Source organism: Gossypium hirsutum, chromosome D01 (assembly GCF_007990345.1).
Source record: "Gossypium hirsutum isolate 1008001.06 chromosome D01, Gossypium_hirsutum_v2.1, whole genome shotgun sequence".
Taxonomy (NCBI): Eukaryota; Viridiplantae; Streptophyta; class Magnoliopsida; order Malvales; family Malvaceae; genus Gossypium; species Gossypium hirsutum.
In genome coordinates this window covers 55921843-55993931 of record NC_053437.1, presented here as the reverse complement: position 1 = coordinate 55993931, position 72089 = coordinate 55921843, and the positions used below count along the sequence as shown (strand labels likewise).

The window sequence follows — 72089 nt, the reverse complement described above, 5'->3', positions numbered from 1 at the left end:
ATCCACTTTCTTTCCATTTTTCTCTCTTATATTATTTGTTTGTAAAAAATAAAAATAAAAATAAAAATAACAAAAAATAAAAGCTGTAAATCTCAACCTTTTGATCAGTTTTACTCTCTATTTTGAATATTCGACCTTGCTGTGAAAATAATTGCCCTCTCTTTTTATTGATTTTTCGATCCCCTATTACAGTGTGTTAGTGGCTTTTTTATAGCCGAATTAAAGTAAAATATAAAGAAATAAATCACTTCTGATTCGAAATCTTTGATTTCTTTCCTTTTTTACTGTTCCTTGCTATGCAAGTGAAGATTGAGGACGAAGGTTGTGTGGATCTTGGCTGCGGCGCTGGAGGTTGCATGCTGCTAGGGTTTCGGCAGCTTGGTGTTGGGTTAGGGTTAATTGGGTTCTAAGTCATTAGCTTAGGTTTGGTATTACTGGCTAATGTAATTTGGGCCGTTTTGGGTTTTAGGTTTAGTTGGGCTATCAATGAATTAATAATTTGTAAAAGGACTGAACACTTATTGGTTTTACTTGGCTTTAATGGGCTGGGCGAAAATTGAGTATTTACAGCTGCCCCTCTTTGCTCGTTATCGTGAAACGAGAATGAAGCAAAGACTTTTAAAAAAATAAGCCAATTTTGCCCAGTCGTGCTGGACCCAGGTGCTCTTTTCAAGTAGCCTTATTCTCTCCTATTACATCTTCAGAGGTATATGAATTCGTGCTTCAATCTACTCCACTACAACTTCAAGGAGATAAGACTTAAGCTTCAACTTGATCTGCTGTCACTTAAAGAATTTGATGTGATCTGCTCTACTGCAACTTCAGAGAGATAAGACCTATCCTTCTAATCCACTCCATTACAACTTTAAGGAGATAAGATTTGTTCATTCAGTCTGCCTCAGTGCACCTTCAGGAGTATAAGACTTGCTTACTTAGTCTGCTCCACTGCAACTTCAGGGAGATAAGACTTGGTGGCTTAAATCTGCTTCCCACCATCTTGGAAAGATAAGATTTTCCGTCTTCGATCTGCTCCGCTACTGGTTAAGGAGATAAAACTTGGTGGCTTAAATCTGCTTCCCACTATCTTGGAAAGATAAGATTCGCCGTCTTCGATATGCTCCACTACTGCTTAGGGAGATAAGATCTATAATCTTCAACCTTCTCCGCTACTGCTCAGGGAGACACGGTTTGGTGGCTTAAATCTACTTCCCACTATCTTGGAAAGATAAAATTCACCGTCTTCGATTTGCTCCACTACTGCTTAGGGAGATAAGATCTATAATCTTCAACCTTCTCCACTGCTGCTCAGGGAGATAAGGCTTGGTGGCTTAAATCTGCTTCCCACTATCTTGGAAAGATAAGATTCGCCGTCTTCGATCTGTTCCACCACTGCTTAGGGAGATAAGATCTACAATCTTCAACCTTCTCCGCTGCTGCTCAGGGAGACAAGGCTTGGTGGCTTAAATCTGCTTCCCACTATCTTGGAAAGATAAGATTCGCCGTCTTCGATCTGCTCCACTACTACTTAGGGAGATAAGATCTACAATCTTCAACCTTCTCCGCTCTGCTCAGGGAGACAAGGCTTGGTGGCTTAAATCTGCTTCCCACTATCTTGGAAAGATAAGATTTGCCGTCTTCGATCTGCTCCACTACTGCTTAAGGAGATAAGATCTACAATCTTCAACCTTCTCCATTGCTGCTCAGGGAAACAAGGCTTGGTGGCTCAAATATGCTTCCCGCTATCTTGGAAAGATAAGATTTGCCGTCTTCGATCTACTCCACTATTGCTTAGGGAGATAAGATATACAATCTTCAACCTTCTCCACTGCTGCTCAGGGAGACAAGGCTTGGTGGCTCAAATCTGCTTCCCACTATCTTGGAAAGATAAGATCCGCCGTCTTCGATCTGCTCCACTACTGCTTAGGGAGATAAGATCACTGGTTACCAATCTGTTCTCTAGGGAACATGACCTGTAACAATCTGTTCTATGAACTTAATTATGCCTAGAGATTAGGATGACATGATCATAATGAATCAAATGTTCCTAACTAGACGTGTATGAATGACATTTGAATGCATGCAAAATGTCATTTTTCGAGAATTATCAATTCTGCTTTGTCGCTGACGCTTTTTGCTTGGCTGATATCTCCAAAGAAATACTTAATCAAATTGCCTCCATTGTGCACTTTTAAAGCACAACCCTCTAGAAGGCAGAATTTGTACTACATTCCTTCCACCGTAACTTAAGAGTAGGAAAATTTGACTTTTCTCAATCTTCTCCTATCGTAATTCAAGGATATAGATTATGAAATTTATTTACACCACTCTCAGGGTGTCCTATCAAATGCTCATGCCCAAATAAAGAGCTTTCCCCCCTCCAGACTTCTTGCTGTCTCATTCACTATCCAAATCTGAAAAGGCGGTCTTAATTTAGACTTTTGAATCTTGGGGCGTTCTAACCAATAGTCCTGTTTCAAGTTACTAAATTATTTAGAAATTTCTAAAGTAATATACAAAACTTCTTTTGTGAAAGTTTATTAGTCCATCAATCATTATTCTAATGCGACATGTTTGCACAAAAATAAAAAATACTGAGTAAGAGATGAATTAATTCAAAAATTTATTGATAGTAAGTGTCCTGAAAGAAAAAAGTATTCAAGAACAGCAAAGAATGAAGTTTTTACAAGAACCAACAAACTTGGTACAAATATTATGAAGGCTAGGTGCTTTGGATATCACCGCTTGAACTTCTCCGAGCAAGCCAAGAACCATTATGAACTTAACATGTGTTTAGGGGACCTACAATATTTTGTCAATGCCCCCAAGACGTCGTACATCTTTTTATTGTTGACTTTAGCGAAGCAAGACCACCATATGCCCCAATCTAACAATGTTTGAGCCGCCTTTTCCAGGTTTTCAACTCAAACCCCCTTTGCTCTCAAGGTGCCCTTTTCAGGTTTTCACCTTGGCCTCTACTTTTTTTTTTCGAAAATTAGAGCGCCCTTTGCGGGTTTTCACTTTGATTCCTCCCTTTCTTCAAGTGAAATATTTCTTAACTGAGTCTGAATTTACAGGATTCGGAAGATTTTTGCCATCCATTTCACTCAAAATCAAAGCGCCTCCGGAAAAAGCCTTTTTTACAACATAAGGTCCTTCCCAGTTTGGCATCCATTTCCCTCTGAAATCCTTTTGTAAATGGAGGATCTTTTTTAGAACCAAATCCACTTCATGAAATTCTCTGGGACGAACCTTCTTATTATAAGCTCGCATCATTCGCTTCTGATACATTTGGCCATGATGAATGGCTTTTAATCTTTTCTCTTCAATCAGGTTCAGTTGATCATACCGAGATTGGATCCATTCGGCCTCATCCAATTTTAACTCGGCCAAAACTCGGAGAGAAGGAATTTCAACCTCAATGGGTAAAACTGCCTCTATTCCATAAACCAACGAAAAAAGTGTTGCCCCAGTAGAAGTCCTGATAGATGTTCGGTAAGCAAGAAGAGCGAAAGGTAACTTCTCATGCCAATCTTTGTATGTTTCAGCCATTTTTGCCACGATTTTCTTGATATTTTTATTCGCCGCTTCCACTGCACCATTTATTTTTGGGCGATACGGTGATGAATTATGGTGTCTGATATTGAACTGTTCACAGACTTCTGCTATTGTGCTATTATTCAGATTCAATGCATTGTCTGATATGATCCTTTCAGGCATTCCATATCGACATATGATCTCCTTCTTCAAAAACCTACTGACTGCTGACTTCGTGACATTAGCATATGAGGCTGCCTCTACCCACTTAGTGAAGTAGTCAATAACCACAAAAATGAAACGATGTCCATTAGAAGCCTTCGGTGATATTGGTCCAATGACGTCCATACCCCACATGGAGAAAGGCCATGAAGAAGTCATAACATGAAGAGGAGAAGGAGGCGTGTGCATTTTATCCCTATAAATTTGGCATTTATGGCATTTCTTGGCATGATTAATGCAATATCTTTCCATAGTGGACCAGTAATACCCGAATTTCATAATCTGTCTAGCCATGGTGAATCCATTAGCGTGCGTTCCACAAATACCTTCATGGACTTCTTCTAAAATTTCCTTAGCCTCTACAGCGTCCACGCATCTTAACAGTACTCGATCATTTCCCCTTTTGTATAGAATATCCCCATCTAAGACATAATCAATAGCTAGTCTCCTCAATGTCCTCTTATCATTCTCCGTTGCCTGATCAGGATATTCGTGATTCTTTACATATAGCAAAATATCTTCGTACCAGGGACTATTATCATTCTCCACTTCTTCAATGCTGTAAAAGTGGGCTGGGATCTCATAAATACTAATTTGAATGGGCTTTATGTCCTCCAACTAATTCACTTTAATCATGAAAGCTAAAGTAGCAAGAGCATCAGCCATCTGATTTTCTTCTCGTGGGAGATAACAGAAGGTAATGTTGTCAAACTCTTCGATCAATCCTAAAACCAATCTCCGGTAACGGATCAATTTAGGATCTCTCGTCTCTCATTCCCCTCTTAGCTGGTATATTACCAATGCTGAGTCTCCGTACATCTCTAATGTCATGATTTTCCGCTCTATGGCTGCCCGTATTCCCATGATACAAGCTTCATACTCAGCCATGTTATTAGTGCAATCAAAGTCCAATTTATTGGTGAAAGGATGATAATCTCCATTCGGAAACACCAGGACTGCCCCAATCCCATTGCCTAGTGCATTCGATGCTCTGTCAAAGTTTAATCTCCAAGAATGATTCTCTTGGGGATCCTCTTCAACATTTGCCACATTTATCAAATCTTCATTCAGGAAATCAAAGTCTAGAGGCTCATACTCTTCTAGAGCTCTGCTAGCCAAGAAATTTGCTATCGCACTCCCTTTGATGGCCTTCTGACTTACGTATACGATATCAAACTCAGAGAGCAAGATTTGCCATCTAGCCATTCTTCCATTCAACGCTGTCGACTCCATCATATACTTCAAAGGGTCTAATTTTGAGATTAGCCAAGTTGTATGATAGTGTAAGTATTGCCTCAACCTCTTGGTCGTCCAAATCAGGGCACAACACAATTTTTTGATAGGCGAATATCTCATCTCACAATCAGTGAATTTCTTGCTGAGATAGTAAATCGCCTTTTCCTTCTTTCCAGTCGCATCATGTTGACCCAGTACACATCCCATAGAGTTGTCGAACACCGTTAAATACAAAATCAAGGGTCTGTCTGGGCTAGGTGGTGACAGAACTGGAGTGTTAGATACGTATTGCTTTATCTTCTCAAAGGCTTTCTGGCATTCTTCATTCCAGACATCAGGATTATGTTTCTTCAATAAGCGAAATATAGGATCACATTTCTTAGTCAACTGTGAAATGAACCTAGCAATGTAATTCAGTCTTCCTAAGAAGCCTCGAACTTATTTCTGGGTACGTGGTGGTGATAAACCTCGTATTGCCTTGACTTTGTCTGGATCAATTTCGATTCCTTTTTCACTGACTACAAAGCCTAACAACTTCCCTGATTTGGCCCCGAAAGTGCACTTTGTCGGATTAAGCTTGAGCTGAAATTTCCTTAATCTTAAGAACAATCTTCTCAGGACCTGCACATGCTCCTCCTCTGTTCTGGATTTGGCAATCATATCATCAACATACACCTCAATTTATTTGTGCATCATGTCATGGAACAAGGCTACCATGGCTCTCTGATATGTTGCTCCCGCGTTCTTTAATCCAAATGACATCACCTTATAGCAAAATGTTCCCCATAAAGTAATGAACGTAGTCTTTCCCATATCTTCTGGATGCATCTTTATCTGATTATATCCTGAGAACCCATCCATAAAAGAAAACAACGAGAATCCCGTCGTATTATCCACCAGAGTATCAACATGCGGCAATGGGAAGTTGTCCTTTGGGCTTGCTCTGTTCAAATCCCTGTAATCGACACACATTCGTACTTTTCCATTTTTTTAGGGACTGGGACGATATTGGCTACCCACTCAAAATATTTGACCTCCTGTAAAAAATCAGCATCAAACTGTTTCTTAACCTCCTCTTTTATTTTGAGCACTATATCCGGCCTCATTCTTCTGAGCTTCTGTTGTACTGGTTTGCAATCCTCTTTTATGGGTAAGCGATGCACTACAATGTCAACACTCAATCCAGGCATATCCTGGTATGACCATGCGAAGACATCTTTGAATTCGTGGAGTAATTCAATGAGGTCTCGTCTTGTCTTTGCGAGAATTTCTGTTCCAATTTTCACCTCCTTCCTTTCTTCCAAGCTCACAACTTCTACTGACTCTTTGTGAGGTAGGATTTGCTTTTCCTCTTGTTCCACCATCCTCAACAAGTCCAAAGATAGACCACCCTCTTCATCACCTTCAAAGTCGCGCGATCCCTCTAAACACACATTTTGTTCAAAAGGGCACTCTGAGCTCGTAGCAGTGTCATTCACGTCATTGATACACAAAGACCTATTATGGTTACAAAAAATGTATGAATTTATGTACAATTATTTATGTAATGAAAGAATATATTTAGGCGTATGGGAAGAATGAAAGAATATTTACTCGAAACAATTGCAAAGATGTATTTTATTAAAATAATAATTTTTAAACATAAGCCTATTTCACAAAAGGATTCTTGTTATTTCTAGGCTAAAACAACAAGTTTGTTCTGAATATTACTCTGAGACTGTTCTAAAGACTTTAGGTATTTCTTCCGCAATCCAATTGTCTAGAACACTCCCAGACTCATAAGGACGAATGTCTAGCCAACTTCTCTTTTCATTCCCAAGCTCATGAATGGCATTAATGTGCATATTTCTCAACGTACCCTCGATGTTTTCCTCAACCGATTTCTTTCTCTCCTGATGAATAATTCCTCCAGATACGAAAGTTTTGGATATGTGGGGAATTATCATTGGCTCCCACTTAGCTTCATCCCCATTCAGACGCGCCCTTCTTCTTTCCTGTCTTTTTTCTATTTCCTTCTTTCTCTGTCCTCTATCCGGCTTGTATTCTAAGCCAAAATGATCTTACTTTTCTTTTAGTATTGGAACCTCAGTTTTCCCTCAAAGATATCTCCCTAGCCCTCTTCCAGGTAAAGCTCCTCTTCCTACCAACAATTGTAAACCCATCTCTGTGGTTTTGGATAATTTTGGAACCAAAATTTTGCTCCATTCAGGAACAAATGTCGCATTTACAAACTCCAAAGATCGAAATGAGCATTCAACTGACTCGTCATTGGTCTCCACGTATGGCATCTCATTGGATACAGCTGCTATTATATTCTCTTCGGCTTTTATTGTCACTAACCGACCATTTGACACTAACTTCAACATCTGATGTAATGATGACGGCACTGCCCCTGCTGAATGTATCCATAGTCTTCCTAATAAGCAGTTATAGGAAGGTTTGATGTCCATCACAATAAAATCAACCTCATAAACTGTTGGACCAATCAGTAAGGGTACCTCAATTCTTCCCATGACCTTCCTTTCTGTACCGTCAAATGCCCTCACTACATTTTGACACGTTTTTATGTGCGAACTGTCTATGGGTAGCCTGTTAAGTGTGAATAACGGTAATACATTCAAAGCTGGTCCATTGTCAATCAGTACTCCTGGCAAAATACGCCCCTTGCATCATGCAGTGATATGCAAAGCTTTGGTAGATCCCATGCCCCCAGAAGGTATTTCATCATCATTGAAAAATATGAAATTATCAGCACTGATATTATTGACCAACCGATCTAGCTTGCTGACAGAAATATCCTTGGACACATAGGTCTTATTTAGCATCTTCATCAACGTATTTCGATGTATTTCTGAATTCAAAAGTAAGGACAGTACAGATATGCGAGCCGGTTGTTTATGCAACTGCTCAACGACATTATACTCACTATGTTTTAAAAATTTGAGGAATTCCACAGCTTCTTTCTCCTTCACTAGCTCAACTATTTTCCCTTTTTGCTCCCCTGGTGTAGCCTCTTTCATAGATTCTGGATTGGCACTCACACACTGGCTCTTTGCAGTCTCTTTTCCTGGGACAGTCGTATTGCACTCGTAGTTTCATGGGACCTAGTTACTGTCTTGGTAAGGAAAGGTTGCAGGTTTCTTTATTATGATCCTTGGCATTGCTGGTGTTCTCACCTCGTCCTTCTTGGGTCGCGAGATAATGACTACAGGCTGCACTACTCTTGGAACATTCGAAGACTCTGATGTGCAAATGCTCCCCTCCTCCTTAACTTCTTCATAAAATTCCATCTCCTTATTATCCATCAAGTCTTAAACCAAGGCTCTAAATCCTGCGCATTCCTGATTTCATGTCCCTCATCGTGATGGAACTCACAGTAACTTTCCACCCATTCGAAGCTTCTCTCTGAATTCGGGACGATCAATCCCCTTTTTACCATATTTTTCTAGACCCACCTCAAAGGAATTTTTACCTCTGATATGTCTTCCTTGATCTTTCTACCCATGCTTCCACCTATCATGTTCACTCCATTATGATCAGGTAACGGATTTTCTGTACTGGGTGAATCATCCAATTTAACCACGCCCAAGCTTATAAGTCTTTCCACCAACTTCTTGAACGCCGTACAATGTTCTATAGAATGCCCCTCAATTCCCGCGTGATAATCGCACCGTGCATTTGCATCGTACCACTTAGGGTATGGAGGCTACAGAGGTTTTAAGTGGTGAGGGGCAACCACGTGTGCATTGAATAGATTCTGATATAGCTCCCTATACGACATTGGAATTGGTGTAAATTGAAGCTTCCTGTGTTTTATCTTGTGTCAGATCTTTGCTTTGATGATCCCTGCTGGTTAACAGCCATCTTTCCCGGTTGATTGACTGTAATCGTTTTTGAATAAGAACTTGTGTTGTTAACCTCGTTCTCCTTCTTCTTCGAAGTTGACATTCTACTACTTTCTCCAACATCTATTTTCCCACTTCTGATGGCATTTTCTATCATTTCCCCGTTCATAATTATGTCAGAAAAGCTTTTGGAAGCACTCCCTAACAGATGCGTAATAAATGGGGCCTTCAATGTGTTAATGAAAAGCATCGTCATCTCTCTTTCTAGAAGAGATGGCTGAACTTGGACAGCAACCTCCCTCCATCTCTGTGCGTACTGCCTGAAACTTTCACCAGGCTTCTTCTCCATGTTCTGCAGAGTAATTCTATCAGGTACCATGTCAGTCACATGGCTGTACTGTTTTAAGAATGCCTGTGCTAGATCTCTCCATGAATTAACCTGGGTACGGCTCAGTTGATTGTACCATTTGGATGCAGCCCCTGCGAGGCTATCCTAGAAGCAATGTATCAGCAACTGGTCATTATTAACATATCCAGTCATCCTCCTGCAGAACATAGTAATATGGGCTTCGGGGCTACTAGTCCCGTTGTACTTTTCGAACTCTGGCATTTTGAACTTGTGAGGAAGTACTAAACCTGGAACCAAGCTCAATTCTCTAGCATCAATTTGATGGTAGCTCTCAGTACCTTCCATCGCTCTAAGTTTTTCCTCCAGCCATTTATACTTTTCCTCGAGCTGTTTCGGCAATTCACCATTCATTTTCTCGATTGTCTCGTCGAAGTCAGGGATAACAGGATTAACAAGATTGTCTCCAGGGTTGGAGCCTAATCTAGCTTGAAAGTTTATTGGTGTTTCTGTACCGTCTTGAGGCTTGATAGTGACGGAGGATTTGCGCGGATAGATCCCCGCTTGTTGAGAAGTAAGTCCTGAGGAATAAACAGGTCCCTCATTGTCTCCTTCTTCAATATTGAGCACCGAGCCATTCCCTTTGTCTACTCCTCCAGTCAATAACTGAGTCAACTTAGCCACCATACTCCCCTGAGATTCCATTATTTTATCCATCATCTTTTGTTGAATCTTCTCAAGTTGCTCCTTCATTTGCTCTTGCATTTCCTTCTGGAACTGTTCTAGCCTTTGGTCTATGTCTCTAGTTTTCGATCGAGTACCGTAGTGGTGCTGGGTAGGTTGGTTGGTTTCCAGATTAACTGAGGAATGATGTAAATTAATTAGAATCTTTTAACATTTTTTAAATGTATATGAAGTTATGCAATGCATGAATGCAAAAAAGACGTCAATTTTGATTTAATTCTATATAAGAAAACCTTACTAGAAAGCAAATTTCTTTACATAAAGCGAATTATAAATAAGACTTTGCCCTAGTACCCAGAACTCTAATCTTTCTAAGTAACAAAGCTAATTCTTGCCCCCGATCCGATTCTAATTCGTACTTCACACTCAGCATGTCAGCCTGTACTACTAAAGTTTGTACGTAATCAGCTACTTCTCGAATCTGGACCACGGCTTCCTCCATAAGATGATCTCTGCTCCTAACTTGACTCTGAAAGTGGTGGAGCTGTTCATTATTATGATTTTTGTTTACTTTCAAGTGCTTGATCTGGATCTCACAATTTTGCAGCACCGTTTCTAGCTCTTCGATTCTTTTCTTCATTTCGTCAATCTTGCTCAAGCTTGCTTTCAACTCTATCGTAGAGTTTTGACTTCGATACTGACGAAGAGATTTTTCCAACACAATCACCCTATCTTTTAACTCGCCCTTTTCCTTCTGGCTTTCTGAAAAACTCTTTGCTAAAGCCTCATTTCGCCTTTGCACCTCTTGAAATCTCTGTTCCCACCTATCGGCCTTGTCCATTTCTTCTTGGATTTCTGCTCGCCACTGTTCTGACGTCTTTCCCAGCTCAGCAGTTCTTATTGACAAATGCAACTTTTTATAATCCGTCTTTAGATTGCCCAGTTCCTCGTCAGCCTTGTTTTTCTCCTTCTTCAATCTCTCATTCTCAAGCTTCTGAACATCTATGTCCAATCTCAAGTTCGTCTTTTCCGTCTCCATTTGCTCTATCCTGTTCTCCAAATCCGCATTCTTTCTCTCAAAATTTTGTCTTACAATTTCCAATTCCGAAGGGATGACTCGCAAATGCTCTTCTATTGATTGGCCGTCCTCATGATTTAACTTAGGTATGTTATCATTAATCCTCCTGGCCCACCATCTATGATACTCAGGAGTTGTCATCGGTCCCATAGCTAACCTCTTCATTCGGCGAGTCTGTTTCCACGCATTAGACATTTCTTGAATCTTCTTTCTATAACCATCATTTTTGTACGAAAATTCACAATCAGCTATCCCTTGTGTCGTAGATATAAACTGTATTGACCTATATTGCCTTAGCACCAATAATGGGGCATATCCGACAGCTCCCCAAATACCCAATAAAGGTACCCAATCGAAATTACCACACCTATATAGGATCTCATCTGGAAGCACCCAAGGAGCTCTCCACTCAACATCTTCCTCTTGAAGATTTTGAAGGATTGCCATCCATTTTTCCTCCGAAATGTCATCCCTCTTCGGCGTAGCAACTATCTCTTTTAGTGGTGAATAATTTTCAAAGAAGACCCGATACGAAACTTTATCCACCTTCCAAAAGTGACTGTGAAACCATACGAGTAGAAGCTGCGCACATCCGCTAAATCTACCCTCACCCGTCTTTCGGCATGGACTCAATGACCTAAAGGTTTCTGCCAAAATTGCCAGAATCGATGAAACCTTCTTATCAAGCCGATCAAATAAATTAGTGACTGCTTCGTCCACATACCCCAAGGCTTTAGGGAAGATAACCAAGCCGTATATACTTAAAGCGAAGATATCTAACCTCTTTCTTACGTCTGGGTGAGTGAGAATTGCATCCTTCAAGCTCCTCCAAGGAATGCACTTGCTGTCCCCCTTTTGCTTAACTCGTGCAGCGACCCACTGCTCACTCATCCCTGTTATTCCTATCAGCTTCTTTGAAAATGTTGGCACATTTACCGCTCTCGAGTAGACTCTATCCACTTAAAACTTTGAACATCGGAGTAAAGCCACATACTCCTCTATCGTAGGTACCAAATCGACATTCCCAAACGTGAAACAACTATAAGCAGGATTCCAAAACTGGGCTCGGGCTCGAAACAAATGTTTGTCTACCTTCACATCAAGCAAATAAGGCAAGTCCCCATAATTGTCGTAAAATAACTACCTAACATCATTGTTCCACTGATCCCAAATTTCTTTCAACTCCTGCAAATTGTTTTGAGCCACACTGATGCGAGTAAAATCCCATAATTCTGATACATAACCATCGGCCAGGCTATCACCCTTTTCTTGCTGCATTGTTTCAGACCAAGTTCGAACAGCCGCATTGTCCTCCACTTTATCAAGAAACCCTTTTTCCATGTTAAGCTTTCTATCTAGCAACCGAATCTGAACTGATGCCTTTTATGATGAAATGAAATGCCATGTCATCCAAACAAAATAAAGCACAAGAGTCAGTATCCAATACAAGCATATAATCAAGGAAGAGTAAAACGTCTATTAGGTCATCTACTAGGGTTTAGTGTAGTTCTACCTAAGGCAAGCTTCTAAGGCTCATTATATGTGGTTTGGCTCTAAAGTAAAGGTACCCGAACCAGCAGATTCCTTGATCCTCACCCATTATAGGCTCATATAGATCAAGTTCGGTTCAGGGGGACACATTTTCCCTATGACTATACGGAGATGAAAATCTCACGAAGGCATAGGCATTGATGTATCCCGAAAGTGATCCACTATCCTATACGGAGGTGAAAACCTCACGAAGGCATAGCTTCTCAATCCCACTTAAAAGGGTAAAAATGTTCAACTCATGAAATATAGAATGCAAACAATATTTAAACACGAGGATAATGAATGCAAAATGATGTCATGAGTTTTTAAAAAATATTTTCTCGACCTTAAGACAAAAATTAATCAACTTTGTGGCTCGACTCTTATTTAAAAAAAATCCCCAGTGGAATTGCCAAGCTATCGAAACCATTTTTTAAAAACAAAAATTTTTAGGTCGTCGACTTTAAAAAACAAAATAAATGGGAGTCGCCACCAATCTTTTATTGAGGTGTGATTGGATCATCTAAAATGATTTTGGTCTACGAATTTTAGAAAAAACGGGTCCGGGAGTCAGTTACGTACGAGGAAGGATTAGCACCCTCGTAACGCCCAAAATTGGTACCTAATTAATTAATTAGTGTCTTAAGGTCGAAAATTTTAAAAATATAATCTTTAAAAACTTAAAACGTTATGTATTAAAACCCTTCTCAATTCAGAGAAGCAAAAATGCCACACCCAATACGTTAGGGCACAACATTCTAATTTCCTCCAAAATGAATTAGGTCAGAATACTCGTATAATGAAAATATTAAAAGAATATCCATTTATCCAAGATTTAAGAAATCGCGGCCCAATACGTTAGGGCACAATTCCTTTAAAATCCCAAACTTGGAATATTTCCTTTTTTTTTTAGAAAAAATATTCATTTCGAGAAATTAATACGTCACATCCAATATGTTAGGACACAACGTGTTGAATTCCCAATAATGAGTTCTTATTTTTTTGATTAAAGAGAAATGCTCGATTATTGGATTTAACAAAGAAAATCGGAACCCAATACGTTAGGGCTCAATTCCCTTGAAAATCCTAAATACGATCATTATCTCAATTTGGAAAACTTTCTATTTTTTAAAATCGAGTAAAATGATGTAACGTTATATTGAATGCATGTATAAATATTGCAATAACAAATAACAATAATAAATACGTCTATTGTATATAAATAAGATAAACAAATAAATAATTAAAAATTAAAAAAAAAACAGTGAGATGCAAAGTATCAAATGAATGAGCAAAATAAAAAAATATTCTTTTTTAATATAAATGACAATCTAAATCAATAAACAAATGGAGGAAATAAACAAAAATATAAAGAATAAGAGGTACACTATATATATAAATATGAATATATAAAAAAATATAACACACTTACGAACATAAGAAAAATATAAAAATATATATAAGTCACAAAAGATGTACTAAAATTATAAATATATATATGTACATTTATATTTATAAAAAAATATTTTGAAAGTAAATATAAAAGTATATATATGTATATAAAAGTTAGAAAATAAAATAAAAACAAAAACATATGTATAAAATATATATATAAGCATCCATATATAAAATAATATATTACATAAGAAACGATGCATGCGCATTAATATAAAAATAAAAATAAAAATAAAGATAATAAATAATAATAATAATAATAGTGATAATAAATAACAATTTTCTTACAAAAACAAATGAATTGTAGAGAAAATGTAATTAAAACAAAATGGAGGGCCGAATTGCGATGCGCGCATTATATGAGGGTCCTAAATGGAAATAATCCATTTCCCCTAAACGGTGTGCAGCAATGTGGGCTAAAATGCCTTAACGGTAAAATTTCTGGGCCCAATTTTAAAAGAAGAGAAAAACTCAATTAAACAATATAGCAAGAAGAGAGGACCAAATGCACAAATTACCCCTTCAGGGCAGGAACGCGCAGATCCTACCTGCGGGTCGGGTCAATGCGCGGATCCTGCCTTAACGATACAGCGTCATTTCAGTGTTTTTATTTAAACTGAAAATTTTTTAAAAAAATGAAAAGATCATTTGTAACCAGAAAAAAATGTGAAATTATCTGCTTTCTCTGCTAGGGTTTCGGCCCTAGCTTCTGTGCCGTTGCGCCGTCGTCGCAAAACTACCGCGAATGGTGGTTGGAGCCGCACCCCAAAGAGGCTTGTTGGCTTTCTTTGCGCAGATCTGGAGGCGTCGCAAGGTAAACCTCTTTTTTACCTTCTTTCTTTCCGTTTTTCTCTCTTATATTATTTGTTTGTAAAAAATAAAAATAAAAATAACCAAAAAATAACCAAAAAATAAAAAATAACAAAAAATAAAAGCTGTAAATCTCAACCTTTTGATCAGTTTTACTCTCTATTTCTAATATTCGACCTTGCTGTGAAAATAATTGCCCTCTCTTTTTATTGATTTTCCGATCCCCTATTACAGTGTGTTAGTGGCTTTTTTATAGCCGAATTAAAGTAAAATATAAAGAAATAAATCACTTCTGATTCGAAATCTTTGATTTCTTTCCTTTTTTGCTGTTCAAACACATATACATGCATTTTTATTGGTTTTTTGATTGATATATTCGATTCCATCTTTCCATATGTATCCTTGTATATGTACGTTAAATATATGCCTACACATATTTTCAAATTTACTTGTATATTGTACTTGTATATATATTTTGTAAATACATATTCATATATGTTTTAAATTAAAGTTTTTGTTTCATATTAACATACCTTTTGGGAAATATATTTTAGTTTGTCGAAACATCAAAATCATTTTTTCTCTTGATTCAATCTTTTTTTGAATGAAATCAATATTCAAAGTTTGAGATTTTCGAAGAAATCGAGCCCTAACGTATTGGGTTCCGATTTTCTTTGTTAATCTTAAATAACCGAGAATATTCTTTATTCAAAATACATGAGTATAAAAATCACTTTCGGGAACTTAACTTGTTGTGTCCTAACGTATTGGGTGTGGCATGTTATTTTCTCAAAAGGAAGATTTTCACATAAAATAAAGTGATATTCGAAGTTCGGGGATTATGAAGAATTGTACCCTAACGTATTGAGACTCGATTTCTTTACATGACTTGAACAATTGAATATCCTTTTTCAAATTCCATCGTTTGAGTTGATATTTCAATTTTTTTAACCTTCGACACTAAGACATCAAATAATCAATTTGGTACCGATTTTGGGCGTTATGAGGGTGCTAACCCTTCCTCGTGCGTAACTGACTCCCGAACTCATTTTCTCAAAATTCGTAGACCAAAATAATTTTTAAGGTGAGTCGATCACACCTTAATAAAGGATCAGTGGCGACTCCAGTTTTATTTTTAAAGTCGACAACTAGATTTTTGTTTTCAAAAAATGGTTTCGACAGCTTGGCGACTCCGCTGGGGAATTTAGAGAGTCGAGCCATAAACTGATTATGTTTGTCTTTGTGTCGGAAATCAAAAGTTTTTTAAAAAATTCATGAGTTCCCTTCATACTAATTGATTTTTTTTCTATCATGGTGTTAGCAACTTTGTATTTGCATTTACATTTTGCATTACATGGTCAGTTTTACCCTTTAAGTGGGAGCAAGAAACTAGTCCTTTGTGAGGTTTTCACCTCCGTGCAGGGTAGTGGACCGCTTCCGGAAGAGATTTGTTTTCTAGTAAAAATTAAACATGAATCAACGTCTCTTTTTTGCATTCATTTCATGCACTTGCATCACATTACATCATATGCATCAAACACCTCTAAATGATCCTAATTAACTAAAATCATTACTCAGTTAACCTGGAAACCAACCAACCAACCAAACACTGCTACAGCACTCGAGCAAAGATCAAAGACATGGATCAGAGATTGGAAAAGCTCGAACAGCACTAGAAAGAAATGAAGACCAACTCCAGTTACAAGTACAGGAGCGGTTAGACAAGATGCAACGGGATATGTCGGAGAAGATGCAGGAATCCCAAAATAATATGATGGCAAAGCTAACCAAACTGTTGACTGGAGGAGGTGATAAGGGAAAGGGTCCCATGGCTGATGTCGAAGAGGGTAATGAGGATGAACCACTCTATCCTCCAGGCTTTACTCCTCCACATATTCGAACTCAAGCTGAATATCCACACAAACCCACTGTCACAATCAGGCCTCAGCACTCCCAGGCCAGTGCTTCGAACTTTCAAGCTAGATTAGGTTCTAACCCCGAAAACTACCCTGTTAACTCTGCCATTCCTGACTTCGATGAAGTGGCTGAAAATGAAAGAATAAAGGAGGAGTTACCAAAGCAGCTAGAGGAAATGTGCAAATGGCTCGAGGAAAAATTCAGGGCGATGAAAGTCCCTAAAAGCTATCATGGGATTGACACTGAAGAGCTGAGCTTAGTTCCTGATTTGGTACTCCCTCATAAGTTTAAGATGCCAGAATTCGAGAAGTACAATGGGACAATTTGCCCAGAGGCTCATATCACCATGTTTTGCAGGCGAATGGCTGCATACGTTAACAATGACCAGCTATTAATACACTATTTCCAAGATAGCCTAGCAGGGGCAGCATCTAAGTGGTACAATCAGCTGAGCCGTACCACGATTGGTTCATGGAAGGACTTGGCACAAGCATTCATGAGACAGTATAGTCATGTGACAGACATGGCTCCTGATAGAATTACCCTTCAAAACATGGAGAAGAAGCCGAGCGGAAGCTTTAGGTAGTACGCACAAAGATGGAGGGAAGTCGCAGTCCAAGTTCAACCACCGCTCTTAGAGAAAGAAATGACGATGCTTTTTATAAATACATTGAAAGCCCCGTTCATCACATATATGTTAGGAAGTGCCACAAAAAGCTTTTCTGACATAGTCATTAATGGTGAAATGATTGAAAGCACCATAAGGAGTGGGAAAATTGATGCAGAGGAGAGTAACAAGAGGTCAATATCAAGGAAAAGAGAAAATGAGGTGAACAACACGAGTTACTCTAAACCAGTTATTGTGAATTAGCCAAGAAAGGTGGCTACTAACCAACAAGGTTTATTAAGACAAGAATCTAGAGTGAAACTAGGTACTGAGAAGCTCCAGTTCACACCAATTCCGATGTCATATAAGGATCTGTATCAAAGCTTGTTTGATGCGCATGTTGTTGCTCCTCATTACTTAAAACCTCCACAACCTCCGTATCCTAAGTGGTATGATGCGAACGCGCAATGTGACTACCACGCGGGAATTACGGGGCACTCAATAGAGAATTGCATTACCTTCAAAAAGCTAGTTGAGAAATTCATCAACATGGGTATTGTCAAGTTGGGTGACTCATCAAGTGCAGAAAATCCGTTACCAAATCATGATTGAGGATAGAGGGACTGCAATGTATGAAGAAGTGGTGAGAAATTTGCACATCGATGCCATATATGCAGACACAATTAAAAGGGTCCTTGTTAGATATTCGTCTTAGAGGTGTTCTAAATAATGAGACTGCAGAGGAAACTCCTGAAGTATTTAGAGTCTGTTAGACTAATGTTCAGAACACACTTGTTGCTTTCAGCCTAGAAGCAATAGGAATTTCTTTGTGAAATAGTCTCACGTTTGAACATTATTATTTTAATGAAATACATTATTGCAATCATCTTTGAGAAAATGTTCTTTCATTCTTTACGATTTTTTTTCATTCTTTACGATTTTTTTGCCAAACCATTCATTCATATTATTCATAAATTCTTTTGTATATTCTTTGGTACCCACCATGGGTCCCCAAATATCAATGACATGAGTGACGCTGCTACAAACTCAAAATCGCCTTTTGAGTGAGACGTGTGTTTAGAAGGATCTCATGACTTTGAAGATGTCATGAATTATAGCTTATCTCCTGACTTGTTGAGGATGGTAAAACAATAAGAGAAACAAATGAGACAATAGAGGCTGTGACCTTGAGAGAACATGCATGACCAAAAAAACAAAACAAGAAGCATTCAAAGATGCCTTCGCATTGTCATGTTAGGATGTGTCCGGTTTAAGCGCTGTCATTGCAATCTGAACAACAACACGATACCAGAAATTTGCAGTATGTTCAAGGTGAATATCATGAATGGTGCAATGAAAACTCTATCGGAACAATGCCTCTCTCTTTAGTTCATCACGGTTTTTCTATTGAAGTTGAAATTCTTTCTCTCCGGGTATTGGCTGAATAAGTTGGATGAAGCAGAACAGATCCAATCGCAATGTGATCAATTGAACTTGATAGAAGGAAGAAGACTAAAAACTATTCATCACGGTCAAATGTACCAGAAATGAATGATGCAAGCATATAACAAAAGGTTCATCCTAGAGAATTCCACGAGGGTGACCAAATGTTGAAAATCCTTCCTCTACAAAAAATATTTTGGAGGGAAACAGATGCCAAATTGGGAGAAACCTTATGATTATAGAGAAGTTTTTTTTCAAAAGAGCTTTGATTTTGAGCTAGATGGATGATAAAACCTGCAAAGTCCTGTAAACTCAGATTCAGTCAGGAAATACTCCGCTTAAAGAATGAGAGGACCAAGGTAAAAACCCGCAAAGGGCAGCTTGAGTCCCAAAAAAAAAGAAAAATGAAAAATGAAATGATGTGAAAAATGAAAAGATGAAAATGAAAAATGAAAAAGTAAAACCGGAGAGGCTAAGGTGAAAACCCGCAAAGGGCGCTTTAGACCAAAGGGGATTTGAGTTGAAAACTCAAAAAGGGCGGCTCAAATTTTGGATCATCTTGGGGCATCGTCAAAGTACTCCTAAACACATGTTAAACTCAGAATAGTCTTCAGAAAGTCTGTACAGAGAGGTTCAAGCTGCGATATCTAGGACACCTAATCCTTATACTATTTTTGTTATTCTTGGAACACTTTATTCATTTCCAAGATACGCATTCCTAAATCAATTTCTTTGTTATCCATCTTTTTTATCCTCGACAATTTATTCATCTCAAGCTATGCCCATAACCAACTCTATTCTTATCCATGATCTTTTTGCAAGCATGTTGCATTAGAATAATGATCAATAGACTAATAAAGCTTTCACAAGAGAAGTTTTACATATTACTCTAGAAGTTTCTAAATAATACGGTAACCTGAAACAGGGCTATTATTTAGAATACATCAAGCTTAAATGTTGAATATCTAAGAGGGAGAGTCTAAATTAAAACTATCCCTTCATATTTTGTCGTTAAAAACATTGACTGAACAAAGGGACAAGAAGGTCATGTTGATGACAAAGCTTAAATAAACCAGCAAGCAATAATCATCAGGCAATAGAAAGAGGTTGCCTCGGAGAAGAGAGCCTTTATTTGCGCATGAGCTTTTGGTATGACACCTTGGGAATGGTGTAAGGGACCAGAAAGATTTAAATCCTGTATTCTTGAATGACGATAGGAGAGGATTGAAGAAAAGCCAGTCAAGCAAGAAGGCGTTGTAGCATATCAGTGTTAAAACCTTAATAAACTTTGAGAAATGAAAACCTAAGCAGGATCATTCTCGAAAAATTAAAATTCTGCTTTCATTCAAATGTCATTCACACATGTCTAGTTAGGAGCATTTGATTCATTTTGATCATGTCATCCTAATCATTAGGCATAATTAGGTTCATTATACAGGTCATGTTCTCTAGAGAACAAATCAGTGAAAATAGCAGATCTTGCCTTCCTACATTGACAGTGAAGTAGATTGAAGATACTAGCATTACCTCCCTCGGTTGCAGTGGAGTAGGTTGATGGCGGATTTTACCTCCCTAAGGTTACAGTGGAGTACATTGAAGCCAGTAATTCTATCTCCATGGGCAACAGTGGAATAGATTGAAGATTACAGATCTTATCTCCCTAAGCAGTAGTGGAGCAGATCAAGAATGGCAGATTTTACCTCCCTGAGGTTACAGTGGAGTACATTGAAGCCAGTAATTCTATCTTCATGGGCAACAGTGGAATAAATTGAAGATTACAGATCTTATCTCCCTAAGCAGTAGTGGAGCAGATCAAGGATGGCGGATTTTACCTCCCTGAGGTTACAGTGGAGTACATTGAAGCCAATAATTCTATCTCCCTGGGCAGCAGTGGAATAGATTGAAGATTACAGATCTTATCTCCCTAAACAGTAGTGGAGCATATCAAAGATGGTGGATTTTACCTCCCTAAGGTTACAGTGGAGTACATTGAAGCCAGTAATTCTATCTCCCTGGGCAACAGTGGAATAGATTGAAGATTACAGATCTTATCTCTCTAGGAAGCGAAGTAGATCAAAGTTGTAGTGGGGCAGACTAAGGAAGCAAGTCTTATCCTCTTGAAGTTGCAGTGGGGCAGACTGAAGATGACGAATCTTATCTTCCTGAAGTTGCAGTGGAGCAGGTTAAAGCCAATAATCCTATCTCCCTGAAGTTGTAGTAGAACAGATTAAAACCACAAATCTTATCTCTCTGAAGTTGCAGAGGGCAGATCGCATCTAGTCTTATCTCCCTGAAGTTGCAGTGGAGCAGACAGAACAAACTAATCCTATCTCCTTGAAGTTGCAACGGAGTGGATTAGAACCACAGATCTCATCTATCTGAAGTTGCAGTAGAGCAGATCGCGTCAGATCTTATCTTTAAGTTGTACCAGAACAAGTTGAAGCTATAAGTCTTATCTCCCTGAAGTTGCAGTGGAGCAGATTAAAGATAGCAAATTTTGTTCTTTCGAAAAGCTAGAAGATATGAATCCTATCTCTCCGACATTGCAATGGGGTAGATCGAAGCACCAGTTCCTATACCTCTGAGGATGCAGTAGGAAGGAACGAGGCTACTTGAAGAAAAAAAACACCGAAGAAGTTGAAGCTTAGTAAAACTGGGCACAATTGGGCCTTGTAATCTTTGCTCTGTTCCTGTTACACGACAACGAGCAAAGAGGGGCAGCTGTAGGGCCCAATTTATGCCTGGCCCTACCAATAACAAATATAAATACAACAGCAGGCCCAATAAACGGGCCCAATAGCTAATTCCTAACCCAGGCCCGAAACTAATGGAAAAGGGAAGGGTTGGGAAGCCCTAGTAGCAGCCCCTGCCTCCAGCAGACTTTTCAGGTGCCGTACGTCTCGGGGCCGACCTCTCCACACGTGCCGTTTGCTCCACGAATGCCTGCAAACGCGGACTCAAGGAGTTCGAAAGAAAAAAAACAACAAGAAATAACATTATTTCATTATTTTCTTTTTCTTTTTCAGGCTATAAAAAGCCATTTGTAATTTGTAAAATGGGGGTCGAAAAATATATGCAAAGATATAGAGAGAAAATACAGGAATCAAACTTGTTTTTGCATAGGTGATTTCTTCTTTGTTTTGCTTTGCAGTGTCCATCGTTTTTTTACATATATATTGTTTTATTCTCTTTTATTTTCGTTTTATTTCATTTAAAATAATAAAGAAAGGAAGGGATCTTACCTCTTTCGTCAAAGTCATCGGATGGTTGCCATCTCCGTCGCAATCGGAGCGTTGGCACGAATGGTGGCGCAAAATGGGTTAAAAGAGCCCTAGCAGAGCAACTATTCTCTTTTTTTTTAAATGTTTGCTGTGGCTGTTGTTTTGAAGGAAAACTAAAGACTTTCTAATTAGGGTTTTGGGTTGGTTTTTATAGAGGGAAAAGTGACACCGTTTAATGGCCCAATGATCCTTGCATTTTGTCTTAATGGCCTAATTGCGCATTGGGTCCTTCATTCTTTTATTGCTTTAAAATCAAGTTTTTTTGTTTTTAAATTCCCCTAGGATTTATTTCGTTTTCAATCGGGTCTATAATTGAACGACGTCGTTTTGGAGGGCAGGGATTAATTTCCCTTTTGATCCCTCCTTATTATTCACGTGTTCGATCAAGTTTGTCCTTTTTTTACTTATTTTCGAATCTACCCCATTTTTTGTTTTTAAGTTCAATTTAGTCCATCTTTAGCCATTTTTTTATTATTCCTTTTTTATGTTTATCATTATAGCATTATTTATTATTATTATATTATTTACTATCACTCTTATCATCATTACTTCTATCTTCATACACGCATTATCTTTTTTATAAATAACACATATACGCATGTTTTTTACTCGCATAGTTTTTTTTATAATATATATATAATGCATTTTATGTAGAATATGTATACCTGCATACATTTTATACACTTTTTTTTATTTTCATTTTATTTCTTAACTTCTATATACATATATATGCATTTTCATAATTTCTTAATATATTTTTTTTCATTTTTTTAAATACACACAATTTTTTTACAAAACATATATATCTTTTATATTTTAATTCCAAAAACATTTGTTTACTTTACTTTCGTGAATATGTACATATACCTACTTTCATATATACGTTTCATCATTTATTTTCATATTTTTTTACATACATATATATATACACATGTGCATACTTTTATATTTTTTATTTTTCACGATTTTCAAACACATATGCATGCATTTTTATTGGTTTTTTGATTGATATATTCCATTCCATCTTTCCATATGTATCCCTGTATATGTACGTTAAATATATGCGTACACATATTTTTAAATTTACTTGTATATTGTACTTGTATATATATTTTGTAAATACATATTCATATATGTTTTAAATTAAAGTTTTTGTTTCATATTAACATACCTTTTGGGAAATATATTTTGGTTTTTCGAAACATCAAAATCATTTTTTCTCTTGATTCAATCTTTTTTTGAATGAAAGCAATATTCAAAGTTTGGGATTTTCGAGGAAATTGAGCCCTAACGTATTGGGTTCCGATTTTCTTTGTTAATCTTAAATAACCGAAAATATTCTTTATTCAAAATACATGAGTATAAAAATCACTTTCGGGAACTTAACTTGTTGTGTCCTAACGTATTGGGTGTGGCATGTTATTTTCTCAAAAGGAAGATTTTCACATAAAATAAAGTGATATTCGAAGTTCGGGGATTATGAAGAATTGTACCCTAACGTATTGGGACTCGATTTCTTTACATGACTTGAACAATTGATTATCCTTTTTCAAAATCCATCGTTTTCGTTGATTTTTAATTTTTTTTTAACCTTCGACACTAAGACATCAAATAATCAATTTGGTACCGATTTTGGGCGTTACGAGGGTGCTAACCCTTCCTCGTGCGTAACTGACTCCCGAACTCGTTTTCTCAAAATTCGTAGACCAAAATAATTTTTAAGGTGAGCCGATCACACCTTAATAAAGGATCGGTGGTAACTCCAGTTTTATTTTTAAAGTCGACAACTAGATTTTTGTTTTCAAAAAATGGTTTCGACACCGTACATCCAAAAATTGTAAGATGGGAAATATTTGGCTCTTAACCAAAAGTCAATTGTAATGAGGGGTATTTATAATTTATTGGCTTGATGCGTACAACATGTAAATCAATACAATCTCATGCTGAAACAAAAAGTTTTGTTCTCATAAGTAATGGTTTAGCTATTAGTTGGAGGCATTTGATAAACGATTCAACTAAATCATTTTATGTGTGAACATGAACTACAGGATGTTCAACTTTTATCCCGATTAACATACAATAATTATTGAAAGCTTGGGATATAAATTCACCAATACTCGCAAGATGAATTGTTTTAATTGCATAATCTGAAATTACTAATTTAAACAAGCAATCTCGCAAACGACAGGTTGTGGGTTGATAACGCATGTGATTATTTTGTAGATGCATCTACCAAACTCATATAATATCAAAATCATCCACATGGTGGATGAATGGACCCATAATCATTTCAGAATACAAGAGATTAAATCTCAACTTTAGCCAGTGAGTTTGTAATAATCAATTATCACTGAGAACAAGCAACACCTAAGAATTCTTTAAATGAAATAATCTTCTTATTCTTTAATAAATGTCTCAATTAATTTTTACATCATATATAATCCAGGATAGTCTAACTGGTCACGCCAAATAGTAAATGTATTTGTATTAGTAAACTTCTGGTTTACTTTAACATGTTTTTCAATTGTACTAATAATGTCAATATAAATTTTGACAATTGATAATTTTATCGTCATTCTTTTTATTTTGTATCCACATATAAGCATTATTGTGACATTTACTTTTGAAAATGTCAACATCAATGTGAAGTCCATAATGTTATTAACTCAATAAAATGAATATAATTTGTAAACAATTATTTGCAATATTCACTTCTGGGAATATGTCAAAATCTTCAAAAGTTCAAATTGACATTAATAATCAAAAGTGATTATACAAATGTTATATTTATTACAAACATTCACTTCAAGGAATGTGCAAAAAAAAAAATTGGACAATAGTGTAAGCATATATCATATTCCTTACCAATAAGATTATATAGATATCATTCGCTTCAAGGAATGATTAATTATTATGAATTATTGGTCATTTTGTTTAAGAATGAACAATTAGCAACATTTCGAATCATCCATCTTCCTTTCATCTATTTGTCAATAATGCCAAGAGGTTCCATTTTATAATTGTTATGTATTGCTACATTCATTTCGAGGAATGAAGCAAAATCAGTGGAACAAATAATCAATTATTTTGTTTGATATTAAAAAGGCATTAGATCAATCCAAAATACTTTTAAAGCCTTTTTCACAAGAGTTTTTCATCATCAATTAACTAGAAAGAAATAATCAAGATGGAGTTTATTGCAAATCAAATGTATGGATAAAACTGACATTTAAAAATATCAAACTTGATATAATGCTAGTGCCAACAAAATAAATCATAAACCATTGCAGACATGTATGCAATGTACTTCAAAATCATACATATCATGTTCACTAAAACTTTTCCATTTATAATTGCTCATATAATTTCTCTAAATAATTAACAAATATAAAGTGTATGAACTATCTTTAACAACTTTATGAAAGTAACAAGTTTCCCAGGGTTGTATAGTAAGAAAATATAAGGCATTTGTAAAATCAAACCACACGAATTGTTTTAATGCTTCTTATCAAACAACAATTGGTTAAATAGAAATGCAAACGGTCAAGTTAATATAGTAAGTTTATGAAAATGTTTTCAACCAAAATAATTCAAGAATTAAAAATGACAACAATTAAACTTGAAATTCAATATTAGAACCAATCCAAAAATCAATTTCGATATTCCTCAAAAAATTGTCTTTAGAACTACGCATGCATGAATATTAAAAAAGAATTCAAATTGTATAACCAAAATAATAAGAGACATTAAAGGAATGTAATTTATATTCGAACTAAATCAAATCTGAACAATCATAAATTTCATAGGTTTATCAACACAAATTTACATACTAGTATGTTTTTAGCCAAGTACATAATTTAATTATAAAATCTACTATAGCAACATAAAGAAGTCAATCAATATTCATTTTCATGAACAAATAAGATGTTTGAAACCATAAGTAACCCATGGAACCAAAACTTAAAATAAAATCATATCAAATATTTAAACCATATATCAAATTAATTTAATATCTAAAGATACTATTATTGAGAAAAAAGTGTAAAGATAGAGATCTAATTAAGTTGATGTACCTTTCTTGAACGAAGTCTTGATGATTTTATTAACAAGTAAGCAAATTTAAACTCCAATAGTAGACTTTGAATCCAATCAAAATTTATCAATAGCAAACCTTGAGAATGGATCTTATTTCACAATTTCATATGGATAGCAATATCAAATCCTTCACTATCCTTAATAACATAAAAATAAAATAAGTTAATCAAAATAATTATAATTTATCATGAATTAGCTAAAAATAATCAAATATGAAGCATTAAATAAAAGAAACTTCCTGCAAAAACTTTACATCTTTTCATCTAAGATCTTGAAAATCATGAAGAATAAATTTGATCGTCGATAAAAGGTTTTATCACTTTGAGCAAAATCGTACTGATAACGTGTTATAAAATAAGGAGAGATAGAGAGAGTAAAGAACAAAAAAAAATATGGGAAGCAATAGATAATGTATTTTATTGATCTATGGGATGATTACAATGCTTTCTATTTATACGCATAAGTATAAATGAAGTAGAGATCTAATTCTAACGACTATTAGAATTTGAAGTACATCAAAATTTATCTTAATCTTGATGGACATCCACTTAATAAGATATTCATAACATAAACCAAATTCTAAAAACACCTAAATTTTTTTTCTAAAAGTTATATAATATCAAAAATAAAATTTAAAAATTCTAAACAACCCTGAATTTTTTAAAGAAAATATCAAATTTTTATACCATTGTTTTGAAATTAAAAATATAATCAAATTGATGGCTCCACTTGTCTAAAATCATTTTGGACATAAAATAATTTTTATTTATAAATTTATATATATTTAAAGTTTTTTTAGATTTTATATATTTTAATTTTAAAATAATAATATAAAAATCTTGATATTTTATAAATAAAAATAAAAATATATGAATTACTAAAAACATATCTAGTATTTTAAACTATGTAGTTGTTTCAACATAAAAATTACAAAATTTTAAATTGTATTAAAAAGTTTTCTCCAGTCCATAATCATACATGGACAGATTTCTGTGTTCAGATTACAAACATCATACATATGTTAATTTGCATGCAATGCAATGCAATGCTTGGGATATCATTTTATTTCATATCATCTTACAAGGGCTGAGCAGAACTAATGAGTAAGGACGACAGCTTCTCAAAGTGAAAAAGGTGCTTCCGAATCCGGTATAGATGCCATGTGTAGAGAAATGCAGCCATTGTCACCGCCCAAAAGGATACCAAGTTCAACTTCCAGAAATGCTGATCAATTGAGAATCCAATGATTTCTTAACATACATACATACATACATACATACATACATACATGAAATAATAAAGTAAGCAAGCATGGAACAAATACAATGCTTTATAATTTGAAGTTACCTGTGGATTAGAGATTACTATTCCCATGACATAAGCCACCAAATCAAAGGTAGCTTGAAGTGAGTTTTGAACTCCTCCCACAATGCAACGATCCGATTCAGGAGCAGCATCCTGTTTTGACATAAACAAAATGCAGTAACACCAAAACAAGAGCTTCCCATCAACAACAGAGGATTTAATCATATATGATACCTGCATTTGTTGGATGATGGATAGGTCGAACATCCACAAACCGAGCCGAGATGTAGCAACTCCAGCCATCAGCATATATGCTGATATATGGCTATTTTTGACCCATATGGAAGCCACACTTACCAGCAGACATATCCACTAAATCAAAACTCAAAACACAAAAATAAGATCTCTTAGTATACTTTCTGTATGGACTATGAATCTAAAACAAGTTAAAAGGAAGTCTATAATGGCTAGTGTTATTTTATACCTGAGACCAGACCGACCATAGTCCGGTTCTGAGCGTAGAAATATGAGATTGAAGCATAGGGTACACAATAGTCGCAGCTATTCCAATTGAAGCACTAATTCCACGTGCTATGCCGATTACAAATGCAGGTATCCCTTGCCATTCCAAGGCTGCTGTCATCAATGTCCCGAAACTGAAAAACAGATTCATCGGTTCGGAGTTCATACCAATAAAAGAAATGGAAAGAATCCCAACGTTTGATTTACCTTAGGACAGTGAAAAACAACAAAGCTAAAGCAACTCCTGGTAAAACGACATCTTGCTGCAAGTATACTTTCCATGCTTCAATGTAGGGAACCTTAGAGATCCACTCAATGATTTTAAATGCAAAGCTTTTGCCTGCAGTTGCTGAATTCTCTCCATCATTGGATACTAAACTATTTCTTTCCTGAGAAGTCGAAATGGTGTCTTCCACATGATTACTTGGTGAAACTTGCAAAATCCTCCTTCGGCTGCTGTTTATGCCTAAAGCCGGGATCCCGTTGTACACTGACATAAAAAGCCAATATTCAACCCATACGGATATAGTTGTCCACAATGCTAACATCAAAGCCGATGCCTTCAGTGATACAAAGCTGATAATGAAGCCACTTATAACTGGTGCAACTAACTTGCAGGTTAAATCAATTCGTCTAATAACCGAATTCATATCAGTCAGTAAATTGGGAGGATGGCCTTCAGATATTACCACCAACCTGTTCTTGAAAACGAATAACAAAAAAGAACTTCAGGTATTACTCTTCAACTTCATGTTTTCTTTCAAAGGACTATAGGCAATAAATTACCATTCTCTTTCAATCAGGATGGTACCGGCTAATGTTGAAAGCACACCAACAGCTCCAGAGATGTTTGTCAATATCACCAGGGCGATGAATGCAACTATATTTGTGAACTTCAGGCTTGGAAATACCAGTAAGGCCACTACTGCACCTCCAGCAATTATGAAGGAGAGATTCTGGGTTACCAACCATAGTTGAAGAACCTGCAAACAGAAATCTACATGTGTTATCACTCTCTTTGTTTATAAGTTGTTCAGATTTAGAAATTAACAGATGGTTTGACATGCTTAGTGAAATGAGTTCACAGAAACCAACAATCATCAACTTTTGCTTCTTGTTTTTTAAGAGAAAAATCCTACAGGTTTTCATTAAAGATCTGAAGCAAACCTTTACATATGTCAGCCTATCCACCCATCGTCCAAGGATTGGACCAAATAGTGCAGTAGAGGATGATTCCACAGCACCATAAATTGCAACAAGGAGTAAGGAGTCAGGCCAAACACTGATCATATATAAACCCACTGAGAATTCCCACATTCTGCAAGTGTAAAAGAACCAGAAGGAACTCAAGTTAATGCATTAAACAAGAGATCCTGAGAAATACTCCATGCACTTTAGATCATTGTTATTGCACTAATGAGACAAATTAAAAGAATCTATAATTATTATTCAATGGTTGAGATAATTAATATAAACACTAGAAAGTTCCATATGAATAACCTGCCATTGAACTTTTTTTTTTGAATACTGCTGAAGAAATTCAGAATTGAAGAGTTTGTATCATAGTTGTTACAAAGTATATTTAGTGCGCTGACACACAAGCTAAGAATTGTTCTTTTTGGCTTCTGTTGTGCTGAAGAGTGAAACCATGGCCAAAATTTGCACACCATAAGACTCGAACACATAATTTTTAGGATATAGAGTTTATGCAGGTAAATATGAGAGGCACCGAACACTCTTCAACGCAACCGCATCCAACAATTCCTAGCTTGCATAAATGAATCAATCATAAGTTTCCAAAATTAATAAAAGATGATTAAAACAGAAAAATTGATAAGACCAAAAACCAAAAAAAGGGAAAGAATTATGGAAGAATCCCTTATTTAACAGATTCGAATCTATATCATGAAAGAAAATATCAAATCAATGAATGCAACAAAGAGGAAGGGAAATGAAGGAACCTGGCGCCCCATCTTGCAAGGAAGTGAGCTATATATAGATAGTTGAGAAGAAATGAAGGCGGCGGTTCTTGTCTTTGGTCCTCAGGAAGTAAGGATTCTGTTGTATTCATTGACAAATTATATAGATTTGCACCAGTTGCTTGTTCTCATAGTCTTCTTTTCTTCTGGGATAATTCAGGATTGAAGAGATTTCCTACACAAGTACACATAGATATATTGATGATTAATTAATGGATTGAATATGAATACCAGCAATGAGGTGATGATGTGGCTACTGACTTAGTCATGCTCTGATCTGATATCATATAGACTTCATAGTAAATTAATTAATAACTACTATCAATTTAAGCAATCTGACTTTACATATATACATCCGTGAATGTACCTCTCAAGTCCCTATATTATAGTAACGGGATCAAATTAGTCCTATTTTTGAAAAGAACGGTTTAACCTCTGTACTATTGAAAATAATCAAATAAAGTCAAGTTTTAACAGAGTTATTATTTATTGTTTAAAAAATGACATGAACTTTTTTTTATTTATAGTTCAACTTCAAATAAAAGATTTCATATGTAAAATCATAAATGCTTTCGAAATACTAATTCTGTTACCAAATATTAACTGTATTAAAATTTATCATTATTTAATTCTTTTTAATAGTATAAGACTACGTTTATCTAAACTCTATAATAAAGGGATCTACTGGTACTTCTACCTATATATATTTGAGGAGATATATTTTATTTACATCATGGTAATACAATTTATGTCTTTCATGTGAGTGGAGAGACTCTTAATTTGTTTGTTTACGTCTGCACAACATAGGGAAAGAGCGGGGAAATTACTTATTGATACAGCCAACCTCTTGTGCCGAAGAGTGACATATTAATTTGCCTAGGACAATATAGTGAAATCGTTATCAATACCTTTAATTTCCTAATGTTTTTTTTTTCAAATATTTTTTTCTGTTGGTTTGCCAAATCTTGTACCATGCTTTTGCTCGCTGAAATATGATGTTAACTTATTTGATTCATTTGATTAGAATATAAATTTAATATATTTGGTTGACAAAATGTAAGATCAATTAGAAGCACATGTTGAATCACTGCCTGCAAGAAGCTTTGGGTCACTCTCCACCTCACCAAAATTGATCAGCATGGCTGCATCTTAACCAACCACCCAACCCCAACAAGAACAGCCTGAGCCTCCCATCATCGAGATGCCCACTTTTCCTTCATTTGACCAAGCATGGGGCAACAAGGAAACGCTCAAAAACAACCCCATATCCCATGGTTGCTTCATATAACCCTTGCTTTCATCCTACTCAGTTGCAAACCCAAACCGAACAAAATGATGCAAAAATGAATTTGTTTAATTTTATTTTCATATGTTTCCATTCAAGTCTAATATATGTCAGATACAAACAGAGAAAATGTAGCATTCAAATAACATGTATTACAAATTAATAGGAAGCACATAAACTATGAAAAAAAGTATGACCAAAATGTTATGGCATGGGATTGTAAGAAGAATTTTCTACTTACGCAAATTACAGATCAAATAGTTTGAAGTATTGAGCATTAATAAACGAAGATAGAATTTACATACATAAGAACTTGTGTCTTTAACCCGAATGGTTCATCTCTCTTCTTAAAAGGTAAACTTCAGAAAGCTGAAATTCAATCCCGAACTAGTAAATTTAGGACATGTTGGCAAAACATCTGTTGGATAAAATGCCACTGATGCATTTGCAATCTGCTCCTAAGACCTTTTTGTCATCATTTTTGTTGGTTTTCGGCAGCCTGGTCAATAATAAATGTCGAGGAAAAGTGATCAAATATAAAAACACATGGTGCAAATTCAAATTACAAAAGTAGGAAAGATGCATTTAACAAGATATAACAGAGTTCTAAGAACATTAATGCTTGGCAGATGCAATTCTAATAACATCTTAAAAATGTGGAACAGCTAGATCAAAGTCTAACAGATAATAATGCATAGCTTTCTTTCCATTCTATAATTACTTTCCAGTAGCAAAAATCAACCAGATTTAACGGCTAATGTGTCAAACTTCATTCATGACTCCCGACCTACTCAACAATGGGGAAAAAAGGCCAAAGTCTGAGATTCTGGACCAGGAAGAAATGGCACATCAAGTTAAATATTCTAAATCTAATTTACTAGACAAAATTTAGCTCACAGAATCAGCTGTACAATATATGGCAGCAAGGTCATACCTTTGTCAGTTTATTTAAAACAGCATCTTCAAAAGCTTGGTAACCAGCTCCAACCAAATTACTCAATCGATCACTTTGCTCTTCCTTCTTGGCGGCTGGAAACTCCGCAACAGAGGGTTTAAGAGGCACAACTAACAATGGATTATCTAGATTCCCACTAACACTGCCTGTAGCAGCATCCTGCAAAGAAAAAAAAACAAATAAGTTAAGAGTAAATAAACAAAAAAAATGCATAAAATCACACAAAAAACCTTTGACTTACAACTGCATGTTTTGTAGCCATGACGACAAGCGCAGATCCCTTTTTCTTTGAACTGTTCACTACAATATCTTCAACTTCGCCAAACCTAGAAAACAGTTCCCTTAACTTCTCCGCTGTATAACCTTCGCCAATTTTTTCCCAAGAAACCTTTAAAACTCTCTCTTTATCCACTCCCACATGGCCCCCAACCCCACTGTTCCCTTCTCTCCCCACCTTTTCTTGACCTGAGCCCGTCCCCATACTTGCACCTTTATTCGCTTGCATTGCACGTATCCTTGCAATCTCCTCTTTCAATTTCCTAGCAATTCTCTCCTCTTCCTCTTTAGCCTTCATGGCAGGATCTGGAGCAAATGAAGCACGTTCCCTATCTTCCAAATCTGACATCATTTTTCGTCGCTTTGAGTCTTGCTGTGCAAAACGACGTTTCTGTTCACGTTTCACCTGGAGGAGATCATCAAAGAGCTTTCGGGCTTTTTCATCAACCAGAATTTCGTATGAGGATTTGAGCTTTATGAAGTTCTCATGTGCATTTGGGTCATCTTTTCTTTTATCAGGATGAAGATCACGGGCTTTTTCTCTGTAAGCCTTGGTAATTTCTTTTTGAGTCAAATTAGCTCCTTCCTGGCCGGAAGGCAAACCCAGGACGTTGTAATGGTCAACGTCCATAGCTGAATCTAATTAAAACAAAATATAAATCAGGATTCAGGATTCCAAATAGCAGCTGAAACAAATACAAATTAAATCACCATTTAGGAAGAAATACAAATAAACTCAGTATTCAGGGTTTTGAATAGCAGCTGAATCTAATTAATCAAAAAGAAACACAAACCAAAACAGTAATCAAAGTTTCAAAGAGCAGCCGAATTTAATTAAAAAAATACAAATCAAATCACCATTCAAGGTTAAAAATAGCAATGGTGTAACTGTCACGGCTGCTAATCTGCTGTAGCAGCACAAACCGTAACCACTAAAGACCTCAATAGCAGTGTGAACAACTTTCACATCAATAGCAGCGGATTGATGCCGCAAATAGCAGGGTAAGGGAAAATAGAAGCAATTACGGTTAACCATTTCGGCTAATCAGATAGCTTTAAAAAAAATTCTCCCTCTCAACAAATGGTGCACGAGATGAGACAGAGTAACAAGCAGTAGGATCTAAAACAGAAAATTGAATATAACGAATGATGCAGAGGCAGAGACAAATTTCATGATTGAAGTAGAATGTTCAAGTTAGGTTTAGGGTTTAAAAAATTACCTTATTTGACTCCCTGCTCTGCCGAAAACTAGAAGGCAGGAGACAACTTGCGCCAGGCACTGGAAGAAGTGAGGAGGGGTTAGCAATAGGATAATACCACATGACTCAAGTAGAAGGAAATCATCAAGTTAGGGTTTCAAATATTACCTTAATTAATCCCTGACCTGTCGAAAACTTGGAAGGCAGGAGACAACTTGCGACAGGCACTGGAGGATTGAGGGGTAAGCAGTAGGATCAAAAACATAAAATCAAATATAGCAGAGTGCAGATAACACAAACCGAACCGTAACTCAAAATCTCATGATTCAAGAAGGAAAAAAATCAGGTTTAGGGTTTAAAAAATACCTTATTCAATTCCCAGGGGTGCCGACAAGTTGAACGGATTTGGTTCAGGGACTGGAGGAGAGGGAGAGGAAGGAGAGAAAGCCGAGGCTGGGGCAGAGCGGCGGTGAGAGGCTTACTTGGGGAAGACAGATGAGAGCGGGTTGTGAACTTTTAAAAGGAAACTTAAGAAAAACATTTTAGTATATATAATTTGATTTTGGATAAAACAAGATTTTCTTTAAAAAAAAGTGATAAAATTTCAACACATTATAATTAAATAATCCTTAACTAATAATTATTATATTAGTTTGTGATTTTATATTTAAATTTGATGTATGGGTTTTTTTATCAATGTATTTTGAGTTTAAATATATGTATTATTTTAGTTTCGGTTAAAATATATATGTAATTTATTTTGATTTATATGAAATGATGGTTAAAGTTCTTGTTAAACACCAATTTAACATAAATTTAAATAGTGTGATTCCTATCCTCTACTTCCAATATTGTATAAAAAATATTTTAATCTACATGTAATTTTCACTTAATAAACACGTTTAAAATTTTGTTAATTATTATTTTATGTATAAAATTAATAATAAAAATATTTAATGTGTTTATAAATAATATTTTTGGTATAAAATTATAAATAATTTTTAACACCCTAAATTGTAAAGATATTTAACCAATTAATAATTCATTTTGTATTATACATGTTACTCACTTAAAGTACAAGGGAAGTTCCTGTATTTAGGGGTTTATTGTATTTTAGTCCCTCTAATGAAAAAAATAAGTAAATTAACTTTTATACATTTTGAAACGTGCAAATTAGACTCTTCGTTAATTTTTATATATTAAATGATAACGTGGACATGCTGAAAATATTTTTTTTGGCCAAACTATAAAAATGGTTACCCAACTACACACGTCGTTCTATTTTGATCACTCAACTATTAACTTTTTTTGATTTAGTCACTAAACTTTTCAAAATTAAATATTTTGACCACTTTGAGCTGATGTGGGCTTTTTTTATTGGTCTAGTAACAAAATTAGCACTCTAATGTTTACAGATTCTATCAATTTGATCCTAAATATAAAAAATTCAACAAGTTTAATCCTCAATGTTTACAAAATTTGTCATTTTAGTTGATAGAGAATCGCACGGAATAGGATCGTAAGTTTGTCCAAGTCACAAATTTGATTTAAGGCTCTAGATGATTGGAAAGAAACTTGGATTTTGACACAACCTAAAATGCAAACAAATCCAAGTCAGATGTAAAAAAAATAAAAGAAGCAATTAAAATAGATAATTAAGATAAAAAGAAAATAGTTAAATAAATCAAATATTTGAATAATTAAATAGGAACAAACTAGAAAAAAGACAAATAAAGAAGATAGATGGAATAATATGAAGATGGTGTGTAGAAGTTTTAAGGAGCCTTGGAAACTCGATGAATCCACAACTCCCTTCAAACGGCTCTATTTTTCCCTCCAAGAAAGAAAACTTGGCAAGAAAAAGCTTGAAGATGATCCCCATAATCTAGAAATATTGTTAAAACTCTTCTAAAAGAAAAGTCAAGAGAAATTTTTAAAAAGAAAAATCAAAGAGAATTTTATTAACTCAAAGTGAATAATAAATAAGTGTGTACAATGAAGAGGCATTTATATAGGCTATGTAATACATTATTACCCAACCCTGTCGCCAGGTCCAACCAACAGGACGTTGCATTCGTTGTCAGAGCAACCAAAATCAAATCATGTTTAAAATATACAATTTATTGATAAAAAATCAAGAAATTATACAATCAACATGAAATACAATCATTTTTCAGCTTAGTACAAGCTTACAAAAGCTTTAAAGCTAATTCAAGTTCGAAAAAGGACTAAAATGAAAACATTCAAAATGCAGGGCCGACGTCATGACGTGAGGAAGTTCCTTGTCACGATGTGACTCACAGTTTAGATTCATCCCGACGATCCAAGATCGACATCGCAATGTGGTTGCCTCATCGTGACGACATTCGAATGATGTCACGACGTCGCCTACTGATTTGGATAAAAATGTACTAAAATGCACTCAATGCTATCCCGACATTCAATTTCTTATTTCATGCCTAATTTAAACATGAATTACCTACATCAGCCACTTCAAAACACAACTCAAACATGCATAGATTATTCACATTCATTCTCCAACATTTATCAATTCAAATACCATTCAAACCTTTTATGGCATGACACAACATATTCAACCATACCATTTTAAAATAAACATAAACAATAAATACATACCTCAATGCTACCTTGCACACACTTAATAAACTTTCCAACCATCACTCAAATCATACTTGCATTATCAAGGTATTAACTATTATCACATATATTCATACCAACTTACCTATTCATAGCATACCATCTAACAGTTCACATATATCCAAATTTGCACATGATACCATTAATTTTTCAACCATCAACCGTTCAAGCCATTATGCATACTTACCTAATTCACACTTCAAGAACTTCATTATGCATACATTTGATTTATACCATTATCAAGATTACACTAAACATATATAAAAAATGCATCAAACACCAATTCATCCTCCAAACTTAGTAGGATATAAACAAATGACTCTCTTAGGTGCATGCCATTAAACTACAAGAAACATCACCAACTTGCTGAGTTTGGGATTACAACTGAATGTTGATATCAACAGGCGTACATGTTCAAAACCTAATAAGTGCACAGAAAACAAAACCGTACGCTGAGTATAACTCTCTGATATTTCTATATTCGAACATTAGAACATAATATATATATATATATATCATATAATACAATGAACCAACAAACCAAAAATTCAAATGCAAGTTAACATGCCAATCTACAAGTTCTAATACATTGATTATATAATTCATTTTGCTTATCTTAAATCGAGCTATTACAGTTGCAACATATACATTTTTCCATATCAATCAAATCGATTAAATCATGCAATATCAAATTCATATTTCCAGACTTATAATCCAATATCCACTATCCACCCTTATTTCAATTTCATTTATAATCATTTTCTCAATTCCACATATGTAGTGGCTTTTTTCAGCACAAAACATATTCAATTGCACATTTACAACAATATACAATATTTTCAAAAGTATTCAATTTAGTCCTTATTGCTAACAATCAATTCAAATAAATTCAAATTAGCTCGTTTTATCATTTCCAACTAATGTTATGATCTTACCATGCAACACTATTCATAAATGCAACAATTGAAAATGTTCAGATTATAGAAATACAAATCGTAAACTCCGAGTAATTCGTCTACTACTTTACCCTTTCCCTTCCTTTTTGAGGAATCCAGGTTGACATTAGTTATGAATTAACATAAACGCATAACACTATCAAAATACAACCAATTTTAGAATCAATCGTCAATTTATACAAATTTTATATTTTATTCAATTTAGTCCCTAAAACCAGGACTAACATAACTTTCAATATAGAACTCATATTTTTAATTTGTTTTCACTATATTTTATTTAGGACTTCCTATTTTTCAATTCTAACACTAATTTTGAAGTTTATGCATTATAGTCCACATTGGACAAAACTATAAATTAACTTCACAATTTAGTCTTTTTTCACTCATAAGCTTAAAATCTATCAATTTAATACCTAAAACATAAAAGATTCATCAATGATATCATTATAAAACTTTAACAGTTCCAAAAAATAATACAGAGGTCAGCTAGATTAAGCTATCGGGATTTCAAAAACATAAAAATTACAGGAAAATGACTAAATTGCACTAACCAATTAAAGCTTGAAAAATTTAAAACCCTAGGTCGTGCGTCCTTTCTTCTACTCCTAAAATTCGACCATTTGAGGACGAAAAGAGAAAAATGTGCTCTCTTTCATCCCACTAATTCCTTTTATCAAAATGTTTTTTTATTGTTATTATAACATATATTTTATACTTTTTAATTATAAATTTTATAATTTATTACCTATACATATTAAAAGCCACCGCCAACTTAGTTAATTAGTGGTTTAATTGCCAATTTAGGCCTTAATCCATATCTTTTTGTTAGCTCGAAATCACCAAGGGGGGTGAATTGACTTTTCAAAACTCGTGGAAGCTATACAAAGAAAATTGAAAGAATAAGCACAAGGATTTGTAGTGGTTCGATCTCAATTGCCTACTCCATTACCTTAGCTTTCGACTACTAAGGATTTTTTCAAATTCCTTAATTTGCTTAATCTTTGAAGACAATGTTTAACCTTACAAACTCCCTTAATGTTTATACCCAAACCTCAAGACAAAACCCTCTCAAAGAGTGAATACAAATAGCAAACTAAGAAGTAACCCTTACAAGATCAGAGTGTCTGCAAATTAAGCACAAATACAAAGAGAAACACTTGAGCTGAATGAATATAATGAAAGCTCAAAAGTGTGTATAAATAAAAATGTTAAAAATTAAAAGCACAATGTTGTTTTGATTGATCATTAAGCTTAATAATCTCTCTTGTTGTTGTAGGGCCTTTGAAAGATGGTATGTATACCCCCTAAATGATTTCTAACCATTGTGGTTGTTTGAGAAATGAATAAAGTCATTGGGGATGAAATAACCAGTGCATTTAATTCACTTGCAACCACGAGTACCGACACTTGCTAACAAAGTATCGATATTTTTAGCATCTAATGCAAAATTTAGTGACCGTTGGAGCTAGAGATATCGATACCAAAGAAAATTTATCGATACCAAATAAAAGGTATTGATACTGGATTAATACTTGGCTAGATTATTTAAAAGTCAGAATGCCAATTTAGCAACAATTTTTAGAGAGGTATCAATAAAATTGAAATCTATCGATACTTACCAAAAAGTATTGACACTTTTTGTCCTGGAGCAATTCCAACTTGTTTGAAAATTTTAGAGTGTTTGTTTGAGTATCTTAGCATAACTTACTATTGTAAAAACAATTTCTAAGTGTTTCAAAATGTTTGTTTTGAAGTTCTTTCCTTTAATATTATTTTTATTCAAAAATATTTTAATTTTTTATATCAAAATAAATTTCCAAATAAAGTTTGGTTTAACAATCTCCCCCTTTTTGATATAACAAAACATTTGGTATTTTTTTTTTTGAATAAGTTGTTCCCTCTTTCTAAAAATTATTTTCAATTTAAGGCTTAGTGGATATTAAGAAAAAGTTTGGCCTTCATTTTTACGTTGAAAAAGAATGGTCACTAAATTTATATAATTTGCATAATGTCAATTAAGCACGGCATCAATCATTAATCAAATTATTTTTGTTGATAATTTACCTTTGCTATCAACAATTTACCTTTGCTTTCTCCATCTTTTTGTTATATAAAAAATGATCAAATAAAGCTTAGGAGAAAAAGATGGTTAGTTCAAGAATTTAGAAATAATAACTAACAAGAATTCATATAACTTTTGGAGTAAGATATATAACATATAAGCGCAAGATGACAAGCTATACAAAAAACTTAGCCATTTGAATAAACAAGAAATCATAGAAGATTTTGGCATAAATATACGATAAATAAACATTAAGTGCAACACACCATAGTTATAGGAAACAAACAAAATAAGAATGTAAATGTCATGAAAATGGCATGAAACTGCAATGATTATCCTAATCATCATTAGTAGGAGAAAACAGAAGGATCGAAGGATGATGAGCTAGAAGCGAAGCCCTTTACATCTCTAGCGAAGAAAGCCTAGAGTTAAAGTCGTCTTGAAATCCTCAAAGATCATTACTCAAAGAGTGAATGGCAATGTTGATGTCGGAAGAGGATGTAGTAGCATGAGGATGAGCATCCGCTGGAGGAACAAGCTCCGGTGTAGGAATATCCTCGTAAGCGCCTTCAGTATCGTCTACTTCATGAGCTGCTAAAAGTCCACTCTTTACCCATTCTTTGGTGTTAGGATCGAAACGGTAACTAGCATAACGAAGGGCCTCATGATTAAGAGGTGGATTGGAAATGGTAGGAGTGGCTCTACTAGTGTTAATCCTTCATTGCTTAAAGATGTATGGCAAATAAGTGCCATGAAGAAGGGCGTTGTTTGTAGAAATTGCCCTTCTAATGCCTTTAGTTATGTTATTAAACATTATAAGAGTGAGGTTAGGACACCTATCGGGTTGGACACAGTCGATCCACCAATAGTCGGTGGAGCAAAAAATGACATGCTTTTTGATAGGTCGAAGGATCCAAATGATGATAAGTCATCTATCGTAATTCGGTGTACCATATTAAACTAGTTTTTGCACTAAAGGAGCCTGAATACAAGCATTTCTGTTATATTTTAGTTAAGTTTCTTTAGTTTTACTTAGATTTAATAAAATGTGCGAAATGAGTCTTTTATTTACCTTAAGGGTCGAATAGGGCCTAAGTAAGAGCTAACGTACTTCGTGAGTGTGTAGGAGACCATTATAAGGCATTTTAGGCCAACACTAGATGCTATGTCGCAATACGGGAGGTTTGATGTCGCAACACAGAGAATAGAATAGAGAAAGGACGAAACTGCCTTCGATGTAGCAGCACTGACTGAAGATATCGCGACATACCCTTGAAGATATCCCAAAGAGGAGCATACTGACTTCTATGTCGCGACACAGGTCCTGTTGTATCGCGACATATACTTTGGGACGAAATTTAAACATGAAGCAGGGGTATTTTGGTCTAAAAAATCAAACTTAAAGCTCGGGAACGTCAGCTGACCTAGGGTTAAGGACGACGACTACCTAAAGGCTATAAATCGGCTCATTTGGCACATGTTATAGACACTTTTCCATTAAACTAGTTTTTTTTAGATTTAGTTTTGTTTTCTTTCTTAGGTTTTCTAGAGTTTAGTTTATTTCTTCGTTGTTTTCTTTCAAGAGATCTGACTTGTGAAGACGATCAACTTCTATGGATTCGTGTTATTATTTATATAAATCATACTTTTCTTGAACTCTCCACTTCAATTCATTCACTATGTTTTATTCTTCCATCTATTTCATATTATTTATAAAAGTCATGAGGAACTAATCCTTCTATAGAAGATTAGCAAATAGAGGCATGATCTCTTAACAATTTTGTAGGGTTACTCAATAGATCAGGTGTTTTGGAAAGGAAGAGTGGAACAAACCCTAGGCTTGACAACCATGATAAGTCATTAAGGTGGGAATTAACCCAAAATTGGTATTGTCCATCCGTGAACACCTTCACCCAAACCAGTCTGGCCTATGAGGTTGGAAGATAAGTAGTCCTTGCTGACTCTTTATGTTAGTGGAAGATCAGAAGATCCTGCTAGGGTAGCGATTAGTTGGTTGACGAGGAACCTGAAACAAAAGTTGATTGAGATTACTGAACTAAGCTAATCACCTATTATCAGATTTGATTCCATCTACTTTTTCTATCTCTTGAAATTTAGTTTTCTGTTATGTTATTTTGTTTTGTTATCAGTACTAGAAAATTTCCCACAAATATTTTATTTACATTTACGTAATATAACATAATTAAAGTACTAATTAGATCTTTTAGTGTGTAGGATAAAATTGATCCAGTCTTCGCCTCCCTTGGGTACGATCCTCATAGTACTCAACCACTCTGTTGTAAAACTATATTACAACTGGACCCGTATACTTACGGATACCGCCTCATAATTTTATATTTTATTACAGTATTCACACTCTGAACGTTAGTACGTCCAGAAGTGGTCAATAAGATGGAGGACACAATCATGAAACGATCATGAAGATTGAGTTCGAATGTGTATTCACACTCAATATAAAGAGCGGAGTTGTAGGCATCTTTTTCATTGGATTCACCTCCGGAGGGTAAATTTAGAAATTTTCTAAAATCTTTTAATGTTAGGTATTTATTAAAAATGATTTTATAGCAATAACGGTTTCGCCGGACTCGTCATGTTAAAATTTGGCATTTGAGTAAAAAGCTTGAACAATATTTAGGTAAGTAGGTGAATGGATTTTGAAGAAATCAATCCAACCCCAATCACGAAAAATTGGAAGATAAGAGAAATTTATGGATTCTAACATACCAAAATATAGATTTCTAGACTCCTAAACATGCTTAGACACAAATTTTCTATTGAAACGTTCTCGTTCCTATAACAGCCTGATTTTGACACTAATCGGAACTGTAGTTTCGAGATCAAAAATTTGAGTCTGAAAAATATTTTAATATTATTTTCTATGTTAAATATGTGTGAAATTATATGTGTGAAAGTTTCGTGAAATAATTTTATTGTTTGTGTGCTTAATTTGAGAAAATGGCTTAATCGCGTAAAGTAAAAATATGAGGGTTAAATATGAAAGTGTTTAATTGTTGTTGTCTTTATAAAATGAAGGTTTTATGTGGCAATTAGGCCATTTTAATGTTAGTGGGTGGCAATGGTCAAAATTAGCCTTATATTATATGTTATAAATATTTATTACTAAAAGGTTAATTTTGTAACTTAGTTAATAAATTAAGTTATAATAAAATAAAACATAAAATATGGCTATTTTCATCTTTGTTGGCCGAATGGAGAAAAGAAAGAAACCATCCATGTTTTCTTTAGGTTTCGGCATTATCCAGCTTGATTCAAGGTGTGTTTTACTTTAGTTTTTGATAATTTTTATGTTTTTGAGATCGTTGCTTCGTGTTCTTCAAAACGTATGCCTTAATTTTGTGAATTGATGGTGATTTTGAAATGTGCCATTGATGAATGTTTGAGATTTTTGTTGTTTGATGATGAAATATTAAAGATATGTGTTAAATTATCATGTTTTGTCTTTGGATTTTTGATGAATTTGAGTAAATTGGACTAAATTGTGAAAATAAATTTTTGAGGGACTAAAATGTAAAATAAATTAAATGTATGAACTTAGATGAGCTAGAGTGATATTCGGCCAAGCATGGGTATTATGAAATTTTATGTATTTTGTGTTTTATGCAATAGGGACTAAATTGTAAAAAGTGTAAAATGTCAGGGGCAAAATGGTAAATTTCTCATTTATGTGCTTTTGGATTAAATTGAGTGGAATTATGTTGAAATAAGTTTAATTTGAATATGTTTAGATCATGAACCAAAGAAAACAGACTTGGATCGAGGAAAAATAAAAATAATCGAATAGTCGTCTATTCCGTCCGTCGATATCTGAGGTAAGTTTATAAGCAAATAGACGTTGTTAATTTTAAGTAAATGTGAATGATATGTGCTGAAGTGAATATGTGAATAAATATATGTATTAGTCGAACGTGTACAAGCTTGGCAGCTATGTTTATGAATTCGTTTCGACTGAGTTATGACGTCCGAAAGCCCCATATGAGCCTTAGGAATAGTTAGGATACATATGTCATGACATAGGATTTCGATATGTATTTTCATGTAAGACCACGTCTGGGACATTGGCATCGACTTGTGTTTACGTGTAAGACCATGTATGGGACATTGGCATCGTATTTGATTAGTGTAAGACCCTGTCTGGGACAGTGGCATCGATATGTGATTACATGTAAGACCACGCCTGGGACGTTGGCATTGTATGAGTCTTCTGACTATCCGAGTATCCTTTTTAATTCTGAATGGTTCAACGGGCAAAGATAAGTTGTGTACGAATGTATAAATCAGGCTAAGTGACCAGGTATGTGATAGTTGATTACCTATTTTAAAATAAGGTAAGTTGTATACTTGAATTGATGATGTGAAGTTATGTGAAATATGAATTATGTGATTGCATATTTGAATATATATATATATATATATGTATTCGGCCTTTGATGCATATGTGCATTGAGGAAAGTGATGATTGGTTATATTAATGTTCAATTGATTATTCGGTAAATAGGGAAGTTATTACAAATTATATAAGTTTTGATAAATAAGTTGACAAATTGAATTATATGTGAAATTATAATGGTTTATTACTAATTTTCTAGCTTAATTTATGTAAATGATTAAATGCTTATTTACTTATCACTTACTAAGCTTTAATAGCTTACTGTGTGTAATTGCTTTCAATTTTATAGATTTGGAAGTTGATTAAGAGCACGGGGATCGTCAGAGAAGTCTATCACACTATCGAATGTTTTCGGTATTTTACTAAGTTTGAATTTAAACTTATGGCATGTATAGTCTAGTTAATATGTTTGATTTTTTGGTATGTAAATATGAGCCATACGAAAATGGCTTATTTATTTTTTCAAGCATGATATTTATGATTTTGATCAAGTGATAGATATGTTGATTTTGGTATTTCGGCTATGACATATTTATTTATGCGAATTATGTTTGATATGTTTTGTTAAGAAGGTGGTAAATAATTCGGCATAGGTGAGCTTAGTTAAAGCATATAAGTGATGTGAGTTTGGTATAATTATGTTAATCTCTGAATCGGCCATGGTTTAATCTTATATGGATAGTAATCATATGGTATATATATGTTATGGTGTTTTAGTCATGTGCTTCAGTAATGAGTTAAATGATATTCAAGCTTAATTAATCTTGGTTATGTGTTATATATATATGTGATTTGTGTGATATGTTTGGTTTTGTTCTTGGTGTTTCGACTATGGTTTATTTATAAGTAAATATATGTGAGTCTTGTTTGATATGCTTTGTTGAGGTATTGTTATGTAATTTAGTAATTAAGTGAACTCAATTATGGCATATAGGTGAAATGATAAGTAAATCATAGATGAAATGACAGTTAAATTTGGTTTGTAAGAGTATATTTGCATTAATAAATTGATTTGAAAGAAACTAGTAATGTGCATATGTATGTACAGTTATAATGTATGGAAGAATATGTGTATATTTGGTCATGATCTAGACCTATTTTGGAAGTGTGTTTTATGCTATAAATTGGTGTATGGTTATAGGTTTGGAAAATGTGAATTGATATGTATGATTTTATTATTTGAATTGATATGGTTTGATTAGGAAATTGCATATTTTGACTTATGATTTAATGGCTAAATCCTATACAATTTATGAGGTTATTTATGGATGCCAATTTGTTATGAAATAAATTAGAAATGTGGAGTATTTAATAAAGGTACGATTTGCTTATGCAAGTGGACTTAATATTCGATTTTATATTTGTAAAATGATATGAATTGTATGGATTTTTGGATATGGCTAAACTGGTGTATTCATATGCGCAAACTTCTAATAGATAAATATGCATGTTTTTGGTCTTTTAAATGATATATATAAATGATTTTAAAGTAGGCTTAAAATTATGAATAAGATACATACAAATTCGGGTAATGATAGTGAAGTGAGTAATACAAGTTTGAATTTAGCTTTTATAAATTTATTGGATTAGTCGATTAAAGGATAAGTTGATTTGTATTGAGCGTGTATAGTTTATGATTGAATGATTTCATTGAAATGGTCATATGTGTATACTATAATGACATCAAAGGTATGTACGGCCATAATATAATGTTACTAATGTTGTATATGTGATTGGACATTCAGTTGTATACATATTGGTTTCATTATGTACATATACAGAAGTTATGAAATGTAATGTTTGATATTTAGATAGTGAAATTATGTACGGACATATTTTCTGTATATGAAAAGTGAAAATATATGCTTGAATATGATTTAATTATGAAAATGTCATTAATACGATGGATTTAGGGAAATCGAATATTGAAAGTATTATATAATTTAACATGACTCTGATGTATACAAGTTTGGTTCGAATTTCTTAATTATAGAATATGTTAGATTGAGTTTTGATGTATGTTTAAATTGAATTAGTTTGAATTTTGAAATGTGTTTATTTGTGATACATGCTTAGTAAGGTATGATTGATTTGAATTGTAATTATCATTTATATATTTGAATTTAAAATAAGTGAATTGAGGATATTCAAGTTTGATAATGTTATAAATGTATCATTATTCTTGGTGTATGAAAGGTGATAAATGACTATGCTGAACTGTGTCTTGTTAGGTAATGTCTTGTAATCTTAATTCGGTGACGAATACAGGTTAGGGGTGTTACAGTTTTGCTTCGGAATGAAAACTGTAACACCCTAACCAAAATCCATCACCGGAAAAGGGTTACGGAGCATTACCGAAGTTTACAAATTAATTATCAGACATTTTATTTCATCTAGCATTCATATTTGAAACCAATCAAAATTAAAACTTTAATGAGCCAATGTTGGCCAAATTAACTTATACATGCCATTATAACCAGAATTAAATCATCCAAAATTACCGATAGAACCAATGGATAGTGTGGTATATCTCCGACAAGCTTCCAACCCAATCGAGCTTCCGAAATTTTGTAGGGTAAATAAAAACAAATACGTAAACAATGAATGCTTAGTAAACTCGTGTAGCATTTAATCATATTAGTTCATTTAAAATATGAAATCTATACATATCAAGGATAACCCAATATTGATACCACAATATTCATGAAGCTATATTCATCAACTCACAAGGTGAATAAATCCAAAGTATCACTTAAACATATTATCCCAAACTTAGTAGGATTTTATATAACTGTAACTCTTCATAATTTCTTTATTTTCATTTTCATTTCTTTACTTTCCACGCTTATTCCATATGCATGTCACACAAGTCATAAACATATCATTCAACCATGGTCACAAGCTAGTGCATTTAACCAAAGCCTTTCCCGAACTGATAACATGATAAGTCATTTCATAAGTAATTGCTTAATTTAAACCTTACCACTTTTCATGAGCACTAGCATATTTTCACTTAAATACTTACCAATTCAATGCATCATATAAATAATCATATTACCATTCAACCAATAGCTTGGCCCTTGCCTAAGCATCAAACAATAACACTAGTTAGCATACTTGCACATATTACATATAATTTCAACTTTGATAAACTTATTTTCTTGACATGTCACACTTGAGTTATTTACTTGTCTCCACTTACATAAGTTCCATATATTAACATGTCAAGATATTGATTTAAATACATATCATAATACATATCATTCTCTTACCATTTCTTCATATTCATAGATACATCATTCAAAAAAACTCTCGATATTTTACCTTTCAAAGAACGACTTACGAATATGAGTACATCGTTTTCAGAAGCCCAAAGCCTGAACAGAAGCTCATGAGAGCTAAACAGATAGTAAACACGAAATTTCACAACAAATGCTGAACCTCGATTTACTCGGGTAATTTACCGTCAATTCGTCCTTTACATTCGTAGTGCCATAACCCAGTTATGGTCTTATCATCAGAATGCCATAGCCCAACTATGGTCTTACATATAAACACTGCCATGGTCCAACCATGGTCTTATCCGTCAATTCATCCTTTACCACAGAACGATTGTACTCAATCCCGCGTTCAATCCAAACTGAGTATTAAATTCGATAATATATTTCCAATAATAATTCATTTCCAACAATAAAACACATATTTATATAATATTATCAGCAAATAACATTCACTTTAATCAAAATTATACAGAATATAGTTCATACGAACTTACCAGGCTAAATTGCAGGAATACCAAGATACATGGGCATTTTGGTAATTTTCCATTTCCCTCTATTTTTCACCCGATCAGTAAGCTGAACCCTACAACCCCCAAGCCGATCCTAACGATTTAGAAGACATCGCCATGGCCAACCAGACCTTGAAGCAGTTGGCTGCACCTAACCTGGCTACTCAGCCTCCATCTATCACTTACCCCACCCTTGACAGGCCCTTAAAACTCAACTCGGGATTCTTAAATTTGTTTCCAAAATTTAATGGACTACCAGGTGAGGATCCATACCGTCATATTAATGAATTTATTATTACTTTTTCAACCATGCAGCCATACGATATTGAGGAAGAACAGATCAAGCTCCGAGCCTTTCCTTTTTCATTACAAGGATTGGCAAAAGACTGGCTATATTACATGCCACCGGGTTCATTCACGACTTGGATAGGGCTGCATAAAGCCTTTCTTGAGAAGTTATTTCCAGCATCAAGGATAGGGTCGATTAGGAAGGAAATTTATAGAATTAAACAGCTGGTAGGTAAGTTATTATATGAGTATTGGGAAAGATTTAAACGGTTATGTGCAAGCTGTCCGCAACATCAGATTAGTGAGCAGCTCTTAGTACAATACTTTTATGAGGGGTTGACGCCACAAGATCGAGGAATGATTGATGCAGTGAGTAGAGGTGCACTGGTCGATAAAACATCTGAGCAAGCCCGAAATTTGATTGCTAATATGGCACAAAATACACAGCAATTCGGTCTAAGGAGGTTTGATTTGGGTAAACGAATAGACGAGGGGCAGTAGAGTATGATGGATGCTCAATTAGCTAACTTAACGGCTATGGTAAGTAAGTTGATGACTGGAAGTAATTCGGAGGCTTTGTTGTGTGGTATTTGTTGTTTGGAAGGACATACCACGAATATGTGTCCGACATTGCAAGAAGGAGAAGCTAATGCCATTTTCCCAAATCAAAGAAGGTATGATCCATATTCAGCTACTTACAATGAGGGATGGAGAGACCACCCTAATTTCAGATATCAAAACCGAGCCACACCCCCTGGATTTGAGCAGCAAAATTCCCGACCATCAAAACCTTAATGCCGAGACTAAGACTCATACCATGCTTGAACAAATGATGAAGATGATGTCTGACCAAAAGAAGGAGACTGATGGGAGATTCCAAGCTTTGGAATCAGCGGTGAAGTAATTGCAAACTAGAGCTTCATCGACCGATGTTAACCATGGAAACTTTCAAGCAAAGGTGAATAACTGATTGCCATCATAGCTAGTAACAAATCCGAGGGATAATGTTAGTGCGATAACCTTGCGGAGTGGGATGGAACTAAGACCTATACTGAAAAAGGTCCGATTCGGTAATAAAACAGAAGAGAATTTAACCATGCCAAATGTTGAATTACAATCGTCACGAGCAGCCACAAGAGAGGCAGAAAAATCACACCTACGGCAGCCCACTGTTTCACGTGATGCAGCAAATTTTGAGCAGGAAACGTAGGCCTTTGAGCCGTAAGTAGAAGGAAGTTCGAACAGTACTGACCAGCAGTGATCTTACCGAAAGCCCCGTTTCCACAGCACTTGATGAAGGAGAAATCAGACGACGTCAATGCTAAAATTCTGGAAATGTTCCGCAAGGTACAAGTTGACATTCCATTAATTGATGCAATTAAACAAGTGCCTAGATATGTTAAGTTTTTAAAAGAATTATGCACATCTAAGAGGAAATTGATTGCAAATGAGAGGATTAGTTTAGGCGAAAATGTATCTGCGGTATTTTAAAAGAAACTCCCACCTAAATGCAAAGATCCTGGAATGTTTTCGATACCTTGTAAGATAGGAGACCTTAAACTTGATAGAGCTATGCTTGATTTAGGAGCTTCTGTAAATGTCATTCCTAGGAGTATCTACGACAAAGTACAATTAGGTTCATTAAAAGAAACAGGATTGATAATTCAACTTGTTGATAGGAGTAATGCCTACCCTGATGGCGTCTTAGAAGATGTTTTAGTACAAGTAAATGAATTAGTCTTTCCGGTCGATTTTTATGTTTTGGACATGGGACCTAATGATAATTCGATTGATGTAGACTTACTGTAATAGCCCGATTTTAGGCTTAGTCGGAACAGTGGTTTCGGGACCACAAATCCGACGAAAAAAAAATGTAATGGCTTGAATTTTCAGAGGTGTTGGAACGGTGATTCGAGATCACTAAATTCGACAAATGGGTAGAAAATATTATTAATTTAGTAAGTATAAGTTAAATATGAAGTTAGGAAAATTTTTGAAATAGTGAATAGTGCACTAGAAATAAATATTAAAATAATTAGAATCGAAATGAGGTATCAAGACCTCGGGGATTTTAAACTGAGCCATAAATATTTTTATAAATATTTATGGAGTGTTAAAAAGTTAGTATTAAAGTTTCGTTAAGAAATTTTAAAGTTCCGATAATTAATTGAACAAAAAGGACTAAATTGTAACAAATGCAAAATTTTGGGAAATGATTAAATAGCTTAAATGATAAAAGGAAGAGGGCTTAAAAGGCAAATAGACCCAAGGTCTATTTGGGCTGGACGGCAGAGGCATGAAATCAGCAAGAAAGTAAGGAGAATTAAGGGCAAAATTGGAAAATTGCAAAATTTGCTTAATAAAGTTAGGACCCAAGTGGAATTATCTAGATTTCTCTTCATTTTTCTGAATTCTCATCAGCTAAAACACCATGGAAGGGCTTCTTCAAGCTGGTTCTTCATATTTTTATTACAAGTAAGTTCAATTCTTGACTATTTCTTGAAATTTTTGTATTTTTATGACTTTTACAACTAGGCCCACTTGTTAAATCCATTAGTTTTTGATTTTATGAAAGAAGTTGAAAGTTGATATGAATATGTGCTGGAAGTATATGATGATTTAGCATGAAATTAGAGCTTTAAATTGTTCATATGCTGATTTTATTGAAAGAATTGAATAGAAAGTGAATGTTTGGGACCTAATAGTAAAAGAGTTTGAAGATAGAGTTATATGTGGAAATTCTGAATTTCAATATTTGTGTAACAACTTATAATGTCTAGTAAAGTACTAATTGAGAAAATTAGATTAATTGAGGGGTTAATTGAGAAAGGACCGAATTGTATAAACTGTGAAATTTGGGGCAAAATGGAAATCAACATTTTGCACTAAAGCAGTTTTGGACAGCAGCAGTAGTGTAACTTTGAAAAATCACCAAAAATTTTAGAGATTGAATTAGAGGATGAATAAAACATGAAACTAAAGCTTATTGAGTCTAGTTTCTTATAAAAGAAATGACGTGAGCAATGGAATTGTAAATCATGAGATATAATAGATTTTGTGAGACAAGGTCAGAATGAATTCGGGTTCCCCTGTTCTGACTTTGGAAAATCATTAAAAATTGTACAGAAATGATTATGAGTTATAGTTTATATGGTTAGAATCCTTAATGAGTCTATTTTTAGAAGAAACAAGCTAAAACATCATCCGAATTCTGTACAATGAGATAATTAATTTTTAGTGAAGAGTGGTCGGAACTGTCAGACAGCGAAACAGGGGAAATTTTAAAGAATAAACTGTACTATATGGCTTAACCAAAAATTATGAAAATTTTATGGTATGAAGATATGTGAGGCTAGTTTCAGGGAAAATTAACGGATCTTAATTTGGAGCTCTGTAGCTCCGGATAAAAATAATTTAGTGACTCTGACTCGGATAAACAGCTTTGAATATACATGTTAGTGAGTGTTGAAATTATGGTTAATGTTGTTTAAGTGTGTTATACACATTAAGGATGTGGAATGGAGAGGAGGAGGAGGAAAATTGGGAAATATATGAATGATTCGTGTATAAATGGTCATATGTTTGATTATAACTCATAAACGATGAAATATGAATGATGCTTATTTTTGTGCATTATTGGTCATGGTTTAAGCTCATGTGTGAAAATAAAGTTTCATAGTATGTGTGTATGGTATATTCAGTATATGATTTGGCATGAAATAATACCATGAATGGTTTATGAATTAACACATGTTGGTAAGCCTGATATATGAATAAATGATCAAATTGAGCGGAACGCCGGATTTGAGTACTTCTGATCAAGTGACAAAGTGATAAGTGGTAGCTTTAGCTACACTTATCTGATCAAGTGACAAGTGGAAAGTGATAAGTAATAGCTTCGGCTATACTTATCTGATCAAGTGACAAAGTGATAAGTGATAGCTTCGGCTACACTTATCTGATCAAGTGACAAGTGAAAAGTGATAAGTGATAGCTTCGGCTATACTTATCTGATCAAGAGACAAAGTGATAAGTGATAGCTTTAGCTACACTTATCTGATCAAGAGACAAAGTGATAAGTGGCTACACTTATCTGATCAAGAAACAAAGTGATAAGTGGCTACACTTATCTGATCAAGAAACAAAGTGATAGGTGGCTACACTTATCTGATCAGGGACAAGTGATAAGTGATTATACGTAAGACCATAGTTATACTATGGCAAAGTGAAAGTGAAGTACTCAATTTTCCGCGACCGTTCCCTAATTTGATTAAGGATGGTAAGTGACAAATGGGCCCAAAAGAATTAAAGTAAATGGATAAGTGGTAGTGTATTTATATCAGGACGATGTTGTTATTCAAACTAAAGTGATATTTTCATTGCTAAATTGAGAATTTCATAAATGTGTTATTGAATGGTATAATCAATAAACATTGAGTTAAATGGTAAATACGTATTAGTTTTGAATTTGATGTCATTGAATTGTACGTGAATTAAATGGAAATTGCTAGTGATATGATTTAAATTATGAGCATGAGAAATTGCGAATTGAATGAAATGGAAATGAAGCATTAAATTGCATGAGTATGTATCGGGTCTCGCAGGCCCTAATTATTATGATTATAATATTTTGAGGATATATTGTGAAAAGTTATAGAAACATGTTAATTATTTTGAAAGTTTTAATTTTGATGAAATTTTATAACTCGGTTAAATACGTTTACAAGTGTATGTGTTTTGGTAATGCCTCGTACCCTATTCCGGTGTTGGATACGGGTAAGGGGTGTTACACTTACTTTTAGGCAGACCTTTCCTTAAGACTGCTAGAACAAAAATTGATGTACATAAAGGGAATTTAACTATGGAATTTGATGGTGAGATAATAAAATTTAACATATTTGATGTTATTAGATATCCCACTGATATTAATTCTATGTTTGCCCTTTATGTAATTGATAATTTTGTTCAAAATTTTTATGAATTAGGAGAGGATGAGGAGTTAAAAGGTGTTCTAACTAAAAGCATCTTTGATGTCGATGAGCATGAATTTGTTGTTTCTGATTCTTTGATTAATTTGGTTTGTGCATTAAACTCTCCTCAATTGACACACTCCAAACCGAATTTCCCTAGCCTTAAGGTGACTGATAAACAAATTCCCTCACTGATTTCACCACATAAACTTGAGCTAAAAGAGCTACCCGAAAATTTAAAGTACATCTATTTAGGTGAAAATCAAACTTTGCCGTTGATAGTGTCGAATGCCTTAACCGAAACCCGAGAATCCAAGCTGATTAGAGTTCTTAGGGAGCATAAAGAAACTTTCGGTTGGACACTAGCCAATATTAGGGGACTTAGTATGACTTTGTGCACTCATAAGATGGCCTTAGAACCAAACTCAGTTCTTAAAGAAACCCCCAACGCCGATTGAATCCACCGATGATGAATGTGGTTAAGAAAGAAATTTTAAAATGGTTAGAGGTTGATGTTATTTATCCTATCGCTGATTCAAAATAGGTAATTCCGATTCATGTTGTCCCTAAGAAAGGAGGAACCACAATAGTTGCCAACGAGGAAGGGTTAGAAATTCCTACAAGAGTGCAGAATGGTTGGCGAGTTTGCATAGACTATAGGAAGCTGAACAAAGCCACTAAGAAAGACCACTATCCTCTCTCATTCATGGATTAGATGTTAGAAAGGCTAGCTGGTTGCTTACATTTTTGTTTCTGAGATGGCTATTCAGGTTATTTACAGGTACCCATCGCACCTGAGGATCAAGAGAAGACTACTTTCACTTGCCCGTTTGGAACTTATGCCTTCAAGAGAATGCTTTTCGGATTGTGCAATGCACCAACCACATTTCAAAGAGGTATAACATGCATTTTTCTGATTTTATTTCATATATAATGGAGGTATTTATGGATGACTTTACTATTTATGGTGATTCATTTGATCAATGTTTGCATCATCTTGTGTTAGTGCTTAGGCGTTGCATTGATACTAATCTTATATTGAACTTTGAGAAATGTCATCTCATGGTTGAGAAAGGTGTAGTGTTGGGGCATGTCGTCTCATCTAGAGGTTTAGACGTTAACGAAGCCAAGGTTGAGGTGATAAAAAAACTTACCCTATCTGAGCACTGTGAAAGGAATTCGATCTTTCTTAGGGCATGTAGGATTCTATCGTAGGTTCATCAAGAATTTTTCGCAAATATCTTCATCTTTATGTGCATTTCTAGGAAAAGATGTCACATTCGAATTTAATGAGAATTGTAAAAAATCTTTTGATGAATTGAAACTGAAATTGATCACGACACCTATCATTCAAGGACCAAATTATGCATTACCCTTCGAGATTTTATGCGATGCTAGTGATAGGGCTGTTGGTGCGACACTAGGACAAAGAAACGGTAGAGTCTTAAATTATTAGGTATGCTAGTGAGCTATTAAACCCGGCTCAATGCAATTACACCACAACTTAGAAAGAACTCTATGCCATAGTCTTTGCCTTAGAGAAATTTAGAGCATATTTGTTAGGAGTCAAAGTCATTGTATTTTCTGATCATAGTGCTCTTAAATATTTGTTGCATAAAAAAGAAGCCAAGCCTAGATTGATTAGGTGGATTTTGATTTTGCAAGAATTCGACCTAGAAATTAAAGATAAGAAGGGTAAATAAAACCTTGTGGCTGATCATTTAAGTAGGATAGAAACTGGGGACGTGAGGAGTGAGCCGAGTGGTCTATTTCCTGATGAGAGACTTTATAGTGTGTCTAGTGCTTTACCATGGTATGCCGACGTAGTGAACTACTTAGTGACTAAAGAGTTCCCCACGAATGCATCTAGGCACTTGAGAGAAAAAATTAGAAGCCAAGCCCGATTTTACTTATGGGATGAGCCATACCTTTGGCGATTTTGTAGCGACCAAATAATTAGGCATTGTGTCAATGATAATGAGATTGAATCCGTGCTTAATTTTTGTCATTCTCGAGAGGGTGGAGGACATTTTAGACCTAAGAGAACAGCTCATAAGATACTTGAGTGTAGGTTATTTTGGTTGACTATTCATAAAGACTTATATGCATTTTGTAAAAATTGTGCATCATGTCAAAGAACCGGCAACTTAAGTAGTAAAAATCAAATGCCATTACATAATTTCTATATTTGTGATATATTTGACGTGTGGGGTATTGATTTTATGGGCTCTTTCCCTTCTTCTTTCGGTTATTTATACATTTTTGTGTGTGTTGATTACTTGTCGAAATGGGTAGAAGCATTTCCAACTAGGACCGATGATGCTAAGACTATGGTGAAACTTCTTAAGACCAACATCTTAAATAGATATGGAGTACCAAGGGCTATAATTAGCGACAAGGGAACCCATTTCTGTAATCGAACCTTGAGAGCCTTATTTGCACAATATGGTGTCACCCACAAGGTATCAACAGCATATCACCCTCAAACCAATGGGCAAGCCGAAAGTAGCAACAAGGAAATTAAGGGAATTTTAGAGAAGATTGTCAAGCCTAATAGGAAAGATTGGAGCCAAAGGTTAGATGAAGCGTTGTGGGCTGTTCGAATAGCTTACAAAACACCAATAGGGATGTCGCCTTATAGGGTTGTTTTTGGAAAGGCATGTCATCTTCATGTAGAGCTAGAACATAGGTCATTTTGGGCTGTTAAGCAATGCAATTTGGACTATAGTTTGGCAGGAGAAGAACATAAGTTGAAGTTGCAAGAGTAGGAGGAGTTGCGCTTAGAGGCATATGACAATTCGGTCATCTACAAAGGTAAATCGAAGGCATTTCGTGACTCAAAGCTGATTTGCAAATAATTTAAGGTAGGAAGAATGTACCACTATTTAATTCTAAGCTTAAATTGTTTCCCGGTAAGTTAAAATCAAGGTGGCTCGGACCGTTTATAATAACTGAAGTGCATCATCATGAGGCAATCGAAATTAGGAGCCTTGATACTAATAAAATTTTCAAGGTGAATGGTCACAGGTTGAAACATTTCCATGAAGGGGAGCAAGCAGCTTGGTTGGAGGAGATCAAGCTTGAGGATCCATGATGAATTGCAATGTCGAGCCAACGACATCAAACAAAGGCGCTTGTGGGAGGCAACCTACTCATTTAGAGAATTTTTTCTTTTATCTTTTACGTTCTTATTGTTTCTTTCCATTCTTAATTTTTAATTTTCTTTTGCATTAGGGATAATGCAAACATTAAGTATGGGGGGAATCATTTCATTGATTTTCTAATATATTTGATGTTTGTATTTAGCGAATTTCATGAATAAAATTTTATTTCCTTAAAAAATAATAAATATAAAAAAATAAATATTGAAAATGTATTTTACGAATTCAAGTTGATTTTGATTGTTGTATGTCGATTGGTTGGGTTCAATTTTTTTTTCAATTGACTAATTTTGGTTAGAAGGAAATAAAGAAGAGAAAAATCAATCCCATGTTTAATTTTGTACTTTAAAATCAGAGTTGGATAAAAAAATTAATTTGCTTAATTGATCAATCATGTGGTCCTTGTCAGGAATTTGAGCCTAGAGAGTAAAGTTGGGACATCCATGCCAACTTGAGAGGTTATTATTCATTCATGTATGATTATTGTTATCGATTTTCAATTACTCCAGAACTTGCTTTAGATCTTATTAAGTTTAGTGATACATTTGATTCACATTAATGTGATTTAAGAGGCATTAGGAAGTGAGCCACGATTACTTATAAAAGCCGACCTTGACACTATCTCCAATTAGTTAGCCAATTTGAAGCCTTAATTCCCCAATTTTTATTGATTTACCTCTAGAAATTGAACCAAGCTTAAATTAACTCACCTTCTCTAGGCTAGTTAATTCAGTTTGGAATTTCATCTTGATTTCGACATATGGTTGGCCGATTGAAGTGCTACTTGGAGTGGTTTTTAGCTGGAAATTAGGGGATGATTCGCAATGTAAAAAAAATCCTTAAGTTGTAGCCTCTTTATTAAACTAAAGAATACTCTAATGAAGGAGGCAATATATGATCACATTGAAGCAAGACTGCCAAGTCAGATGGCTGGAAATTGAAACGATGAAGGGCTGATTGAATCCATCATCCATACTTTCTGTGAAAAATTAAAAAATAAAGAAAAAGAGAAGAGAAAATAAGAGAGAATGATGACTTCTGAATGATGATTTTACTAGTCTAAGAGAACTAGCTCCACCATCCAAATAAATCCCTCCCGTCCTTAAACATTACCTTGGCCCCATTACAACATTTGATTGGCGTCAGTCATATCTATGGTTTCTTATGTGTTATGTTATAGATAAGGTGGACAAGCAAGCTTATGGTAGTTAATTACTTTTGAATTCAATTTGAGAGTGACGCACTAGCCTAAACACATTGAGTGATGAGTGTTAATCATTTTTTCTCTTTCCGGTGAGGATTGATCAAGGAAGCATTCGTAAATTTTGGATTTGTTTTGAAATAGTATGTATATATTAGTGGATTTAAAACAGATTTTCTTTTCTTTGATAAACCAAAATCTAGGATTGATGATTCCAAAATTCATCCCAAGCGTGAAAGATGCAACAACACTTGATTCGACTTGATTTCTTACATGTCTTTTCGACTTGATTCTAGACTCTTCGGAATTGCTTGAGGACGATCAATAGCTTAAGTATGGGGGAGTTTGTTAAGTTCAATTTTGAGCATAACTTATTCAACTAATTACCTTAATTATTGATGAATTTTTGATCAATTGATTTTTAATTAGCCTAATTTACATTAAGTGCATGCTATGCCTTGATAATTTATTTTCGTTCCAATTTAACAAATTAATTGTATTTTAAGACATGTTGCAAGGTAGAATTCATTCCCACGGATAGAGTTGATGGAAGGGGCTGGGCGAATGCTGACTTCTTTAAAATCGGCAAAGTCGAAATACAAATTCGACCGAAAAAGATCTTGACAGCAAACGCAAGATTCGGTCTAACATAAGGTGCAATAGACCGACATCGTGCGACCAGCCAACAAGGGAATCAAAGTTAAATTCGAATTCCCCTCTTTCTAGCTATGACCAATTCAGCCTAGAGAAGTTAGGTAGGAGTGAAAGTCTAATTTAGTTGAGCTACTCTTACGCGATAAGTGAGCAAAAATCAAGGAGCAGATCAGATTATGATTTTGATTTACTTACCCGATTAGAAGCTAATTTTATTCCATAAAAAGAGGACAAGAAGCAGCAGGCCATAAGAAGAAAGAAATCGCAAGCATAGTTCGGGTTACTCAATCCAGAAAGTCCTCTAATTGAACCAGCAAGTGTCGAACAAGCAGCTGGGAAGCAGTCCAAAAATTCAGCTAGTTAAAAGAAGGAAAGCTCGACAATTATAGTAGTTTTTCTATACAAGAGTGGTTCGAAATTCATGTTTTTTTTTCAATTAATTCTTGTTCTGTTTTACTTGCTATGAGTGTCTGAATTATTCACGCTTAGTTAGACACTCATGAAGCCAAGTACAAGTTGATTCAAAGATATATTTTGTTCTGAATTCAAATTAGGTATTCCTTAATTTTTTGTTCTTATCGTTCAAGGAATTTTACTAAATCAATTGGATTGATCACCTAGTTAATTTAGGAATTTTCTTTCAATCATCTAAGTACAAATTGAGTAATCGAATTTCTTAATTGAACTTAGAGTTGGTGATGATTAATTGGCCAGCAGCTAATTAAAACAACTACGGATTTAATTTTAGAAACCGCTGGAGGATTTTCTATGGTTAATGCTAGGTGAAGCCTCTAAAATACTAAATGCAGCTTTAATTAGTCGACAAAGAGATAATTGAGGGTAGATTTTTAGTTATGAACGTTCTCTAATTGGATTAAAATTACTAGAGATTGGAAGTCGCTTCATAAGTGATTTTTTAGCGTTGCTGCCGAATTAGTCTACTAGGATGATTTAAGGACGCAAGTGACTTGTGCTTGGTGGATTAAGGAGTCAACAACTAAGCAATCTTTCTCTCTATTTGATTAATAAATTCAAGCATTCCTAATTCGAATTTACTTTCATTCATTACTTTAGTTTTTTTTTCTTAAAACATTGAAATAAGAACACCCCTCTTTTTCTTGCATGCGTGTGTATGGTTTACATTAGTTTAATTTCAATTCCCCTCAAATAGATTTAACACGAGCTTCTTCGTGGGACGATTCCCTATTTACCTTATATTACCAGTTAATATTGGTCTAGTAGCGGATTTAATTCAGTGGAAGTAACGATAGCTACCACTCATGCTAGCAAAATATTCATATATTTTTCTCCTCCTCCTCTCCATTCCACATTCTTAATGTATACAACATGCTTATGTGTAATATTATCTATAATTCTACTATTTACTTATGTTCATATAAAAGCTGTCCACGCGAGTCATAGTCAATAAATTATTTATATCCTGAGCTACGGAACTCCGAATTAAGACCCACTAAATTTCTCTGAAACTAGACTCACATATCTTCTTACCATAAAATTTTCAGAATTTATGGTCTAGCCAATAAGTATAGTTTATTCTTTAAAGTCATCCCTATTCTGCTGTCTGACAGTTTCGACCCTTCTTCACTAAAAATTAATTATCTCCTCATACGGAATTAATATGATGTTCTCATTTGTTTCTATTGAAAATATACTCATTAATAATTTTAAACATATAAATTTTAACCCATAATATTTTTATACAATTTTTAATGATTTTCCAAAGTCAGAACAAGGGATTCCAAAATCACTCTGACCCTGTCAAATAAAAATTAAAATATCTCATAATATGAAATTCTCTTGCTTGCACCATTTCCTCTATGTAAAACTAGACTCAATAAGATTTTATTTCATATCTTATTCAACCTCTAATTCAATTTGTACGATTTTTGGTGAATTTTCAAAGTCAGACTACTACTGCTGTCCAAAATTGTTTTAGTGTAAAATGTTGATAACCAAATTTAGAACACCTTCCTTTCCTTTGTCTACAATATTTCCCATCACTTCCTCTTATTTCTCTTCACTAACATATCAAGAACATAGAACCTTATATAAATAAACTCTACTTTAACTTCAATTTCATACTTTTTCAATAATATCAAACTCATAAATATATTGAAATATTGATGTTCTTACCTTGTCCTATTGATTTCAATCTTTAACTTAATTTTCTCTCTCCTCCAGCTTCTATTTCTTGAATCTAACTTGATATTCTAGCTCTCCATGGTCTCCTTGTGAATTTTCTCTCGTGGTGGCTATGGAAAATTTTTTGATTTCTAAGTGAAAATGGTGGATTTTTGGTGAAAGGACCAAATTGTAAAGAAAAATCTTTTTCTTCTCACGTTGGAGGCATGAAAACATGAAAAATTCTCTTCATCTTTCCTCCCTTTTATATTAATCATTTAATAATAAAATAATACTAAAAATCTTATTAAAATATTAATTAAATAACATTTATCTAATTAATTAATTAAAAATATCACCAACACCATCATTACCTTCTAGAGTTCTCTCTCTTTCTAATTGACCATTTTGCCCTTTATGATCTTTTACAATTCCATCCTTGAGTCATTACTTAATTTTGTAAAATTATGATTTAGTCCCTCATAATTCTTGACCTACTCAATTTAGTCCTAATTCATCCATTTTCCTCAGTTTCTAGATCATTCCACCCTTAAAATATTTTCACTATTGGTCATTCAACTTTTTCATATTTACATTTTAACCCTTCAAATTTTGAGTATTTACTCTTGGGCAACAAAACATTTCTCACTTTTGCGATTTAATCCTTTATTGCATTAATATGTCATAATATACTTCCAAATGTTGACATAACTCAAAATTTCTCTTATTGTTACTTTATTTCCTTATTTTACTATATCAAGGATACTATCTTACTTTCTTACTATAGTAATTTTTTGGGTATTACATTTCTCTCCCCCTAAAAATAAATTTCGTCCTCAAAATTTCTTTGTTTTCTTTTGATCATGAACTTCATTATTTCTATATTCTTTCAATTATCCTTTTCTATCCATTCTTATCACAATTTATTTTTAATTCAATATTTCAAACATGAATTAGAGGTAAACCTTTAGCAGAGGCCCAGTAGATTAAACAGAACACTTAGGATATATAGAATTGATACCGAAGTGCATTATTATTATGCATTATTAAACAGAGAGTACTAAAGTGTTATACAAAGAGCATAAATGTTTTAATAATCGGAGAGCACTAGCGTGCTAGTAATCAGAGAGTGCGCTAGGGTCCCTTAATGATATACCACTAATATCCTAGTAGTTCTAATCTCATCTACTTGGGCCAATTATATCATGCATGCATATCACTTTTACACTTTTCGCAAAATGCTTTTACATACTTTACAATTTATTCCTTGTACCAATAATCTGTATATTTATATCTTCTCTACCTTTAATACATGTAATATATTTCAAAATTTACTATTCATCCGTAATTCACTAATAATCCATATCATGTACTTTATATATCACTTTTACATGTTTTGCAATTTAGTCATCAGCACAATATTTCTTGTAGCAATATGTTTTTCTTTTAAAAACTCATAAAACATAACATTTATCATCGACAAGTATTATAAAACATTTATTCATACCTTTATGAGTTCCGATTCATCATAATAAAATTTTTACTCATATACTTGAGTATCACTTTCAACATTATTGGAATTAGCTCGGTTGGGAAAGCATCTCTGTCTATAAGTAAAACAAATCTCATCAGAGTCGAGAGATATCACACTATCATAGGTTATATAATGGCATGTATTTTCAGACTTCACATATACTACGTTCGGTCCGAGAATCGACTAAATCGTAGCTCTGATACCAATAAATGTAACACCCCTAATCCAAATCCGTCACCAAAACAGGGTTACAAAGCATTACTAGAGTTTACAAATTAATTATCAGACATTTCATTTCATCTAGCATTCATATTTGAAACATAATATCTGCACATTATAGACTTGCGGTAAGATAAAGCAAAGAACCAATTATAGACTTTTACAATTTAATATCTACACATTTACCTTCATTATCTTTGTTAAGCTTTGTGGAAGGGCTCAAAAGAGTGGCTTGAGGTTTGAGGATGTCCATCCCAAACATCTTAAGCATTTCCTTTATATACATGGCTTGATTGATGAAGATGTCATTCTTCCTTTACTTGAATTGAATCCCCCCCAAAAAATGAGAGTTCTCTCATCATGATCATCTCAAATTCACATTACATTAGCTTCAAAATATATTCACAAACAATTTCATTAGTACCACCAAAAATAATACCATCAACGTAAATTTGCACTACTAATAAATCTTTTCATTTTCTCTTAATAAAAAGTGTTGTGTCAACCTTCCCTTTAGGAAAACTTTTTTCAACAAGAAAATTTAGAATTCTTTCATACCAAGCTCTAGGAGCTTGTTTCAAACCATATAAAGCTTTTGAAAAATTAAAAACATGTTAGAAAATATTGGATCTTCAAAATCGGGTGGTTGTTCAACGTACAGATTTTTTTATTTATAAAACCATTTAGAAAAGTACTTTTTACATCCATTTGAAATAATTTGAAATCATTATAGCATGCAAAAGCTAAAAACATCCTAATGACTTCCATTCTAGCTATAGGAGCATAGGTTTCATCATAATCTATTCATTCCTCTTGAGTGTAACCTTGAGCAACAAACCTAGCCTTGTTCCTCACTATGTTACCACTCTCATATAGTTTATTCCTAAAAACCCACTTAGTATCTATAGTAGATTTTTCACTAGGTCTTTCAACTAGAGTCCATACATTACTTCTCTCAAATTGATTAAACACATCTTGCATAGTTAATATCCAATATTCATCTTTTAATGCTTCTTTAATATTTTTAGGCTCTATGTATGATATAAATACAACATAATTACATGTATTTTTAAGAAAAGATCTAATAGTTACCCTTTTAGGTGGATCTCCAAAATCTTACCATTTTCACATAATTATACTCCCTTGGATGGGTGACTTCCCTCTCCTCTGATATAAGCTCCTTTAGAGCATCTTGAGTTTGTTCTTATATCTTTTCACTTGATGATTGATCCACTTTCTCATCATTATTAAAAATTTCTACATCATCATCATCATCAATATAAGAATCCTTTTTGGGAGAAAGGTTAGAATAATAAAACAACAACATGTATAGACTCTTCTACTACTAAATTTCTTTTGTTAAAGACTTGATGTTTAAAATTTAATGAATAACTAGGAAAAATTCCTTCTTCACTTTTTGCATCAAATTTGCCAAGATTATATTTTCTATTATTTAAAACAAACCACTTACTTCCAGAAGAATGAAAATAGCTAATGTTAGACTTTTTATTTTTGAAAAATTCATATGGATTTTTCTTCAAAATAGACCTAATCATTACTCGATTTACAATGTAACATGTTGTGTTTGTGGCTTATGCTAAAAAATATTTTGGCAAATTATTTTCACAAAGCATAGTTCTAACCATTTCTTCCAAATTTCTATTTTTCCTTTCAACAACTCCATTTAGTTGAGAGGTTTTAGGTGTTGAGAAATTATGACTAATATCATTAGAGTTGCAAAAATCATCATAACCAGGATTTTGAAATCAGTTCCATGGTCACTTCTAATACTAGTGATAGAGTAACATTTTTTCATTTTGATTCATTTTTGAAAATGTGATGAATTTTTCTAAATTATCATCTTTAGTACTTAAGAAAATAACCAAAGTGAATCTAGAATAATTATCAACAAGAACAAATGCAAAATGTTTTCCACCCAAGCTAGTTGTTCTAATAGGTCTAAAAAAAATCTATGTGAATTAGATGAACTTACTAGTAGGTACATCATTAATAGGTTTAAAGGAAACTATTCTATGTTTGCCCTTAGTATATGCATCACAAACTTTATCTAAATCAAAGTCAATTTTTTGAATTTCTCTAACTAAGTCATTTTTAACTAATTTGTGCAATATGTTCATACTAGCATGTTCTAGTTTTCTATGCCATAACCAAGAAGAATTTTCATTTTTGGCAATTGAACAAACATTTGAATCATGCAATTCATCTAGATGCACCATGTAAATGTTTCCTATTCTATGACCTGCAAGCATAATCTTATTAAACACAATGTTAATAACTTTACAACCATTAGATTAAAAAAAGAAATTGAGGCTTTTATCACATAATTGACTAATATTCAAAATTTTATGCTCAAGATCGTTGACATATAACACATTTTCAATGAAGATTGAAGAGTTTTTACCAATTGAGTCAATTCCTTCAATGAGTCCTTTGGAGTTGTCACCAAATGTAACTTCTCCTCCACTTTTTGGATTTAGCACCATAAAATTATTCTTGTCACTGATCATATGTCTTGAGCATCCACTATCAAGGTACCATGAGTTTGTACTTAATTTTTCCACCTTGAAGCAATACTCATTCTTTTACAAACATAGAATTAATTTTTGGTTTTTTGTGCCCAAATTATTTTGGGTCCATAAATATTAGTTCCTAAAATTTTTATCCCTTTGAGAATCCATTTTGAAAGAATTTTCTTGTCTTGAGTAGCACTAAATCCATTAGGGACCCATGTACTCTTAATAATTTTGCCCTTATAAAATCTTGAGGGACCTATATATTTATAGCAATTAAAGTTTGTTCCAACAAAGTTTGATTTTTATTTTCTTTTTTCAAGTCTTTTTGGAGAAACTTTGTTTGAAAAACTTTCTCTTTCTTGAGCAAGTTGCTTTTCATGATTATCATGAACTTTAGAAAGTAAATTATGCAATTTTAAATTCTTTTTCTCAAAACCATTTACAATCTTTTGCATGTCATTAATTTTACTTTCAAGTTCATGCTTGGCTTTAGAGAGTAAATCATATTCTTTCATTTTTTAAATATTTTTCTTATATTTTGAAACCATGATTTCAAATTCTAATCCTAGTTCATCACAGGCATCTTATAACTCATCAAACGAATAATAAATTGAGCTAGATAAGTTAGAAGTTACATTGGGTTGTTCTATGGCCATAAGACAAAGATTTTCTTCTTCATGTTCTTCATCATCGAATGAATCTTCGTCACTTCAAGTAGCAACTTTAGCCTTGAGCTTTTGTTTGCTTGATCCCTTCTTCTTCCATTGGGAACAATCAGATTTGATGTATCCCAGCTTTATGCACTTATAGCATATGATAGGATCCTTTTCTTTTGTAGATTCAAGCTTCAATCCATCATTATTTTGAGATCTCTCTTCCTTATTGGACCTAATGAGTCTCTTGAATCTCCTAGCAATCATGGTCATCTCTTTATCCCCATCAACATATCACTTGAATCACTTTCTTCAATTGTTGTGGATTTGAGGGCTACACCGACCTTCTTCTTCAACCCCTTCTTTAATCATCATCTCATGAGTTAGCAATGAACTAATAAGCTTATCTAATGAAAGTGTTTCCAAGTTCTTTGGTTCTTCAATGGCTATCACTTTAGCTTCCCATGGCTTTGGCAAACTTTTTAGCATTTTTTATCACAACTTCTTCATTGGGATAATTCTTCCCAAATGATTTGAGCCCATTGATAATAATTGTAAATCGATCAAACATTGCCTTAATATCCTCTCCGGGTTCTGTAACACCTCTAACCTGTATCCGTCGCTGAAATAAGGTTATAGAGTATTACCATAAAAATGCAACTCAAATCATTCATTTCCAACATTTCATAATCATTGCAAAAACCAATCAAACAGATGCATAACACCCCTTTTTCGTGCCCTCAAGGCCTTAGAAACACTTTAGAACGATTCGGGACTAAATGAAAAACATTTAGAATTTCATGGAAAAAGATAGAAAAATTCATACTATAGGGGTCACACGGTCGTGTGACTCCCGTGTCTCAGGCCATGTGAACATTCAAAGTAGGGACACATGATCGTGTCCCAGCCCTTATCTGTGCTCGTGTAACTCTCTGACTTGGTTCACACAGCCAAACCACATACCCGTGTGCCAGGCCGTGTAACTCTCGAAATGCAACCTTTAAAAACCTACAGGGAACACACACCCGTATCTCAGGTCGTGTGGACAAGAAATAGGTCATTTTCAAGCCATTTCTCTCACCCAAAACATGTTCATACATACAAGCCATTTGCACCTATTTCAAACATTCAAAAATGTGCCTAAAACATGAATAATAAAACTAGATCAATATGGCATTTTTGCATACAACCAATATGCCCAAAAGGCACCTCAAACATAAATCTTAAAATCAACCTAAACACATACCTGTTTTGGCATAAAGCAATATACAGAACCACAAATCATCATGCTAAGACAGCACAATTGATCATATGTCAAACTTCAACAAAGTATATCAAATTGATCATTAAAACGTGCATCTACTTGACCATTTCAACATTAACCATTTAAGCACCAAAATGTCAAAAAGTCATCACTCACAAAACCACATATATACATGTCAACACATACCACTTTGGCCATAAAACCATGCATCAATTTGATCATATTATCCACAACCAACAAGACATCTTTAGTAACTTAACTAACTCTAATCCGGTAACATTTCATGTCATAGTCATCAACCAAAATGACATATACATTCCAAACTCATCAATTAAGCATTAGACATGGTCCACCTATACATGCCATTATAACCGCGACTAAAACCTCAAAATCTATTGATAAATTTGATAGATAGTGTAATCGATCTCTGACTAGCTTCCAATCCGATCGAGCTTCTGATAATCTGTAAAGTAAAGGAAAAATAACTATGTAAGTAATGTATGCTTAGTAAGTTCGTATAAAATTTAAGCATAATATTTAATTTCAATAATAAACTTCATATAATAAACATAAATCTGTGCCAATGCCATAAGATTCATAAATCGATATGATTAGCAACTCACAAATGAGTAAGATCATTAATGCCTCATATATTTATCATTCATAACGTGATAGGATTTTATGGGACTTAATAGATAATCAACAACCTTTCTATAAGATTATACACTTCTCAATTTACTCTCTTTTCATTCCGTTTCCAAAGCTTATGATAAGCCTAAACATTATTATAAATTCCCGACTTAGTGTATTTATCCATGATATAGGTATACTCATCCATAACATACGTAAATTTCTCACATATAGTACGTCATTCAAACTCATTACTCCCTTTTCATAAAATTTCATTTCAACTATGAATTTACCATTTCATTACCTTTCCTCACCCGTTTCATATACATAACACACATGTTGTAAGCATAACATCAACCATGACTACAAGCTAGTGCATTTAAACATAGCTTTTTTGGAATCAACTACATAATCAACCATTGCATAAGAAATTACTTACTTTGATTTATTCGACCTTTTCATGGACATAAGTACGTTACCAATTGAACACTTACTGTTTCAATGTATTTCATTAAGATTAAACATCATATAATTAAATCATAAACTTGGCACAAGCCTAAGCACCAACAAGAATATATGTTAGCATAATTGAATATAATTCATGTGAACTTAACATAGATAACCATTATACTTGAGCATGATCTAATTGGATTTATCATCCTTCATAACATATCATGTTTTCCATGTATCACCATTTCAATAAGTTTCATACACACATGTCTTGGTTCATATTAAACACTTATCATTTCATTTGCATAACACAAAAGACATAAACATAACATTTACCATAGTCACAAGCTAGTGATTAAACAATTAACTTAGCAATATCATTACATGGTAAGATATGGTACATAAACATAACATCATTTAAATAATACCTTTCATAATTATGAATATTCATACTTTGATCATTGGTACATCATACCTTTCCCTATTTGTCGTAGTGAAGTCAATCAGAACCCTTACCGGAGCTCATACAAGGGTGCTAAATAATGGTCGAAACCGTCTCTTTTCTTTAATTAATGGTCGAAACCATCCATTTTCATATTTGATGAACACTGTAAAGACAATTGAAACCCCAGTACACGTTTCATATTGTGCCATAGTGCAACTATGGTCTTACATGTACACTGCCACGACCTTGCCATGGTCTAACGCTCATAGTGCCATAACCTGGTTATGGTCTTATCATTAGAATGCCATAGCCTAACTATGGTCTTACATATATATATATACAGCCATGGTCCAACCATGGTCTTACGTTTAAAAAACTGTTATAGCCTCGCTATGGTCCTACAGAAACATTGTCATGGTCCAACCATGGTCTTGTACATTTTTATGTTGTGTTGCCATAGTGTCTTTCAACCCTGGTTTTATTCGTTTCCTTCAAGTTGACAAATTTGATTCACATTTATACACAAATAGATAATAATTTATCGAAACAGTAATTAATTGTACTAACCAAGTTACGAACTTACCTGGCTAAATTACAGAAATGACAAAGTTTAAGGGCATTTTGGTAATTTTTCATTCTCCTCAACTTTCCACTCGATCTTGATCTAAATTAATAATTTTATTCAAACTGTTAATTTAGATAGTAAAACAATGCATTTTATGCAATTTATTCATTTTTTACATTTTTAAAAAATTACCCCTAAAATTTTACTTTTACTCAATTTAGTCCCTGAGCCTAAAACATGCAAATTAACCATTTTTATTGAAATTTTTCATAGCTGAATATTCATAGCCTCCATTTCAGCCCAATTTTTCAACAATTTCACATCAAATCCTTGTACTTTTATTATTTTAGCAACTTAATCCTTAATCGATAAATTCATCAAAAATCACTTAACAAAATAAAGTTAAATAAAAACTAATATTAAAAATTCATCATTTAACATAAAAAATCACTAGATTTATCAATGGAAACATTCAAAATCTTTAATAGTTTCAAAATCGGAGGTACGACTAGCTGGACCTAGTTGCAACGATCTCAAAAACATTTAAATTATTAAAAACCGGGTAAAAATCACTTACCATGCAAGAGAAAATCACTATGGCCTAAAGCTTCATCCTTAACTCCATGGTATTCAGTTCCAAAATAGAAGAAAGATGATGAATATTCACTTATGTTTTATTTTTATTATTGTAACACCCAATTATTGTCCGGTCCAGTAAACACCAAAAACAGATAAAACTAATAAATAAATAAATAAAGGTCCAAATGTCCATTACATTGACCCAATTTAAAAGCCCAAAATTACATACTCAAATCCCCACTAAACAGAGACCCAATACGATCCTGGCCCGAAAATTAGTGGCCCAAAGCAGATGAAGAAACCCTAGGGTTTCTAAGGGGCAACAGCGTCGCAAGCCAAGCCCTCCGAATCTCCGCGATCTTCACCTTCAAAGAAATAAACACAAAAGGAAATAAAATCAAGGATTACAGATCAAGAAGATATGGAATATGATTTGTTTCTTTATTTTTATTGTTATTTTGGCTATAAAAAAGCCACCAATTCATTGTAATAAAGATCCGATTTTGGAAAATCAATAAGAGAAAAGCAAGTATTTTTCATAGCAAACACAAAGAATACAAACAGATAGCATCAATCGGAAATGAAGGTTGATATATTTTTAGTTTTGTTTCATGTTATTTATTTTATTTTATTTTATTTGTTTTACCGAAACCAAACAAAATAAAGGAAAAACACTTATCTTTGGTCGCTTCTGAAACACCGTTGAGGAGGCCGAGGCTCGTCTCCGAGGATAGACAATCGGAAGCCGAAGAGTTTCTTGGGTATTTGGGGCATTTTGTTTTTTTCGAAGATTTTAAGCCTGGATTCGGACTTAGAGGGATTTAAAAGACCGAATAGAGGATTTTCCCCTTTTTCGACCACCGCAGACGGCGGTGCAGGCGTCGGAGGGTGGCGGCCGGCGCGGTCGCCGATGACCGGCCGATGCCCGGACTTTGGCCGAACGATGGGAAAGGGGGAGAGCTTTTCAAAGTTTTTTTTGTTTTTTTTGAAAGAGGCTTAAAATGAATTTTTCTTTTCAGAAGTTAGTGGCTTAAATAGCCCTTCAAAACGACGTCGTTTTAGGGCATGGGTCAACCTGATTCCGACCCGACCCGGCTTAGGATCCGCGTGTTTTTAAGTGGAGGGGAAAATTGCGCTTTTAGCCCCTTCGCCTTTTAATATCTTTTCAATTAAGTTTATTCTATTTTTAAAATTCGTCCTTTAATTTATTTTTAATTCCAATTTGGTCCCTATGGAACGACACCGTTTAGAGGAGAAGGGAAAATTGCCCCCTAATCCCTCCGTGATTAAGCGCGCGTTCAATATAGTCTTTTGGACTTTATTTATTTGTAGATTTGCTCCATATCTTTTCATCTTCATTCCAATTTAGTTTTTTATTTATTTATTTTTTAATTAATTAATAATGTAATTATTATTATTTTTATAATTTTCATATATAATTTTTTATGCACATATTTATTCATATATATACGCATATTTTTTTAAAATATAATGTAATTATTATTTTTATTTTATATATTTGTACATGTGAATATATTTATATTTTTTTTGTAACGAATGTTTTTTACATTTATATGTATAAATGTGTATATTTATTTATTATTATTATTTTACTCAAATACATACATTTTTTTAACACATGTTTATATATATGTACGTTTATATTTTTCTTTGCATCATGTGTATTGTTATATAATTTTTATAATCCAAAGTTTTATATGTAAATCACATGTACATCTTTTCATAATTCCTATGTGTATACTATATATCTTCTTTTCTTTATTTATTTTGCTTGCTTTTTTACTCGCTATTTAATTGTGTTTACATTTATATTTTTTATTCATTTGATAGTTTGCATGTCATAGATTATTTTTTTAGTTTATTGATTTTATATTATTTCTATGCCATTATTGTATTTATTATTGTTGTATTTGTTATTGCAACATCTATACATACATTCATTATAACATTACGTCACCTTTTTACTCGAATTTAAAAAATAGAACTTTTTAAAATTGAGATAATACTCGTATTTAGGATTTTCAAGAAGATTGAGCCCTAACGTATTGGGTTCTGATTTTTTTCGTAAAATCTAACAATCGAGGATTGCTCTTTAATTAAACAAAATAAAACTTGTCATCGAGATTTCAACATTTTGTGTCCTAACGTATTAGATGTGACACGTTGATTTCTCGAGATAAAGATTTTTTTTAAAAAAAATAAAGGAAATATTGAATGTTTGAGATTTTAAGAAATTGTGCCCTAACGTATTGGGCTGCGATTTCTTCATAAATTTTAAACAATTAAATTTTTCTTAAATTTTATTACACGATTTTTTTGGACTAACTCATCTTGAAGAGAATAAAATGTTGTGCCCTAATGCATTGGGTGTGATATTTTTCTTTTTAAAATGAGAAAGTCTTAATAAATAATTTAATTTAACTAAGGATAGTATTTATAAACTCTCGACATTAAGACACTAATTAATCAACTAGGTACCAATTTTTGGGCGTAACGAGGGTGCTAATCCTTCCTCTTACGTAACCGACTCCCGGATCCGTTTTTTTTTTCTAAAATTCGTAGACCAAAGCCGTTTTTAGGTGATCCAATCACACCTCAATAAAAGATTGGTGGCGACTCCAATTTTTATCGAAAACTAATTTTTGTTTTTAAAAAAAAATAAAAATGGTTTCGACAATTATGTTTTCATTATTATATTAACATTTTATTTTATTTTATTAATAAAATAACACATAAAGCATTATAATTAAAAGAAATTAAAGCATCCAACCGTCCCACTATCTTTAGGATGACTAGTTTACTTAATAAGGTCATCCAATTATAATTCTTTAATCAATTAACACCTTTAAACTAATAGTGATTGACTTTTTTAAGTTTTACGATTTAGTCCTTTTCGATAAATTAATTATCGAAAAGTTAAAATCTTTCAATGAAACTTTAAGACCACCTTAATGACACTCCGTAATTATTTATAAAAATATTTACGGCTTGGTTTATAGAAATGAGGTCCCGATACCTTATTTTTTGAAACCACTAGACCTTAGGGTCTTACCACTTGAATTTAATTAATCGCTTAAATAACATAAATTATCAAATTAAAAACCTTTTTTTTAAATCAAATTTGACTTGTAAATATTAAATAATAATATTTACAAACTTACTCGTTAGATTTGGTGGCCCCGAAACCACTGTTTCTTGCACCACTAAAAAACAGGCTGTTACAGGTTTCATCTTGAATGTTTCATAATTGAGTGTGAGAATTCCAACATTTGATTTCTTA

General features: G+C 33.9%; 2 protein-coding genes across 3 annotated transcripts; both read right to left on the bottom strand.

Annotated features, from left to right (window-relative positions):
* Positions 1–27010: 27010 nt before the first annotated feature.
* LOC107922410 (solute carrier family 40 member 2) lies at positions 27011–30144 on the bottom strand. 2 transcript variants are annotated; one of them, XM_016852439.2, is made up of 9 exons: positions 29872–29970; positions 29411–29674; positions 29078–29228; positions 28697–28893; positions 28118–28606; positions 27873–28044; positions 27623–27760; positions 27431–27541; positions 27011–27307 (listed from the first exon to the last, which is right to left on the bottom strand). In XM_016852439.2, exons 2-9 carry the CDS (start codon positions 29593–29595, stop codon positions 27161–27163), a joined length of 1590 nt encoding a protein of 529 aa, XP_016707928.2. In that variant the 5' UTR covers positions 29596–29674; positions 29872–29970; the 3' UTR covers positions 27011–27160. The 2 variants fall into 2 exon arrangements, with proteins under 2 accessions (XP_016707928.2, XP_040943400.1); XM_041087466.1 differs by lacking the exon at positions 29411–29674 and having other exon boundaries at positions 29872–30144.
* Positions 30145–31306: 1162 nt separating this feature from the next.
* LOC107922411 (dnaJ homolog subfamily C member 17) lies at positions 31307–34135 on the bottom strand. The gene is made up of 6 exons (XM_016852441.2): positions 33971–34135; positions 33773–33831; positions 33626–33684; positions 32371–33044; positions 32109–32288; positions 31307–31673 (listed from the first exon to the last, which is right to left on the bottom strand). The coding sequence occupies exons 4-6, from the start codon at positions 33034–33036 to the stop codon at positions 31650–31652; spliced, it is 870 nt and encodes a 289-aa protein (XP_016707930.2). The 5' UTR covers positions 33037–33044; positions 33626–33684; positions 33773–33831; positions 33971–34135; the 3' UTR covers positions 31307–31649.
* Positions 34136–72089: the final 37954 nt, after the last annotated feature.

What these genes read in the sequence shown, in the direction of transcription:
- LOC107922410 (XM_016852439.2), bottom strand. Translation starts at nt 29,595, where the DNA reads ATGTGTTCGAGTCTTATGGTGTGCAAATTTTGGCCATGGTTTCACTCT. An exon ending in TATGGTCGGTCTGGTCTCAG is followed by an intron (nt 27,761 to 27,872) that starts GTATAAAATAAC and finishes GTTTTGATTTAG; the next exon opens with TGGATATGTCTGCTGGTAAG. An exon ending in TAGTAATCTCTAATCCACAG is followed by an intron (nt 27,308 to 27,430) that starts GTAACTTCAAAT and finishes TCAATTGATCAG; the next exon opens with CATTTCTGGAAGTTGAACTT.
- LOC107922411 (XM_016852441.2), bottom strand. Translation starts at nt 33,036, where the DNA reads ATGGACGTTGACCATTACAACGTCCTGGGTTTGCCTTCCGGCCAGGAA. An exon ending in TGGCTACAAAACATGCAGTT is followed by an intron (nt 32,289 to 32,370) that starts GTAAGTCAAAGG and finishes TTTTCTTTGCAG; the next exon opens with GATGCTGCTACAGGCAGTGT. An exon ending in TTTTAAATAAACTGACAAAG is followed by an intron (nt 31,674 to 32,108) that starts GTATGACCTTGC and finishes ATTATTGACCAG; the next exon opens with GCTGCCGAAAACCAACAAAA.